This window comes from Rhinoderma darwinii, chromosome 4, assembly GCF_050947455.1.
Source record: "Rhinoderma darwinii isolate aRhiDar2 chromosome 4, aRhiDar2.hap1, whole genome shotgun sequence".
In the NCBI taxonomy this organism is placed as follows: domain Eukaryota; kingdom Metazoa; phylum Chordata; class Amphibia; order Anura; family Rhinodermatidae; genus Rhinoderma; species Rhinoderma darwinii.
Window position 1 is genome coordinate 269,451,891 of NC_134690.1, and position 66,657 is coordinate 269,518,547.

General features: G+C 41.5%; 1 protein-coding gene across 5 annotated transcripts; it reads left to right on the plus strand.

The window, feature by feature from the left end:
- The first annotated feature begins 27,680 nt into the window (after positions 1-27,680).
- Positions 27,681-60,691, plus strand: BCLAF1 (BCL2 associated transcription factor 1). Of its 5 annotated transcripts, none has more exons than XM_075862479.1 (12): positions 27,681-27,783; positions 29,289-29,401; positions 39,368-40,270; positions 41,142-41,780; positions 41,859-42,028; positions 46,870-46,975; positions 49,150-49,240; positions 50,892-51,067; positions 55,150-55,303; positions 57,431-57,580; positions 59,103-59,297; positions 60,203-60,691. In XM_075862479.1, exons 2-12 carry the CDS (start codon positions 29,310-29,312, stop codon positions 60,206-60,208), a joined length of 2,682 nt encoding a protein of 893 aa, XP_075718594.1. In that variant the 5' UTR covers positions 27,681-27,783; positions 29,289-29,309; the 3' UTR covers positions 60,209-60,691. The 5 variants fall into 5 exon arrangements, 4 of the variants coding, with proteins under 4 accessions (XP_075718594.1, XP_075718595.1, XP_075718596.1 ...); XM_075862480.1 differs by having other exon boundaries at positions 57,434-57,580; XM_075862481.1 differs by lacking the exon at positions 57,431-57,580.
- Positions 60,692-66,657: the final 5,966 nt, after the last annotated feature.

The window sequence follows — 66,657 nt, forward strand, 5'->3', positions numbered from 1 at the left end:
TTTTTTAGTTAAACAGTTAGTATATACACATGATTAGACATTGTTTTAATTTTTGAAATTTTTTTCACAAGTCAGGAAATATTATAAATTAAACTCTAATTTATAACATTTCCATGTGCTGGTCACTAGAGGGAGCAATTCCCAAAATTGCAGCATTGGCATGTGGTAAAGCAACCTCATTGCTTTATGCTGCAAAATTGGAGAAGACACACTCGCTCTAGTGTGCTCAATTAATCCCCCTCCTTTATCCTGGCTAGTGCCAGGAGAAAGGAGGGGGTTGAATGTTCAAACCTCCTACACTGTGTGCCGCCATTTTTTTAGCGAATGCACAGTGTAGTAGGCTTACATACAGTGGTAATCACACAGTAAAACACGAACATACACAAACATAAATTACCTGCTCCTGCCGCCGCCGCCGCTCCCTCCGCTCCTAGTCCTTGCTTTTGAACACATTTTCGGAAGCCGCGACCGGAAGTAGTCATCTTACTGGCCGGCCGCGGCTTCCGGTCCACATGAAAATGCCGCCGGATGTCGCTCGGCCGAAGACCTTCCTTTTGGACTGTGTGGGAGCGGCGCATGCACCGTCCCCACACAGACGGCGTACACCATAGTGAATGGAACGGCTCCCGTTCGCATTCTCTATGGGGATGTATGTGCCGTATAAAAAAATGGCAGCCCCCATAGTGAAGTAAAAGTTAGAAAAAAGAAACAAGTAAAACACAAACACACAAATAAATAAAATTTATTTTAATAACACACTAAAAGCAAATTGATATTAAAATATTTTTTTACGCGACACCTGTCCTTTAAGAATATCTCTATACTTTGCTCCATTCATCTTTCCCTCAACCCTGACCAGTCTTCCTGTCCCAGCTGCTAAAAGACACCCCCACAGCATGATGCCGCCACCACCATGCTTCACTGTAGGGAAGGTATTGGGCAGGTGATGAACAGTGCTTGGTTTTCTCCAGTCATGACGCTTAGAATTGAGGCAAAAAAGTTCAATCTTGGTTTCATCAGACCACAGAATTGTGTTTCTTACAGTCTGAGAGTCCTTTAGGTGCTTTTTTGCAAACTCCAGGTGAGCTTTCATGTGTCTTTTACTGTCGAGATGCTTCTTTCTGGCCACTCTGCCATAAAGCCCAGATTGGTTGAGTGCTGCAGTGATGGTTGACCTTCTGGAAGTTTCTCCCATCTGCACACAGGATCCTTGGAGCTCAGCCAGAGTGACCATTGGGTTCTTGGTCACCTCTCTTACCAAGGCCCTTCTCCCCCTATTTCTTAGTTTGGTGGGACGGCCAGCTCTAGGAAGAGTCCTGGTTGTTTAAACTTCTTCCATTTAAGAAATATGGTGGCCACTGTGCTTTTGGGGAACTTTCAGTGCAGCAGAAATGTTTTTGCACCCTTCTCCAGATCTGTGCCTCCACACAATTCTGTGTCCGAGCTTTACCGGCAGTTCTTTCCTCCTCATGGCTTGGTTCATGATCTGATATGCATTGTCAGCTGTGAGACCTTATATAGACATGGGTGTGTCTTTCCAAATCATGTCCAATCAAGTGAATTTACCACAGGTGGATCCAATCAAGGTGTATAAACGTTTCAAAGATGATCTAGAGAAATAGGAGGCCCCCAGAGATAAATTTCAAGTGTCATAGCAAAGGGTCTGAATAGTTATGTCCATTCAAAATATATGTTTTTCATTTTTAAGAAATTTGCAAACATTTCTAAAATTCATTACTGGGTATTTAGTGCAGCACGATGGGGAAAAATGTTTATTGTTTGTTAGCACAAAGCCTCAACATAACAAAATCAGAAAAAAGTGAAAGGGTCTGAAGACATTCCGAATGCACTGTAATTATATAATAATAATAAAATGAATAAGAATAAATATGGACAGCACAGTATAACAATAGCACATGTACAATACAATGGACATATATAAAGCAAAGGATATACAAGGATAAATGGCAAAAAATAGAATAGATAAATACGTAACAAAATAAGTTTGCAGCCCTATTTAGTTACGTATTTCTTTATCTATTCTATTCATTTATGCCATCATGATGTCATATTGTACTTACACATGCATCCCACCTCTATTTTGAGGTGGTTCACTACATTTGCACTCAAATCAGCACTTTAGATTTTTAGGTCAGCTATTACTTAGGGCGTTGTGTTGTGATAGCCATATTCTAGGGCAGAGTTTCCCAAACTTTTCAAGTTCGAGTTACCCCTGGAAAAAAAAAAAAATTACTCAGGACACCCCTACCAAAAATCATATACAAAAAAACGGCTAAAAGCAAGCACTACACTCTTAGGGTATGTTCACACAGTGTATTATGTAAGGCAGAAAAAAATCTGCCTCAAAATTCCTTCAGCAATTTTGAGGCAGATTTTGAATTGACAGCGTTGTTCGTCGTTTTCTTTCAAGTTTTTTTGCAGTGTTTTTTGACCGCATTTTTTTAAGCCGTTGAAGCGAATGCAAAAACGGCTGGAAGAAAGCACTCCAAATGAGTGCTACATGTTTTTTCTGCCTCCTATTAATTTCAATGTAAGGTCAAAGGCGGAAACCACTTGAAGACCATCAGCCCCCACTCACAGTAAAATGACCAATCAGCCACCACTCACAGAAAAATGACCATCGGCCCCCCACTCATAGAAAAATTACCATCATCCCCCCACTCAGTAAAATGACTTTTAGCCCTCCACTCACAGCAAAATAACAATGAGCCCTCACTCACCGAAAAATTACCATCAGTCCCTACTCACAGTAAAATGACAATCAGTCCCCACTTACAGTAAAATAAATCGCTGCACAGCGTGATCTCGCGAGATCACGCTATGAATGACAGTACAGCAAGATCACGCTGTGCAGCGATTAAGTCCCACACAAACTTTACTGAAGTGTCGGGAGTGTGAATAGACATCACGTCCAGTCTGGAGGCAATGTCTATTCATTCTCAAACAAGAAATGGACAGAGGCAGCACTTCCAAAAAGGCATTAGCAGTTTATTCACCCGTGCGACATTTCAGTCCAACAGGACTTTTTTCAAGCATTGTAGTCCAATGCTGTGGAAACTATTTGTTTTGTGGTATTCACTTTTAAGACACTTCAGTAAAGTTAATGTGGGTGTATGTGACAGCACAGAATGATCTCGCAAGACCACGCTGTGCTGAGTACAAATGGACATGAATGGAGAGAAGTGTATGACGCTGATTGGTCAGCGTCATACACTCCTCTTTACAATGCCCACTTGGTCAAAAATAAAAAAACGCCCAGTTGGACATTAAGTCATTAGCATAAATCTAAAATTGCGCATAACTTGCTCAAAAAATTATCGTTTTTCAAAATAAAAACCAATGTTGTTATCTATATTACAGAGCCGATCAGATTATGTAGGAGATAGGGCACTTATAATGTGGTGACAGAACCTCTTTAACCCCTTAAGGACGCAGCCACTTTTGGACCTTATGACACAGCCTCATTTTTTAAATCTGACATGTGTCACTTTATGTGGTAATAACTCTGGAATGCTTTTACCTATCCAAGCGATTCTGAGATTGTTTTCTCGTGACATATTGTACTTTAAGTTAGTGAAAAAATGTGGTCGATATATTCAATATTTTTGTGTGAAAAACACCTAAATTTTGAGAACATTTGCAAAAAATTAGCATTTTCTAAATTCAAATGTATCTGCTTGTAAGACAGATAGTTATACCACACAATATAGTTACTAGCTAACATTTCCCATATGTCTACTTTAGATTGGCATCGTTTTTTGAACATCCTTTTATTTTTTTTAAGGACGTTACAAGGCTTATAAGTTTAACATTAATTTCTCACATTTTCAAGAAAATTTTCAAAAGCCTATTTTTTTAGGGACCAGTTCAGTTCTGAAGTGGCTTTGAGGGCCTTACATATTAGGAACCCCCAAAAACGGCACCCCTTAAAGTACTCAAAACAGCATTTAGAAAGTTTCTTAACCCTTTATGCGTTTCACAGGAATTAAAGCAAAGTGGAAGGGAAATTTGCAAATTTCATTTTTTTTTGCAGAAATTCCATTTTAATCCATTTTTCCTGTAATACTGAAACACAACTGAATATTTATTGCCCTGATTCTGAAGTTTTTAGAAATATCCCACATGTGGCCCTAGTGCGCTACTGGACTGAAACACCGGCCTCAGAAGCAAAGGAGTACCTAGAGGATTTTTGGTCCTTCCTTTTCTTAAATTATATTTCAGGCACCATGTCAGGTTAGAAGAGGTCTTGTGGTGCCGAAACAAAGGAAACCCCACAAAAGTGACTCCATTTGGGAAACTATACCCTTTGAGGAATTCATCTAGGGGTGTAGTGAGCATTTTGACCCCACAGGTGTTTCATAGATTTCATTAGAATTGGGCAGTGAAAATGAAAAATTACATTATTTTCCAATAAGATGTAGCTTTACCTCAAAATTTTTATTTTTTTCAACAAATAAATGAGGAAAAGCACCCCAACATTTGTAAAGCAACTTCTCCAGAGTACGTAAATACCAAACATGTGGTCATAAACTGCTGTTTGGTCAAGCAGCAGGACTCGGAAGGGAAGGCACGCCATTTAGCTTTTGGAGCGCTGATTTTGCTGGATTCATTTCTCTGCACCATGTCGCATTTGTAAAGCTCCTAAGGTACCAGAACAGTGGAAACCCCCCAAAAGTGACTCCATTTAGGAAATTACACCCCTTGAGGAATTCATCTAGGGGTGTAGTGAGCATTTTGACCCCACAGGTGTTTCATAGATTTCATTAGAATTGGGCAGTGAAAATTAAAAATTACATTATTTTCCAATAAGATGTAGCTTTACCTCAAAATTTTTATTTTTTTCAACAAATAAATGATGAAAAGCACCCCAACATTTGTAAAGCAACTTCTCCAGAGTACGGAAATACCCAACATGTGGTCATAAACGGCTGTTTGGGCAAGCGGCAGAACTCAGAAGGGAAGGCACGCCATTTAGCTTTTGAAGTACAGATTTTGCTGGTTTGATTTCTGGGCACCATGTCGCATTAGTAAAGCTCCTAAGGTACCAGTACAGTGGAAACCCCCCAAAAGTGACTCCATTTGGGAAACTACACCCCTAGAGGAATTCAACTAGGCATGTAGTGAGCATTTTGACCGCCCAGGTGTTTCATAGATTTCATTAGAATTGGGCAGTAAACATGAAAAATTTCATTTTTTTCCACTAGGACGTAGCTTTAGGTAAAAAATTTTCATTTTCTCATCAAATAAAGGAGAAAAATCACCGTAACATTTGTAAAGCAACTTCTCCAGAGTACGGAAATACCACATATGTGGTAATAAAGTACTGTATGAATACACATCAGGGCTCAGAAGGGAAGGAGCGCCATTTGGCTGTTGGAGAGCAGATTTTGCTGGATTGGTTTTTCTGCGCCATGTCGCTTTTGCAAAGCCCCTTGGGTAGCAGTACAGTGGAAACTACCCAAAAGTGACTCCATTTGGCAAACTACACCCATTGAGGAATTCATCTAGGGGTGTAGTGAGCATTTTGACCCCACAGGTGTCTCATATATTTTATTAGAAATGGGCAGTGAAAATGAAAAATTACATTATTTTCCAGTAAAACGCAGCATTAGTTAAAAATTCTTCATTTTCTCAACAAATAAAGGAGAAAAAGCAATGTAACGTTTGTAAAGCAACTTCTTCAGAGTAGGGAAATACCCCACACGTGGTCATAAACTGCTATTTGGACACACAGCAAGGCTCTAAAGGGAAGGAGTGCCATTTAGTATTTGGAGTGGAGATTTTATAAGATTCGTTTTTTGACACCATGTTGCATTGAGCTATAGTACCAGTACAGTGGTACCCCCCGAAAAATTACCCCATTTTGGAAACTAGATCCCTCAAAGAATTGATCTAGGGGTGTAGTGAGCATTTTGACCGCACAAGTGTTTTGCAAAAATTAGTAAACAATAGATGTTGCAGATTGAAAATGGCAGTTTTCCACAGATATGCCATTTCAGTGCCCAATGTGTTGTGCCCAGCTTGTACCACCGTAGACACACATCCCATAAATTGTTAAGCGGGTTCTCCAGAATACCCCATATGTGGTCATAAATTGCCGTTTGGGTACACTGCCAGGCTCAGTTGGACCACCATTTGGCTTTTGAAGCGCAGATTTTCTTGGTGTATTAGCGGTATTTCAGCTTATAATGTGGGGGCATATGTGAGCAGGGCGGAGTACATCAGGGTATATGTAATCTGGGCGGAGTACATCAGGGTATATGTATGCTGGGCGGAGTACATCAGGGCATCTGTAAGCTGTGAGGAGTAAATCAGGATATATGTAAGCTGTGCGGAGTACATCAGGGTATATGTAATATGCGCGGAGTACATCAGGATATATGTAAGCTGTGCAGAGTACATCAGGGTATATGTAATATGTGCGCTGTACATCAGGCTATATGTAAGCTGTGAGGAGTACATCAGGGTATATGTAAGCTGTGAGGAGTACATCAGGGTATATGTAAGCTGGGTGGAGTACATCAGGGTATATGTAAGCTGGGCGGAGTGCATCAGGGCATATGTAAGCTTGGGCGGAGTGCATCAGGGCATATGTAAGCTTGGGCGTAATAGGATAATAGGATGATGTAATAATGGGGTGAATGAATAATCCATGGATTGGTGTGGTATGCTTTGAACCAATCCTTTATACACAGGCCGGGTTTATTGGGTATTATACAAAATATCTGCGCTCCAGTATTGCCTTATATTTGACTTCTTCACTAGCCCTATAAGCCGCACAAGGCCCTAAAGTTTCCTCATCTCCGCTGCATCTACAGGGTCCACCTGTGGGGTCCAGCAAATGATGATGTGGGGTATTTAGTGAAATTCTACTGGACATAAAAATGAGTCTGGGCCGTCATTTAGAATCATTTTGCATCATTGCGTTTTGAGAGTCATAACGTGTTAGTTTTCCGTTGACGGAGCTGTGCGAGGGCGCGTTTTTTGTGGAACAAGCTGTAATTTTTATTGGTTCCATTTTGGGGTACATGCGATTTTTTTATCACTATTTATTCCATTTTTTGGGAGATGAGGAAACCAAAAAACAGCCATTCCAGCACGTTTCTTTTTTGTTTGTTTTTTACAGTGTTCACCGTGCAGTATAAACAACATGTTAACTTCATTCTGTGGGTCGATACGATTACAGCGACACCAAATTGATATAGTTTTTTAACTACTTATGTAGTGCAGTGCATCGTAACTGTCATTCTTCATTTGACAGTTAGCGTATTAGGTCCTGCCTCGGGCAGGACTTAATATGCTACTGTACCTTGGCAACCAGGAAGCCTAGTAACGGCTTCCTGGTTGCCATAGCTACAATCGCCACCCGCGATTCATCGCGGGCGGGGCCCGGGGGGTACAGAGGGAGCTCCCTCCCTCTGTACACCACTTCAATGCGGCGGATGTCATTGACAGCCGCATTGAAGGGGTTAAATGGCTGCGATCGGCTGTAACAGCCATCGCAGCCATTGCAGCGGCATGTCAGCTGTGTATAACAGCTGCTGAAGATAAAGCGCGCACAGCTCCTGTGCTCGCTTTATCTGCAGGGCGTAACTGTATGCCCGTCTGCGGGAACTCACTTGGTTTTCGGGCATACAGTTACGCCCAATAGCGGGAAGGGGTTAATTTTTTTTAAATTTTTTTTTAAAATACACACACATTACAATAAAAATGTAAATAAGTCTCAATAAATAAAATATACACATATTCGGTATTGTCGCGACCGTAATAACACATTTTTATTGTCATTGATGTTTATGCTGTTATGAAATTAAAAAAAATGCTTTCTTTCACTTATTAATGTGAGGCACAAGAGATTATGCATTTTGAACCTCCATGTGCCTCACATTAATAGTAATTAACCCCATCATGTACCGCACACATTAACCCAATGTTGTCCATTATGACTGAGCAACATGGGGTTAATTACTATTAATGTGAGGCACGTGGAGGTTCAAAATTCATCAAACCACGAGCCTCACATCAGAAATCTTTTTTTTATTATTATTGTTGGCAAAAGTATCGTTTTGGTATTGAGTATCACAATACTACACGAAGTATCGGTATCGAAGTCTAAATTCTGGTATCGTGACATCCCTAGTCTACAGCCCTGGCTCATGAGACATTACTCATATACATACATATATATATTTAAAAAAATGGGGGACACTTCCATCCACACCAAATTTTAGATGTTTTTATCTTTTGTTTGATTTTTTTATATCACATGAATTAACTTATATTATACTGTAGGTTATTATGGGTGTGCTCTTGTCCATAGTGCGTTTCTTGATCTTTAGTGGTTTTTGTGTGAACATACACTCACTGCCCCAACCGCATTAGGACTTATTCACACGAACGTAGAATAAGTCCGTGTGACGGAACAATGGCCGTCACACGGACACATGTATTTCAATGCAGCTGTCCACATGGCCGTTGTTTTAATGGACCGTGGGAAGGGTCCGTTGAAGGATAGAACATGTCCTATTACTTCAGTTTTCACGGTTCCCACAATAGGGACAAGTCAATGAGGATCCGTGAAAACGGGTCCCACACGGGTGAAACTTGGATGCAAAAAACTGCCTTTTTTTTTTTAACGTCCGAGTTTGCACTCGTTTATCTAAATAAGCCCTTAGGCAGGAGCATCAGCTGTGGAATGGCAGTTGTAGATCATTTAATAAATTACCAACAAATGTGAAAGCTGCTACAAAAAATCGTGATGCCAAATTTACTGTAAAGCATCTGCCAGACACAGCTTCTGTGTCGACGCCCGTGGTTAATCAGTCTGCATCTGCTCCTAGGTCTAATAGAGTGACTCGATCTGCTACCACTCAGGCTGGTAAGCTGCGGAGTGGGAGAACCTATCACAGCCTGGCCAGACGGAGCTAGATCCCGCCCTCGGTCTATTTATACCTTAATTTCCTGCTCTTCCTTTGCCTGTGATTCTGTCTGGTTTCCTGGCTCTGCTGTTCCTGCTAGTACTATTGACCTCTGCTACAAATTGACCCTGTTTTTATTGACTACTCTCCTGCTCTGCGTTTGGTACCTCGTACACTCCTGGTTTGACTCGGCTCGTTCACTACTCTTGTTGCTCACGGTGTTGCCGTGGGCAACTGCCCCATTTCCCTTAGCTTCTGTGTACCTCTGTCTGTCTGTCGTACACTTATTGAGCGTAGGGACCGTCACCCAGTTGTACGCCGTCGCCTAGGACGGGCCGTGCAAGTAGGCAGGGACTGAGTGGCGGGTAGATTAGGGCTCACCTGTCTGTCTCCCTACCCCGACATTACATTTACTATGAATTTTCCACTATTTTAAGAGTTTTATTGGTTGTGCAAAAATAAACAATTGGCCAAAACACCAGAAATACCCATATAGGAATTCGTATTCTATATATCTGTAGTAAGTATTGTACAAAAAAGAGTGGAAAACTTAGCAGTAGAATTACAAACAGCATAAAAAAACCTGAATGTGTGTAGTACAGGTGACCATATCCTTCACTATGGTATTCACTACCGTTCAAAAGTTTAGGGTCACTTAGAAATTTCCTTATTTTTGAAAGAAAAGCAGTTTTTTTCAATGAAGATAACATTAAATTAATCCAGAAATACCCTCTATACATTGTTAATGTGCTAACTGACTATTCTAGCTGCAAACGTCTGGTTTTTAATGCAATATCTACATAGGTGTATAGAGGCCCATTTCCAGCAACCACAACTCCAGTGTTCTAATGGTACATTGTTTGCTAACTGTGTTAGAAGGCTAATGGATTAGAAAACACTTGAAAACCCTTGTGCAATTATGTTAGCACCGCTGTAAACAGTTTTGCTGTTTAGAGGAGCTATAAAACTGACCTTCCTTTGAGCTAGCTGAGAATCTGGAGCATTACATTTGTGGGTTCGATTAAACTCTCAAAATGGCTAGAAAAAGAGAGCTTTCATGTGAAACTCGACAGTCTATTCTTGTTCTTAGAAATGAAGGCTATTCCATGTGAGAAATTGCCAAGAAACTGAAGATTTCCTACAACGGTGTGTACTACTCCCCTCAGAGGACAGCACAAACAGGCTCTAACCAGAGTAGAAAGAGAAGTGGGAGGCCCCGCTGCACAACTGAGCAACAAGACAAGTACATTAGAGTCTCTAGTTTGAGAAATAGACACCTCACAGGTCCTCAACTGGGAGCTTCATTAAATAGTACCTGCAAAACGCCAGTGTCAACGTCTACAGTGAAGAGGCAACTCCGGGATGCTGGCCTTCAGGGTAGAGTGGCAAAGAAAAAGCCATATCTGAGACTGGCTAATAAAAGGAAAAGATTAATATGGGCAAAAGCACACAGACATTGGACATAGGAAGATTGGAAAAAAGTGTTATGGACAGACGAATCGAAGTTTGAGGTGTTTGGATCACACAGAAGAACATGTGTGAGAAGCAGAACAACTGAAAAGATGCTGGAAGAGTGCCTGACGCCATCTGTCAAGCATGGTGGAGGTAATGTGATGGTCTGGGGTTGTTTTGGTGCTGGTAAAGTGGGAGATTTGTACAAGGTAAAAGGGATTTTGAATAAGGAAGGCTATCACTCCATTTTGCAACGCCATGCCATACCCTGTGGACAGCGCTTGATTGGAGCCAATTTCATCCTACAACAGGACAATGACCCAAAGCACACCTCCAAATTATGCAAGAACTATTTAGGGAAGAAGCAGGCAGCTGGTATTCTATCTGTAATGGAGTGGCCAGCGCAGTCACCAGATCTCAACCCCATAGAGCTGTTGTGGGAGCAGCTTGACCATATGGTACGCAAGAAGTGCCCATCAAGCCAATCCAACTTGTGGGAGGGGCTTCTGGAAGCATGGGGTGAAATTTCTCCCGATTACCTCAGCAAATTAACAGCTAGAATGCCAAAGGTCTGCAATGCTGTAATTGCTGCAAATGGAGCATTCTTTCACGAAAGCAAAGTTTGAAGGAGAAAATTATTATTTCAAATAAAAATCATTATTTCTAACCTTGTCAATGTCTTGACTATATTTTCTAGTCATTTTGCAACTCATTTGATAAATATAAGTGTGAGTTTTCATGGAAAACACAAAATTGTCTGGGTGACCCCAAACTTTTGAACGGTAGTGTATATATATAGAAAGGTGGAGGAAGGAAACTATCGTATTTCGAACTTGCAGTAACATAGTAATAAAATGCTTCTTCTTGGCTGCATTTCGGAGGGTCTTCAAGGAACCCGGCCGTACCTACTCTGTAGCCTCTGCTCTGCTACTGTATGTCTAAAACAAGTGGCTACTACAGTCTGCCAATATTCCATTAAGTTCAATACTATGACGTCTGAGTTGGCATGGAACAATGAGGCTTTGGTGGTGGCTTTCTACAAAGGACTGTCTAACAATAACGAACTAGCCGGTCATGATCTTACCTCAGTCCTTGATGACCTATTCTCCCTAGCGACCAGAGTTCATCTCTGTTTCTGGGAATCGTTTCAAGATAGGGAGCTTTTCCGCCGGTATCCTCACTTGGCTACAACCTTTAATAATCCTCCCATTGCAGTATCGGAGGAAACCATGCAATTGGGTCGCATGCTTGAATCATCGCTTTAACCATGGATTATGTCCCTTAGTCCCCATTCACATGGCGTTTTTTCCTTCCATTGGACATATACGTCAGGAGGAGTAAAGTCATACAGTAGAATATGTCGCCCAAAACCCCCGGGCAGAGCACTACCTGAAGCGCTGTGCCCATATATCTACCTGAAGCTCTCCATATATCGACAGTGATGTCAGTAGCTTTGTGATGCAGGAGTATTAGGAGCTTCTCCGGTCCCAGAGTCCCTGGCCAAAGCGCTTTTGACGCCATGGCCGTGAACTTGTAGATGAGACTTCTGACATCACTGTCCATATATGGACAGTGATGTCAGAGACTTCTCTAGTCTCTGACTCCCCGGCCAGAGTGCTTCTGATGTTCTGCCCAGGGACTCTGTAGTTGAAAGCTCCTGAGATCACTGTTCATATATCGACAGTGACGTCAGAAGATTCCCCAGACCTGGAATCCGCGGGTGAAACGTTACCTGATGCTCTTCCTGTGGACTCTGGCCCTGTGGAAGCCCACCGACGTATACGTTTAACCAGGCCCGAATCAGGAATTTCTGGGCCCCATACAGCCAAGATGTCTAAGCCCCCCTCCATTACCGGGGGAGGGCAACGTAAAGTGTTGCACTCACGTTTGTATGTTATACGCATTAACTGATTTTGGTGCTGATGTCAATAACAGTGGAGGAAACCATGGAGCAGGCAGTGACCGGTTAATGCTCTGGATATTGATCTATTTAGCCAAAACGTATCCGACTGTATGGCATACAGTGGGATACGTCGCCCGGGGAATGGCCCAGGGGAAACTACTGAAGTCACTGTCCATGAACTGGGCTGGAGCCTTCTACTAGCGCTCTGCCCAGGGACTATGGCGCTGTTCCTGATGTCCATATACGTAAATTGGCGTCCGAAGCTTTGCAAAGCCTGAGTACACGGCCGGAGTGTCGGCAACACTCTGACCAGGGGATTCTGGCCCTGCAGAATCCCCTGACTTCACTTTACGTATATGGACAGTGATGTCAGGAGCTTTCCCAAGGACACTTGTGATGCCCTGCCTGGGGACTCCGGAATAGAAAAGTCTACTACGCTATTCCATCCTTCAAAAATAAGGTATATCGACGTCTACCAGCCCGACATAGGCGGACATAATGGAGCCCTGTGAATTATCGCCTACGTTGTTTATACTGGACGTTAGGAGATTTCCTGATGTACACGATAAACTTAGGCAACATGATCAGAAGGGGCCTTAAAGGGAATGTGTCGCTAGAAATTTTTTTTTTTTTTAGTTAAACAATTATTATTTAAGTGATTACACATTGTTTTAATTATTTTTTTTTTTTTCACAAGTCAGGAAATATTATAAATTAGATTCTAATTTATAACATTTCCATGTACTGGTCACTAGAGGGAGCAGTTCCCAAAATTGCAGCATGGTCAATGTGGTAAAGCAACCTCATTGCTTTATGCTGCAAATTTGGGGTAGACACACTCGCTCTAGTGTCCTCACACAATCCCCCCTCCCTTATCCTGGCTAGTGCCAGGAGAAGTTGGGGTTTGAATCTTCAAACCTCCTACACTGTGTGCTGAAATTTTCTGAGCGACTGCACATTGTAGGAGGATTAGATACAGTGCTCAGCAGACAGTATAAGGGTATGTTCACACGAGGTCATTACGTCCGTAATTGACGGACGTATTTCGGCCGCAAGTACCGGACCGAACACAGTGCAGGGAGCCGGGCTCCCAGCATCATACTTATGTACGACGCTAGGAGTCCCTGCCTCGCTGCCGGAGAACTGTCCCGTACTGAAAACATGATTACAGTACGGGACAGTTGTCCGGCAGCGAGGCAGAGACTCCTAGCATCGTACATAACTATGATGCTAGGAGCCCGACTCCCTGCACTGTGTTCGGTCCGGTACTTGCGGCCGAAATACGTCCGTCAATTACGGACGTAATGACCTCGTGTGAACATACCCTAACACGAACATAATACACACATCACATACACGAACATAAATTACCTGCTCCTGCCGCCGCTGCCGCCTCCGCTCCTATTCCTTGCGTCTTCGCTTCCTTGAACATATGGCCGGAAGCCGCGGCCGGAAGTCGTCATCTTACTGTCCGGCAGCGGCTTCCGGTCCACATGAAAATGGCACCGGATTTCGCTCTGCTAACGAGTTTAGTTTTGGTCTGTGTGGGAGCGGTGCATGCGCCGTTACCACACAGACGGCGTACGGTTCAGAGAATGGAACGGCTCCCGTTCACATTCTCTATGGGGTTGTATGTGCCGTATTCCATCTCTGTATGTGTCGTTAATCGACACATAGAGATGAAAAAAAAATGGCAGCCCCCATAGAGAAGTAAAAGTAAGAACAAAGTAAAAAGTAGAACATGAGAACACAAATAAATAAAATTTATTTTAATATCATATTAAAAGCAATATGATAAAAAAATAAAATATTTCATGACACCTTCCCTTTAAAGGGTAACTAAACGTTCAACGAACTTCTGACATCTCATAAGTTTTGATTGGTGGGGGTCCGAGCACTGAGACCCACACCAATCACTAAAACAAAGCGGCAGAAGTGCTCGTGTGAGCGCTGAGCCACTTAGTTTCTGTTCAGCTTTTTCCGGAAAGTCGATGTAGCACACTACGGGCTCAAGGACTTTCTATTGAGCCCGTACACTGCTACGTTGATTTCCATAAGAAGCTGAACAGAAACTAAGCGGCTTAGTGCTCATACGAGCACATCTGCCGCTTCGTTTTAGCGATTGGTGGTCAGAAGTTTGTTGAACGTTTAATTACCCTTTAACATCAGCGTTGGATGCCAACGGGCTACCGAACAAGATGGAAAGAGCAGACACGTGCCCCTTCAGGGAGCAGAGTGCCAAACCGTGATCCCGACCCCTTTGCAAAAAGGAGTGAACTCCGGACAAGGAAAAACGCAAGGAGGTAAGCCTGCGATCCTCATACCAAAATAGGTAGGCCTTCAATGTAACGCCGTTAAACGTAGCGACCTCAAATTCTGGTGAAAGAGAGTTCTCTCAGAGAAAAGGTCGGGACAGAGAGGTAAGTACCAAGGGACATCGGCCAACAGTGGCACGAGGCCTGCGTATCAACAGCGGCACGGCCAATCCGGGGCTACCAGAATGTCCAGAATCCCTTCTGCCATGAGCCACTGGAGGAGCTGAGGCAGGAGAGGGAAGACGTACAGGACACTGAAGTCGGACCATGACGCCACAGGGGTGTCCACGGCGCAGGCCTCCGGGTCCCAGGCTTCGGAGATGAAGCAGGGGACAAGTCAATTGAACCTGGAGGCCATTAGGTCCACATACGGACGACCCCACCTGAGAGAAATTTGGTCAAAGATATCTTGGTGAAGAGACCACTCCCCGGGATCCAACGTTTCGCTACTGAGAAAGTCCCAATTGTTCACCCTGGGAATGCAAATGGATTTGAGAGATGGAATTTGAGCATCCGTCCAGACCAGGCTCCGGGAAGCCTCGTCCATCACTGCGATGCTGGGCATGCCGCTCTGGTGGTTTTGTCTATTTGAACCCTACCCGAGTGCTCAGACAGTGGAGGAGGCACAGAAAAATGTTTCCCAATTCCAGAAGGTTGATGGGAAGGGAAGACTCATGTGGAGACCACTACCCCTGAGCCGTGAGGTTCCGAAAGGTGCGCCCATCCCTTGAGGCTGGCCTCCGTGGAGAGGCTCAGCCAGTTCAGCGGGAGGAAGGAGTGCCCTCGGGAAACGGCTCCATGTTCCTAGCCGTCATAGCCGGGTAGGGGGAAGTATGGAGCGGGTTCACAGGCTAAGTCCGCTCCATACAACGCAGGTGTTGGCTGTATGTTACAGCCGACACTTCACTGTGACGAGCGGGCGACCCCATCGGTGCAGATGGTTAGAATGGCAGCCTGGTTCAGGTCCCCTAGGGGGACTAGTAAAAAAAAAAAAAAGTACAAATCAGCTAAGTTTTTTTATGTACAAAAAAATAAATATTAAAAGTTAAAAAAAAAACATTTTCCTAATTTCCCCCTAACACCTCCATTTTGTTGCCCAATTTCTCCTGAGTGCAGCAATACCCCATTTGTGGTGATAAACTGCAGTTTGGGCCCATGGGAGGGCTCAGAAGGAAAGGAGCGCTATGTGTTCTTTGGAGTCCAGATTTTGCTGGATTGGTTTTCGGTTGCCATGTCGCATTTGCAGAGCCCCAGAGGTATCAATGCAATGGAAACCCACCAGAAGTGAACCCATTTTGGAAACTACACCCCTCAAGGAATTCATTTATTGGTGTTGTGACCCTTTTGACCCCATAGTTTTTTCCCATAACTTATTTGAATTGGGCTGGGAATTCGAACAAAATTATTTTTTTCCAATATAATGTAGTTTTGGCTGAAAATGTCTTATTTTCACAAGAAATAAAATAGCCAATTTTGTTGCCCAATTTTTCCTCAGTGCGGCAATACACCATTTCTGGTGATAAAGTGCAGTTTGGGCCCATGGGTGGGCTCAGAAAGAAAGGACCACCATTTGGCCTACTGGGGATTTTCTGGTGCGAAGTCATGTATGCAGAAGCCCCTGAGGTACCAGTACAGTTGAAACCCCCAAGAAGTGACCCCATTTTAAAAACTACACCCTTAAGGCATTCATCTAGAGGTGCAGTGAGCATTTTGACCGGAGACATACACCCCATAAACTGTAATGTGGGTTCTCCTGGGTATGGCAATACCCTCAATGTGGCTGTTATCAGCTGCCAGGGCACGCAGCAGGGCTCAAAAGGGAAAGACGAGGGGGGATAAGCTGTGCGGAGTGCGTCAGGGTAAATAAAACTGGGGTAGATTAAAAATCAAGGGATGTATGATACATTTTAAAACACTCTTTCATACAGAGCCTTAGTTTTTCGGGTCACGTGTCACATTGATATATTGTGTCCTCCCTTATCCCCCTCTTATAGCAGACTTTGTACCGCTTTTGACTTTTTCCTTTCTTGCCAGTTTGGGGAACTTCTCCTGGAAAGTGTTGCCCTGGTACTATGCGTGTGGTCTCGCTTCCAGAAGTAATGGGTGCCCCCCCTTCTTGGTCCCTAAAAATTAGTTTCTTGATAACCACCTCTTGAAATTTCAGGAAAGTTCCCCTCTGGCCTGTACATCGACGTAGCATGTACGCATTGTACAATGCCATCTGTATGATGTGCACGGCCAGCTTCTTATACCACACCGCATGGCCCTGTAGGGCTTCAGGACTTGATCTGACAAGTCCACCCACCCCTCCCATGTACCTATTGTAGTCCAGGATGCAGTCTGGTTTGGGGGTTTCTGTACTGGTACTGGTGTGGGCATGTATTGTTGTCAATACAAGGACATTTCTCTTGTCCTTGTACTTGACACACAATATGTTGCTGCTAGAATGTGCCCTGCTCTCACCCGTTTGCCCAAGCAGAGTCTTAGGGAGGCCTCTCAGATTACTTCTAGCAGTGCCGCATGCCGCAGTACTTCTGGAAGCGAGGCACTTGAAAAGTGAGACGCTGGTATAAAAATTATCCAGGTAGAGGTGGTAGCCCTGGTCCAGCAGTGTGTGCACCAAATCCCACACAATTTTTGCATTAACTCCCAGTAAGGCGGGCATTCTGGGGGCTGAATACTGGTGTCCTTCCCTTCATATATCCTAAATTTGTGGGTATACCCTGATGCACTTTCGCACAGCTTATACATCTTCACGCCGTACCTTGCCCTCTTACTCGGCAGGTACTGGCAGAATTGAAGTCTCCCTTTAAAATGTACCAAGGTCTCATCAATAGAAATGCAATTCTCGGGGGTGTATGCTTGGGAAAACCAGGCACTGAAAGAGGTCTCCGTTTATAAAAACGGTCAAAACTGGGGTCATCTCGGAGTGGGCGCTGCTCGTTAGGAGAAGCGAAGTATTACCTCATTTTTTTTTTTTTTTAGGTTACATTTCAGTTCTGAAGTTGCTTTGAGGGGCCTATATATTAGAAACCCTTATGAAACACCCCATTTTAGAAACTAGACCCCTCAAAGTATTCACAACAGCATTTAGAAAGTTTATGAACTCTTTAGGTGTTTCACGGGAATTTAGTGCAAAGTAGAGGTGAAATTTACATACAGTGAAGGAAATAAGTATTTGATCCCTTGCTGATTTTGTAAGTTTGCCCACTGTCAAAGTCATGAACAGTCTAGAATTTTTAGGCTAGGTTAATTTTACCAGTGAGAGATAGATTATATATATATATATATAAAAAAAAAAAAAAAAGATAATCACATAGTCAAAATTATATATATTTATTTGCATTGTGCACAGAGAAATAAGTATTTGATCCCCTACCAACCATTAAGAGTTCAGCCTCCTCCAGACCAGTTACACACTCCAAATCAACTTGGTGCCTGCATTAAAGACAGCTGTCTTAAATGGTCACCTGTATAAAAGACTCCTGTCCACAGACTCAATTAATCAGTCTGACTCTAACCTCTACAACATGGGCAGGACCAAAGAGCTCTCTAAGGATGACAGGGACAAGATCATAGACCTGCACAAGGCTGGAATGGGCTACAAAACCATAAGTAAGACGCTGGGTGAGAAGGAGACAACTGTTGAAATATTAAGTACAATAGTAAGAATATGGAAGACATACAAAATGACTGTCAATCGACATCGATCTGGGGCTCCATGCAAAATCTCACCTCGTGATGTATCCTTGATCCTGAGGAAGGTGAGAGCTCAGCCGAAAACTCGACGGGGGGAACTTGTTAATGATCTCAAGGCAGCTGGGACCACAGTCACCAAGAAAACCATTGGTAACACATTACGCCGTAATGGATTAAAATCCTGCAGTGCCCGCAAGGTCCCCCTGCTCAAGAAGGCACATGTACAGGCCCGTCTGAAGTCTGCAAATGAACATGTGGATGATTCTGAGAGTGATTGGGAGAAGGTGCTGTGGTCAGATGAGACTAAAATTGAGCTCTTTGGCATTAACTCAACTCGCCGTGTTTGGAGGAAGAGAAATGCTGCCTATGACCCAAAGAACACCGTCCCCACTGTCAAGCATGGAGGTAGAAACATTATGTTTTGGGCGTGTTTCTCTGCTAAGGGCACAGGACTACTTAACCGCATCAATGGGAGAATGGATGGAGCCATGTACTGTCAAATCCTGAGTGACAACCTCCTTCCCTCCACCAGGACATTAAAAATGGCTCGTGGCTGGGTCTTCCAGGATGACAATGACCCGAAACATACAGCCAAGGCAACAAAGGAGTGGCTCAAAAAGAAGCACATAGGTCATGGAGTGGCCTAGCCAGTCTCCAGACCTTAATCCCATCGAAAACTTATGGAGGGAGCTGAAGATCCGAGTTGCCAAGCGACAGCCTCGAAATCTTAATGATTTACAGATGATCTGCAAAGAGGAGTGGGCCAAAATTCCATCTAACATGTGTGCAAACCTCATCATCAACTACAAAAAACATCTGACTGCTGTGCTTGCCAACAAGGGTTTTGCCACCAAGTATTAAGTCTTGTTTGCCAAAGGGATCAAATACTTATTTCTCTGTGCACAATGCAAATAAATATATATAATTTTGACTATGTGATTTTCTTTTTATTTTTTTTATATAATCTATCTCTCACTGGTAAAATTAACCTAGCCTAAAAATTCTAGACTGTTCATGACTTTGACAGTGGGCAAACTTACAAAATCAGCAAGGGATCAAATACTTATTTCCTTCACTGTATTTATTTATTTTTGTCAGAAAATCCTTTTTATACAATTTTTTTTATAACACAAAAGGTTTTACCAGAGAAACGCAACTCAATAATTATTGCCCAGATTCTGCAGTTTTGAGAAATATCCCACATGTGGCCCTAGTGCGGTAATGGACTAAAGCAGCGGCCTCCGAAGCAAAGGAGCACCTAGTGGATTTTGAGGCCTTTTTTTTTTTATTAGGCACCATGTCCGGTTTAAAGAGGTGCCAAAACAGTGGAAACCCCCAAAAGTGACCCCATTTTGGAAACTAGACCCCTTGAGGAATTCATTGTAGTTTTCATGGGGGGCATGCGGCTTTTTGATCAATTTCTATTCTATTTTTAAGTGGCGTGGTGACTAAAAAACAGCAATTCTACTATTGTTTTTTTATTAAATTTTTTTGACAGCGTTCACCGTGCGCTATAAATGACATATTCACTTTATTCTGCGGGGCGATACGATTACGGCGATACCATATGTTTATAGTTTTTTTTATGTCTTATGGCATTTGCACAATAAAAATACTTGTAGAAAATCATTTACTTTTTGTGTTACCATATTCTAAGAGCCAGAACTTTTTTATTTTTCCATCAAGAAGGCCTTGCGAGGACTTATTTTTTGCGTAACGAACTGTATTTTCGATGAGGACCATTTTTAGGTACATGCGACTTTTTGATCTCTTTTTATTCAATTTTTTGGGAGGTGAAGTGTCCAAACAATTGTGATTCTGGTTGTACGGTTTATTATTATTTTCTTTTACGGCGTTCACCGCGCGGGATAAATAACAAAATAATTTTGTAGTTCAGGCCGTTACGGACGCGGCGATACCAATTATGTATAGTTTATTTGTTTATCTATTTTTATTAATAATAAAGGACTGATAAGGGAAAAAGGGAGATTTTCATTTTTAAAACTTTTATTTTCTTATTTTTACACATCTTTTTTTTACTTTGTCCCACTAGGGGACTTGAGAGCAGGAGGTCCTGATCGCTATTCTAATACACTGCACTACATGCGTAGTGCAGTGTATCAGAGCTGTCATCTACTCACTGACAGCAAGCATAGTGGGTCCTGACTTTGTCAGGACCCACTAGGCTTCCGTTGTTGGCATAGCCGGACGCCATTGTTAGGCGTCCGGTTGCCATAGTCACCATCGCCGGCCGCTATCGTGTAGCAGGCCGGCGAGGGTAGCTTAACCCCTAAAAAGCCGTGATCCCTATTGAACGCGGCTTTTAAGGGGTTAATCAGCGGGGACACAGCGATCGGTCCCCGCTGTAGGAGCTGCGGCAACTACTGTACGAGACAGCAGCTGTCACAGCTCCTGTATGTGTCGGGAAGACGGCCAAAATGGCCGTTACTCCCGTGACGTACTATTAGGTCATGGAGCGCGAACCATACAGCTACCATGACCTAATAGTACGTCCAGGAGCGGGAAGTGGTTAATATTAGGAAGAGAAAAAGAAAAACTATACATAACCCGAACTGTATTTACCCCCCACGCTAAAACATTATCTGAAAAACAATGCTGTTTATTGCTGTTATTTTGACATGCCAAATGGCACTCCTTCCCTTCAAAGCCCTGCCGTGTGCTAAAACCGCAGTTTATGACCACATATGGTGTATTGCCCTACTCTGAAGAAATTGGTTTTCAAGTGTTGGGATGATTTTTTTTTTTCCTTTATTCCTTGTGAAAACGAAAAATTTTGAGCTGAAGCTATACCTTACTGGAAACAAACTCTATTTATTCTCACAGCCTAATTCTGAATTAATTTAGCATAAAACCTGAGGTGTCAAAATCCTTATTGTACCCAAGATAAATTTTTCAAGTGGTGCAGTTTACCAAATGGAGTCACTTCTCAGGGGTTTCCACTGTACTGGTATCTAAGGTGCTCTGCATATGTGGCAGGGAGCCCAGAAACCAATCCAGCAAAATATGCTTTTGAAGTCACCACATTATAAGTGGCCTATATTGCACATCATGTGATCGGCGCGGTAATGTAGATTACAGCAGTGTTTTTTTATTTAGAAAAACGATCATTTTTGACTGTTATGACCTATATTAGCTTTATGCTAATGACTTTCTTAATGGACAACTGGGCGTGTTTTACTTTATGACCAAGTGGGCGTTGTGGAGAGAAGTGTATGACACTGACCAATCAGCGTCATACACTTCTCTCCATTCATTTACAAAGCACATAGTGATCTAGCTAGATCACTATGTGCAGTCACTTACTCACATATTAATGTTACTGAAGTGTCCTAACAGTGAATAGACATCACTATCAGCCAGGACACAACGTTTATTCAGAATCCTGACACTTCGCTAACGTTTGAGATTTACAGCAAGGCGAGATTACGCTGTAAACTGTCATTTAAAACGAGATTACGCTTGCTGTGCTGTAAATCTCACACAAACATTACTGAGGGGTCAGGATTCTGAATAGATATGACGTCCTGGCTGGTAATGATGTATATGCACTGTCAGGACAGTTCAGTAATGTTAATATATCTAGCTAGATCACCATGTTCTGTGTAAATGGAGAGAAGTGTATGACGTTGATTGGTCAGCGTCATACACTTCTCTCCACGACGCCCACTTGGTCAAAAAGTAAAACACGCCCAGTTGTCCATTAAGAAACTAATTAGCATAAAGCTAATATAGGTCGTAACTCCGTCAAAAATGATTATTTTTCTAAATAAAAAAACTGCTGTGATCCACATTACGGCACCGATCCCATTATGTACAAGATAGGCCACTAATAATGTGGTGACAGAGCCTCTTTAACCCCTTCCCGCTCCTTGACGTACTATTACGTCATGGCAGCTGTATCGTTCGCGCTCCATGACGTAATAGTACGTCACGGGAGTAACGGCCGTTTCGGCCGTCCTCCCGACACATACAGGAGCTGTGACGCTGCTGTCTTGTTCAGCAGCTGTCACAGCTCCTACAGCGGGGACCGATCGCTGTGTCCCCGCTGATTAACCCCTTAAAAGCCACGTTCTATAGAGATCGCGGCTTTTTAGGGGTTAAGCTGCCATCGCCAGCCTGCTACGCGATAGCGGCCGGCGATGGTGACTATGGCAACCGGACACCAAACAATGGCGTCCGGCTATGCCATAGACGGAAGCCTAGTGGGTCCTGACAACGTCAGGACCCACTATGCTTGCTGTCAGTGAGTAGCTGACAGTTCTAATACACTGCACTACGCATGTAGTGCAGTGTATTAGAATAGCGATCAGGGCCTCCTGCCCTCAAGTCCCCTAGTGGGACAAAGTAATAAAGTAAAAAAAAAGTTAAAAAAAGATGTGTAAAAATAAGAAAATAAAAGTTTTAAAAGTAATAAAAGTAAAAGTCCCACTTTTTCCCTTATCAGTCCTTTATTATTAATAAAAATATATAAACAAACAAATAAACTATACATAATTGGTATCGCCGCGTCCGTAACGGCCTGAACTACAAAATTATTTTGTTATTTATCCCGCACGGTGAACGCCGTAAAAAAAAATATTAATAAACCGTACCACAATCACAATTGTTTGGTCACTTCACCTCCCAAAAAATGGAATAAAAAGAGATCAAAAAGTCGCATGTACCTAAAAATGGTCCTGATGGAAAATACAGTTCGTTACGCAAAAAATAAGTCCTCGCACGGCTTTATTGATTGAAAAATAAAAACGTTCTGGCTCTTAGAATAAGGTAACACAAAAAGTGAATGATTGTTTACAAAACGTATTTTATTGTGCAAACGCCATAAGACATAAAAAAAAACTATAAACATCTGGTATCGCCGTGATCGTATTGCCCCGCAGAATAAAGTTAATATATCATTTATAGCGCACGGTGAACGCTGTAAAAAAAAAAGTATACAAAAACAATAGTAGAATTGCTGTTTATTAGTCACCACGCCACCTAAAAATGGAATAAAAACTGATCAAAAAGCCGCATGCACCCCATGAAAACTACAATGGATTCCTCAAGGGGTCTAGTTTCCAAATTGGGGTCACTTTTGGGGGGTTTCCAATGTTTTGGCACCACAAGACCTCTTCAAACCGGACATGGTGCCTAATAAAAAAGAGGGCTCAAAATCCTCTAGGTGCTCCTTTGCTTCGGAGGCCGGTGCTTCAGTCCATTACCGCACTAGGGCCACATGTGGGATATTTCTCAAAACTGCAGAATCTGGGTAATAAGTATTGAGTTGCGTTTCTCTGATAAATCCTTTTGTGTTATAAAAAAAAATGGTATAAAAAGAGTAAATTTCACCTCTACTTTGCTCTAAATTTCTGTGAAACACCTAAAGGGTTCATAAACTTTCTAAATGCTGTTGTGAATACTTTGAGGGGTCTAGTTTCTAAAATGGGGTGTTTGATAGGGGTTTCTAATATATGGGCCCCTCAAAGCAACTTCAGAAATGAACTGGAACCTAAAAAAATAAATAAATGAGGCAATACTTCGCTTCTTACATTATACTGATAATGAGCCGTGCCCACTCCGAGATGACCCCAGTTTTGACCGTTTGTATAAACGGAGACCCCTATTAGACCGTTCCAGTGCCCGGTTTTCCCAAGCATACACCCCCGAGAAGTGTTTTTCTATTGATGAGTCCCTGGTACATTTTAAAGGGAGGGTTCAATTCCGCCAGTACCTGCCAGGTAAGAGGGCAAGGTATGGCGTGAAGATGTATAAGCTGTGCGAGAGTGCATCAGGGTATACCTACAGGTTTAGGATATATGAAGGAAAGGCCACCCCCAAACCAGACTGCATCCTGGACTACAATAGGTACATGGGAGGGATGGACTTGTCAAATCAAGTCCTGAAGCCCTACAGCGCCATGCGGTGTGGTATAAGAAGCTGGCCGGGCACATCATACAGATGGCTTTGTACAATGCGTATGTGCTACGTCGATGTGCAGGCCAGAGGGGAACTTTCCTGGAATTTCAAGATCTAATCTTTAGGGACCAGGAAGGGGGGGCACCCAGTACTTCTGGAAGCGAGGCCACACGCATCGTACCAGGGCAACACTTTCCAGGAGAAGGTCCCCAAACCGGTGGAAAGGGAAAGAGTCAAAAGAGGTGCAGAGTCTGCTATAAGAGGGGGATAAGGAAGAACACAATATACCAATGTGACACGTGTCCCGAAAAACCAGGGCTCTGTATAAAAGATTGTTTTAAAATGTATCATACATCCCTTGATTTTTAATTTACCCTGATGCACTCCGCACAGCTTACCCCCCTCATCTTTCCCTTCTGAGCCCTGCCGTATGCCCAGGCAGCTGATAACAGCCACATGTAGGGTATTGTCGTACCCAGGAGAACCCACATTGCAATTTAAGGGGTGTATATCTCCGGTGGCGCATGCTGGGCACACTATATTGGACACTGAAATGGCATATACATATATAAAATTGCAAATCTCACACTGCACCATCTGCTGCGCATTATCTTTTACACAGTACCTGTGGGGTCAAAATGCTCACTACACCTCTAGATGAATGTCTTAAGGGGTGTAGTTTTTAAAATGGGGTCACTTCTCGGGGGTTTCAACTGTACTGGTACCTCAGGGGCTTCTGCACACATGACTTAGCACCAGAAAAGCTCCAGTAGGCCAAATGGTGGTCCTTTCCTTCTGAGCCCTCCCATGGGCCCAAAGGGCAGTTTATCACCACAAATGGGGTATTGCCGCACTAAGGACAAATTGGGCAACAAAATGGGGTATGTTGTTCCTTGTGAAAATAAGAAATTTTGATCAAAAATGACATCTTATTGGAAAAAATATCATTTTTTTCATTTCACAGCCCAATTCAAATAGGTGCTGTGAAAAAACTGTGCGGTCAAAATGATAACAAAAACCATAAATGAATTCCTTGAGGGGTGTAGTTTCCAAAATGGGGTCACTTCTGGTGGGTTTCCATTGCTTTGATACCTCTGGGGCTCTGCAAATGCAACATGGCACCCGAAAACCAATCCAGCAAAATCTGGACTCCAACAAACACATAGCGCTCCTTTCCGTCTGAGCCCTCCCATGGGCCCAAACGGCAGTTTATCACCACAAATGGGGTATTGCCGCACTAAGGACAAATTGGGCAACAAAATGGGGTATGTTGTTCCCTGTGAAAATAAGAAATTTTGATCAAAAATGACATCTTATTGGAAAAAATATAATTTTTTTCATTTCACAGCCCAATTCAAATAGGTGCTGTGAAAAAACTGTGCGGTCAAAATGATAACAAAAACCATAAATGAATTCCTTGAGGGGTGTAATTTCCAAAATGGGGTCACTTCTGGTGGGTTTCCATTGTTTTGATACCTCAACGCCTCTTCAAACCTGGCATGCTGCCTAAAATATATTCTAATAAAAAAGAGGCCTCAAAATGCACTAGGTGCTTCTTTGCTTCTAGGGCTTGTGTTTTAGTCCACGAGCGCAGTAGGGCCACATGTGGGACATTTCTAAAAACTGCAGAATCTGGACAATACATATTTAGTAGTGTTTCTCTGGTAAAACCTTCTCTGTTACTAAAAAAAAAATTGAATAAAATTGAAATTCAGCAGAAAAAATGAAATTTGCAAATTTCATTTCCACTGCTTTAATTCCTGTGAAATGCCTGAAGGGTTAAAAAACTTTCTATATGCTGTTTTGAATACTTTGAGGAGTCTAGTTTTTAAAATGGGGTGTTTTATGGGGGTTTCTAATACATAGGCCCCTCAAATCCACTTCAGAACTGAACTGGCACCTTCAAAAAAAGGCTTTTGCAATTTTCTTAAGAATATGAGAAATTGCTGTTTATGTTCTAAGCCTTGTAACGTCCAAGAAAAATAAAATAATGTTCAAAAAACGATGCCAATCTAAAGTAGACATATGGGAAATGTGAACTAGTAACTATTTTGGGTGGTATAACCGTCTGTTTTACAAGCAGATGCATTTAAATTCTGAAAAATGCTATTTTTTGTAAATTTTCTCTAAATTTTGCAATTTTTCACAAATAAAGACTGAATATATCGACCAAATTTTACCACGAACATGAAGCCCAAAGTGTCACGAGAAAACAATCTCAGAATCGCTTGGATAGGTTTAAGCATTCCGACGTTATTACCACATAAAGTGAAATATGTCAGATTTGAAAAATGGGCTCTGAGCCTTAAGGCCCAAACTAGGCTGCGTCCTTAAGGGGTTAAATAGCCAAATGGCGCTGCTTCCCTTCTGAACACTGCCATGTGTTCAAACAGCAGTTTACAACCACATATGGGGGGGTTCCTGTACACGGAAAAAAATGCTTTTCTCCTTTATTACTTGTGAAAATTAAAAGTTTTAGCCTAAAGCTAACAATTAAGAAAAATAAAATATTTTCCACATTTTCTTTAAATCTTGTTTTTTTTTTTATACAAATACTGAATGATTCAACAACATTTTACTACTAACATAAAGTACAATGTGTCATGAGAAAACAATCCAAGAATCGCCTGGATAAGTAAAAGCATTCCAAAGTTATTACCACATAAAGTGACACGTCAGATTTGAAAAATGGGGCTCTGTCAGGAAGGTCAAAACTGGCTGCAGCGGGATAATGTGGTTATCTGTTGTTAATAAACAAACCCTATGCCTTGAATATTCATGTTTCTTTTTTTAACAAAACGTAGGCCTCATGCACACGTCCGTGATATATGGACCACGTTTCCAGGACCGAACATAGACAGGGAGCCGGGCTCCTAGCATCATAGTTATGCATGACGCTAGGTGTCGCTGCCTCCCCACGGGAGTACTGTCCCATACTGTAATCATGTTTTCAATACGGGACAATAGTCCTACGGGGAGGCAGCGACTCACAGCGTCAAACGTAATTATGATGCTAGGAGACCGGCACGCGGCCGACATGCGGTGTGCATACCATGGATCGAAGACAGTCACGTGCAGGAGGCCTTACTCCATTTGGTTCACATAAAGGATCAGAAAACTGTCTAAATTTGCCCAAACGTGCCAGCATTCTATTGCAAATTACATGGAGTACTATTTTTGTTTTAGAGAAGTTTGATAAAAAAAACAAAAAAAAAACAAATAACGAAACACAAAAAATTATTTGGATGAAGACCCTAACAAAAAAAAAAACATACGAGTCCGGTCTGTAATGCGTAAAATACCGAGGCACTGGCTGCAGTGCACAGAACGAGGCTTACATAGTGACACCCTCCATGTTTGGGGGGAAAGGCAATAGCTCGTCGTCACATTTCTTACGTTCTGTACGCGGTGACGTCACTAGAATTTGTCTTCCGCTTCCGGCTCTGACACTTCCTGTCCCCCCCCTCCCGGAACTCCGCTTTACACAGAAGAGGAAGAGGCGGAATATTGAATAACAGCGAGCGTATGCCTATGTGAGCTGCGGCAGTTCTGTCAGGTGCGTTACGTTATATGCACCGGTTTATAAAGCGGACAAATGACTTCCCATTGCGCTGTTTATACGAGCATCGCCCCATGTAGCGCAGCGGCATCCATTAGCATTGCTTATAAGCAAGGCCAGCCGTCCACATCTCGAGCCTGCAAGGACCCTGCTCCATGCTCTTGTGTCTGTGACCGGAAGTGGTGACATAACCAAACCATGCATTTCTCTCGATTTAAAGGGCTTCCCCACTGTTTATAAATGTGACTTTTAATTAGTTAGACTCGACATCTGTCAGATTAACATTTGTGGTGTTGAAATCCAGTCCTCAAAGTCAAATAGTTCTGTAATATTAGGGATAGTTCTGTATGTTGACGCATGCTTCCATACATCAACTTCTATGATTTGCTTTATACAGTCATCTCTCTGCCCGCGCTTCCATAGGGGCTGGCATGTAGATGTTTTGTATAGGCAAACAAGATGTTTGTTTTTTATTTATTTTTTTATTTCCATACGCCTCATCAGTAGACGTAGGGATCTAGTGGTGTATCCTTTCAAACTCCCTGAAGTCTCGTCCTCCCATATTGATAAATATCAAACTTTGGGGTTCAGCTTCGGTCTCCTGCCACTAGCCCCTTTCTGTCCAAGGCCACTGGCCTCTTTCGATCCTGATCTCTTACATGTGCCACTCACTATCACATTAACTAGTGTTTCTGAGGGATTGTATATCACTCACAATGACTAGCACTGGGTCGGCACTTGCGTTACGGTGACATCCTTGTATAAAGAATGTAACAATGACTTAAACTTTACTGAGTGAAAGTGACTGGAGCTGTCACCCCTCCTGACATTTCCGTTTTTAGTAAATACTTGTATTCTCCATTAAGTATAAATTCTTAGGTCTTTTCATTGTGCCATTCCTCTGTTATTCTGCCTGGAAATGTATAAAGAAATGGACAACTTTGTTTCGATTCCCCTTGTCAATAGGTCTGCCTCTACAGTCTGATGGTGCCACAGTAACTGTAAACCCTTTACCGCTATTTGCTGTGGTTTTGTGGGAAGTACAGATGAAGCCCTTAAAAATGATGTACTTCATGTAAAGCCACGGCAATTAGCGTCAAACTATGTGCGGTCACAGCAGCGAGCTCGGTTGTTTCCATAATCTTGACCAGCTTGGCACTAACTCTCTGCCAGGATGCAGTGGCCATATCACTAGATGGGGTCGGGGGACTCCCAATCTCTAGATCGGTGTGGGACCCGCATCTATCAGACATTTATGGTATATCCTATGGCTATGCCATAAATGTCTGACATGGGAATGACCCTTTAATACACCGATGGGTTAAACCTACTACACTTTATTATAACGCAGGCATGTTTTCAAATGAAAAATTTACTATTTATATAATTGAAACAGACAGGCTTACACAGAATTTACTTTTCGGTCAGCATTAGTAGGATGAATGGACAGTGTCAATATCTGGTGCTAATCAATTTGTTGTATTTTTTATTTATTTTTTCAGTTGACTTTAATTTTTCGAAAAATGGGTCGGTCAAATTCTAGGTCCCATTCTTCAAGGTCGCGATCTCCGTCATCTTCGCGATCAAGGTCACGCTCAAGGAAGAAAAGATATAGGTAAAGAGTTGCCAGCTTGCATCATTCATTCATTCATTATTGCTTACTCAGAGAACCTTATAGCCATCAGTGTTACCCATACTGTGGTACTTCATGATTTAAGGGTATGTGCACACGACCTATTTTCAGACGTAATGGAGGTGTTTTACGCCTCGAATTACGCCTGAAAAGACGGCTCCAATACGTCGGCAAACATCTGCCCATTGCTTGCAATGGGTCTTACGATGTTCTGTGCAGACGAGCTGTCATTTTACGCGTCTCTGTCAAAAGACGGTGCGTAAAATTACGACCGCGTCAAAGAAGTGCAGGACACTTCTTGGGACGTAATTGGAGCCGCTTTTCATTGACTCCATTGATAAACCGCTCCGAATCCGTCCGTAATGGGTGCCGCGAAAAACGCGTGCACTTGTAAAAATGTCTGAAATTCAGGAGCTGTTTTCGCCTGAAAACAGTTCTGTACTTTCAGACGTATTTTGCGGTGCCGTGTGAACATACCCTAAGGGTATGTGCACATGAGAACTGGCTTTTACGTCTGAAAAGACAGACTGTTTTCAGGAGAAAACAGCTGCCTCGTTTCAGACGTAAATGCTCCTCCTCGCATTTTGCGAGGCGTCTTGAATTCAATGAAGAACGGCTCAAATTACGTTGCACAGAAGTGTCCTGCACTTCTTTGCCGAGGCAGTCATTTTACGCGTTGTCGTTTGACAGCTGTCAAACGACAACGCGTAAATGACTGGTGGTCTGCACAGTACGTCGGCAAACCCATTCAAATGAATGGGCAGATGTTTGCCGACGTATTGTAGCCTTATTTTCAGTCGTAAAACGAGGCATAAAACGCCTCGTTTACGTCTGAAAATAGGTCGTGTGAACCCAGCCTCCGTGTTATCTTAGCACATTTCTCTTTAGCTGGCAGCTGGAATACTTTTGAAAGGACAATTGTAGCAGACTGAATCTTTTTTTTCTTTCTTTTTTTTAATACATTTTAACCGGTTAAGGACTAGGCTGTTTTACAGCTAAATGATCAGAGAAAATGTCACAATTTTGCTATGCGCTTCTTTACGTGATTATAACTTTGCAGGTGAATAAAGTTCATCTTTGACTTTTACACTCTTTTTAAAGGACAGATAGGGCTTTGTTTTAGTGGCATTTGTCAGTTTACATCATTTATTTATTTTTTCTCTAAATTGGGCAAAATTGGAAAAAAATGCAAGAATTTAGCAAATGCGTCAGTTTATGCTAGCATTTTTCACACAGAGTATGGACCACGGACAAAATTAATCTCCTTTCATATTTCTCCACTTCTCCCGTGCATGGGGATACCAAATATGTGTGCTTTATTCACTGTGCGGGCATGTGCCAGGGCTTGGCATAAAAGGAGGCTTTTTGGCCTTTTCGGTCCAGGAATTCTGCACTTGATTTTATAGCAGCATACGGTTTTCTGGGGGGCCTAATGCTGCTGAAACATTGGAAACACCCCATAAATGACTTCATTCATATTCTTCAAGGGGTTTATCATATTTTTAGACAGTCCAGTTTTCTTCTGAACGTTTCTTGAATAAGATGGAACAAAATAAAATTAGCAATGTTTTAGCAAATGCGTCAGTTTATACCAGCATTTTTCACACACGGTATAGACCACGGCCAAAATTAATCTCCTTTCACATTCTGCCACCTCTCCTGTGCACGGGGATACCAAATATGTGTGCCTTATTTATCACATAGAGAAGTAGGAGGGCGGAGGATAGAAGAAGATTATTTCACAAATCGCTTTTTTTCAAAGCTGGTTTTACAAAACTCAACAGAGTTTCTATAACTCTTCCAAAATATCTGCTCTTGAAGCAGAAATCCCAAAATATTCATCTAGGGGTATAATGGGAATTAATTTTTTGGGGTTTCCTAAAATAAGAAATTGCAGGTTTATGCAAATGGAGCTCTCTAGCAGATGAACTTTAGAAAACATCAAACAAGACATCCACCCCCCACCCATTCCCTCCCTCACCCTTGGAGTAAAATCAGGGGAAAAATAAAAATGTAATGTAGGGCAAATATATTTTCAACTAATTAACTAAAATCTAATAATTCAGAACAGTGTGGTATTTTTTAAAACATGGCTCAATGCACAGGCCTGGTTGTGAGGGACATGAGGGGCAGAAATATCGGGAATCTTTGCGGTGCCCGTCTTTTCTGCAGACGCGGCACTTTTTCTGGGGGTTGCTTCTGGTTGGTGTTGGGGGAATCCGACTGATGAAGTGTCTTTCAGTCAGTCGCGTGACATCCTCAGACTGGGGGCATTCTCAGGTGTCCTGAACATCAAAAATGAGGCCTTCAATAATTTTCTCCTGGAAATCCAGGTATGTGTCTCTGCCTCTGTTTTTTTTGTGGAGCACAAATGAGTTGTGGATGGCCACCTGTAACAAATAAATGGCCACTTTTTTGTACCAGGTTTTTGTTTTTCGCTTTACTAAATATGACTGGAAAACCTGGTCGCTTAAATCCACCCCCCCCCCCCCATGTACTTGTTATATTCGGACACGCTCACTGGTTTGTGCTTGTCCGATGTTGCCCCCCTTTCCCTCACTGCCACTGTTCCTGCGGTATGAATCGTGCTTAGCACATATACATCTTTGCGATCCCTGAACCTGACGGCCAGCAATTCCTCAAATACATAAGCACAGGAGCCCCCCTTTACTATGCGCTTCCCCACTAATTGCTGTGGAAAACCAATTCTGTTTTTGCGCATGGTACCACATGCCCCAGTCCTTGCAGCATGCAAATGCCTAAACAGGGGCACACTGGAATAAAAATTGTCGCAGTACAGGTGGTACCCCTTGTGAAGCAGAGGCTGCATTATCTCCCACACGATCTTACTGCTGGTGGAAAGATCAGGGGGGCATCCAGGAACATTTATTGTGCGGTCCCGCCCTTCATAAATCCTGAAGGTGGTGGTATATCCTGACCCGCTTTCATACAATTTGTAGAGCTTAACGCCATATCTTGCCCTTTTGGAAGGTAGATATTGGCGAAAGCTAAGTCTTCCATGGAAGTTGAGGAGGGATTCGACCACACTTACATTCTGCTAAGGGGTGTAGAGTTGCAGAAATAAATTATTCAGGGAATTTATTAGCGGTCTTATTTTGAACAACCGATCACAGTTTGCATCGGTACTTGGGGGAGTCTGTGCGTTGAAGTGGAGGAACCTCATTATTGTCTCATAACGAGACCTGGGCATTACTGCAGAATATACTGGGGTGGCTTGGGCGGGTCTTTTTGACCAGTAAGACCTAATGGAGGGCTTTTTTTACAATACCCATATTTAGGGTGAGCCCCAAAGAATGTTTTTATTCCTGCAAATTGGTGGGCGTCCAATCTCTGGCATGGGTGGATGAAGGTTTCTGCCTTATATTCTGAGCGGCATATAAATTCATTTTGTGGACAATGATATTTAGGAGGTCGTCTGTAATAAATAAATGGAAGTAAAAAATGTGTATTGTCCACAGTTCAGTTATGCCAGGAGTGGCAGTAAATCTGTGGATCCTAGGCCCAAAAGATGGAGCAGGTGCCCATACAAGAACTAGGGGGACCAGGCTGTCCCGTGCTACAGCGCTACTAAGCCCTGCGCTTCCATGTTCTGCAGTTTCAACTGCGTCAGGGACAACGTCCCCTGAAGATGAACTTGAAGTGACGCTGTCATCGTCACTGCCCAAAACAGGTTCCATCTCTGACGCCATCTCTGATGCGGTCTCAGACTCTGACCACAGCATGGCGTATGCCTCCTCGGCACTAAAAAACTTCCTCGCCATAATGTCACTAACACTAACTAAATAAACAATTATTTTTTTGTAGCAGATTTTATATATATATATATATATATATATATATACACAAACTAACTGTGTGTGTGTGTGTGTGTGTGTGTGTGTGTGTATGTATGTGTATATATATAATATAATTATATATTCCCTACCTGCCTATTCTAATCTAGAAAAGATAGATGGATAGATTGTATAGATAGATGGAAATCTATCTATACAAAGAGAGTATTGATGTGTAAAGCCCCATGAACACGACCGTAAAAACTCCCGTAATTACGGGCCCATAGACTTCTATTGGCCACGGGTATGTCCCCGTATGCTTACGGGAAGGTGCCCGTGCCGTTGAAAAAGATAGAACATGTCCTATTTCAGGCCGTATTTTTACGGCACGGGCAGCCCATAGAAGTCTATGGGGCTCCCGTAATTACTGGTGACTACGTGTGTGTGCACCCGTAATTACGGGAGCGTTGCTAGGCGACGTCAGTAAATAGTCACTGTCCAGGGTGCTGAAAGAGTTAAACTATCGTCAGTAACTGTTTCAGCACCCTGGACAGTGACTGCCGATCACAATATAGATAAAGCTGTAAAAAAAAAAAAAAAGGTTAATACTTACCCAGAACTCCCTGCTTCTTCCTCCAGTCCGGCCTCCTGGGATGACGTTACAGGCCATGTGACCGCTGCAGCCAATCACAGGTCAATCACAAGCTGCAGCGGTCACATGGACTACCGCGTCATCCAGGGAGGTCGGACTGGATGTGAAGAGAGGGACGCGTCACCAAGACAACGGCCGGGTAAGTATGAATTGCTTTTACTTTTATTACGGAAAGGGCTGTACCTTCTCTCTATCCTGCACTGATAGAGAGAAGGGCAATTTTGCAGCCAAAAGCGTGCCCGTAAATACGGGCACGGGTCCGTAAATACTGGTGCAATACGGGTCGAATACGTGTGACCAAGGACCCGTATTTACGCCAGTATTTACGGGTGGACAAAAATACGGTCGTGTGCATGGGGCCTCACACTGTATTTTTTTTTCCACTGTATTCTTCTGGCAGCAATTCTCTCTTAGGGTATGTTCACATGGAGTGTTTTCAGCCGTTTTTCGGGCCGTAAACGTCCTGAAGAATCGGAAGCAGAATGCCTCAAAATTAATTTCAATGGGAAAAACAGCGTTCTGTTCCGACAGGCCGTTTTTTACGCAGCCGTTTTTCAAAATCTCTGTGATTGGTTGTCACAGCGATCACATGTTCAGGGACCAAAAGATTGGCCCTGACACTCTGCCCAGTGCCCAGGGCTGTTAGCAACAGCCTGGGCACAGGGCTGTGTGCACATGATCGCGCGTACACACTCCCTGAAGTGCCGCCGTAATTAGTCTATACGGCGGACTTCAGGGACCCTGACCGCTGGCCGTAAAAATACAGCCAGTGGTCGGGAACCTGTTAATATTTTATTTATGCATTCTGTAATTAAACAAAAACAGTGGTGGAATACCCACTAAAACGAACCTGCCAGAGGGACTAACGCAGGATTTTTTAATGCTATGGACACGATTGAACTGAATTTTTCATTGTTCATTTGTTTCCAAAATGCAAAAACGTCCTACCATTTTGCTGCTGTAGAGTCTGTGTAGACAGTTGGTCTCCTGCAATCTTAAACTTAAACCGGACCAAACACTGCACCTACTGGGGCTGACTTCATCTTCTCTCCCACTGCCTTTTCTCAATGTTAGACCCCATGCACACGACCGTAATTTTTATCCGTAATTGCAGATAAAAATACTGATCCATTAATTTTTATAGCCCACGGACACCTTCCTGTATATTTATGGGTAAGTGTCTGGGTCGTCGAAATTACCCACAAAAAATAGGACATTTATTATTTTAATTGCGGATCATGCTCCTATACTTAATAATGGGAGCAAGGCTCGCAAATGCGGGGGACAGTCTGCGGGTGTTGGTGCCTGTAATTATGGACCGTGCACTCGGCTACAGCCGTGTGCATGAGGCCTTAGAGATCACAGCAGAGAGGGGGAGGAGTTTGCCCATGGCAGATCAGAGTGTGGAGAGGGGGGAAAGCTCCCAAATGTTTAGATAGGGAAGATGACACAGGCTGAACTTTTATCAGAGTGTAGAGAAGGAGAGCATAGGAGGAATCACACTGGCTAGTGTAGAGAGAAAGCTGTGCTGATACACGTGAGCTAGTGAAGACAGCAGCACCCTGGACTCACAGACCCCACATCTAGCATGGATTACTGGGAGGGACACATCAACAGGAGAAGAGTCTGAAACTAGAGAATCTGAATATAAGGGGGTCTGAAAATGAATGAAGGTTGCATCCTGAAACTTAGTGCAACTTTTTTTTCAACTCCAGGTAACCACTAACATATATAAATGTTTTTATTTTCCATGTCAAAGATGTCCATAGCCATTAAAGGGGGTTTCCAAATCCGTTGGTGCCGACATCGGAGACTACAAAATGCCCCCAATTATACGGTCCTTACCAATTTTCCAAATGGGGAGGTTTGGGGTTAGTGATCCTATTCCTGTCATGCTCCTTGTGGTTTAGCCTAATACCTCTGGGGGTATAAGGTTAATAGGTTAAGAATAGGTTAATATTGATATTTACACTTAACCACCATGTGTGATGTATATCTAATATCCCTGGAGGTCTGTGGTATTTTGGATGGGACAGTCTAGTCAGGAGCTCATCAATAAAATGTAGCTCGGTACCTATAAGCGATGCTTATTTATCTTTCTCAGTGCTTGCCGTTTGGCTTAATTTTAGCTCCGCTCCATTAGGGCAGAGCTCTAATTTGTGACTACAGCTTAGCTACAGTGTATGCAGTCTGAGGTAGGGCTGCGCGATTAATCAAATTAATTTGATTCATTCGCCTTTGAGGACTCAGACGATTCTGTGTTTAGACAGAATCGTTGAATTGATTTAATAATGGCGTCGTCTGGCTGAGCTACAAGACTAAGCTCCGCCATGCCACCTCGTCACTGCCCTGCTGCCTCGTCGCTCTCTTCCGACTCTTACTTGTGAGAGAGGAGACAGCGCTGGTACAGCATGTAACAATGTTTCCTCCCACCTCCTGTGGCTTCCTGACCGTAATGCTCTGCTGTACTGGCACGGCATGTCCGTTCTGCAGCTACTCTTGTAATGTCTGGCAGCTAATGAAATCCTAGGCTGCCAGCCGAGGGCATGGGGGTGGGGATATAAACTCAGATTGGTGGGCAGGCTGGCAAGTTGTAAATAAGGGAATGGTAGGCAGAGCTAATTATTTTACGGGCTTTGAGTGGCTATATGAGTTGTTCTTTAGAGCCCCAGGTTAGCTAAAATGATGGCCGTTTGTGCACCAACACACACATAAATCAGTACCCTCACTGTATCCCTGTTACACCTCACCACCCAATACTTTGCTGTTCCTGCCCACATACGTTAGCCTCAGGTTCGCTTAAACGCTATGTAAATCTATGAAAGGCATATATAAAAAAAATAAATTATAAAAAGTTGTCAGTGTGATTAGAAAGTTGCACCAATTACTTTTTTTTATACACCTAATACTTATCCTATATACAGAGCAGCTGTATAGTTCACATCAGTCAGTCCCGCGGACCTGACAAGTTCAGTGTCTCTAACAGACAGGATTCACCTGTAATCCATCACATCTAAATTCAGAAGTCATAGATTACAGGTGGATCCTGCGTGTCAACCCACTTTCACTGAACCCGTCAGTAACGCGAACCTGACGGGATTTAGCGCTAGATACAGCTATATCTCAAAAAGTAAAACGATTTTTTAATAAAAACGAATTATAAAGTTGCGCTCAAATCAAACTGACTGGCCATTTTAATAAAAAAAATTATAAAAATGCCTTTCAAAGGTTTACATGGCTGTCTTCCTTCATATTTTTCATCCTTCACCTCCAGGTGCCTCTGCTGCTGTCTCATCATCCCTATAGTCACCTTACTGCCCCTGATGTAGCTCACCCACCCTCCAGGTGCCTTTCCACCCATCATGTGCCTTGCAGCCCTGGTAATGCCTCCCTAGCTGCCAGACCTCTCCCTGCCGACATAGTGCCTTGAAACCCCTGATGGCACATCACCATGTCAAAATTCTGCCTCATAGAATTGAGATTTGTTCCAATCTCATCTACATTGCTGCTACTGTATTCCGATGTATCATTTCCATTTGCAAATCCAGTTGGAAAATCTTGCAGCATTTCCGCTACGTATGCACTTACCCAAAGTGCGCCCCTAAAAAAATATTTTTATATATATCTGGGGACCACACACAAAACCATTCAGACTAACACACACACACACACACACACACACACACACACACACACACACACACACACACACACACACACACACACACACACACACACACACACACACACACACACACACACACACACACACACACACACACCCATTCAAACTAACACAGTCCAGAGTCAAATTTACTCTTAGTTGAGTCCCATCCCATTTCTTAGCTCTAAAAAAAAAGTGCTCAAAAAGTTGTGTACCATAAAATGTTACCAATAAAAACTACAGCTTGTCCCGCAAAAAATAAGCCCTCACACTGCTCAATCGACCAAAAAATAAAAAAAAGTTATGCCTCTCGGAGGCATGATGAAACAAATCAATTTTTTTTTTAACAAATAGTTTTTACTTTGTAAAAGTAGTAAAACATAAAAAAAACGATATAAATTTGGTATCGGCGTAATCGTATTGCGTCGCAGAAAAAATTTAAATGGTCGTTTTTACTGCATGTTGAAAGCTGTAAAAAAGGAAACCCAAACAATGGAGGAATCCGTTTTTTCCAATTTCAACCTGCAAAGATTTTTATTTTCCATTTCCCAGTATATTATATGGTACTTTAAATAGTGTCAATAGAAACTACAACTCCTCCCGCAAGAAATAAGCCCTCACACCACTCTTTTGACGGCATTTGGAAAGCAGGGAGTGAAAAAAAAGAGCAAACCATGGATCAGCCCGGAAAGGGTTAATTAATTTCTAATAAAAAAATATTTCTGACCACATGTGGGGTATTGTCGTACTCGGAGAAATTGCTTTACAAATATTGGGGTGCTTTTTCCTCCTTTATCCCTTGTGAAAATGGAAAAATTCAACATTTTTGTGAAAATAATGTTGATCTTCATTTTCATGTGCTAATTCTAATAAATTCTGCTAAATACCTGTGGGTTCTAAATGCTTACTATACCCCTAGATAAATTCCTTAAGTGGTATAGTTTCCCAAATGGGGGTCACTTTTGGGGTGTTTCCACTGTTTTGGTCTCTCAGGGGGTTTGCAAATGTGACACCCAAAAACCATTCCAGCAAAATCAGAGCTCCAAAATCCAAACGGCGCTCCTTCAATCCTGAGCCCTGCTGTGGGTCCAAACAGCCGTTTATGACCACCTATGGGGTATTGTCGTAATCGGGAGAAATTGCTTTACAAATGTTGGGGTGTTTTTTCTCCTTTATTCCCTGTAAAAAAATAAATACGTTTTTTCAGAAAAATAAGTAGATTTTCATCTTCACAGACTAATTCAAATAAATTTACCCAAAAAACTGTGGGGTCAAAATGCTAACTATACCCCTAGATAAATTCATTGAGGGGTGAAGTTTCCATAAATGGGGTCACTTTGGGGGGGTTTCCACTGTTTTGGCCCCACAAGACCTCTTCATGGTGCCTAAAATATATTCTAAAGAAAAGGAGGCCCCAAAATCCACTAGTTGTTCCTTTTTCTTCTGAGGCCTGTGTTTCAATCCATTACCACACTAGGGCCACATGTGGGGTATTTCTAAAAACTTCAGAATCTGGGCAATAAATATTGAGTTGCATTTCTCAGGTAAAACATTGTAATCCTTGCAAGTAACCAATCTAATTGACCAGTGAAAGAAAAACTTCTTGACATGAAGTTTCTCACCCAAGCAGTTCGAGTATTCTCAATAGACAGTTTTTCTGAGAAACTTTGTTTAGAATTTATTGATTGACGTATTGTCATTCGTCTTAGAAATTATTTACAACATTAAAAAGACCAAAGTCTTTAGTGTTGCAGATGTGGCGTTGATTTTGATTTATTTTGTTGTCTATTAGCATCTATGCAGAAAAATGTTTTCAAATTTTGTATTTTAATTTTAAGTTCCAGATCCAGATCAAGAACATACTCTCGATCTCGCAGCAGAGAACGTGTGTACAATAGAGATTTCCGCAGAGATTATAGGAACAACAGAGGGATGAGACGTCCCTATGGTTTCAGAGGAAGAACAAGAGGTTACTACCAAGGAGGAGGTGGCAGGTACCATCGTGGGGGTTATCGCCCAATGTGGAACCGTAGGTACTCTCGAAGTCCTCGCCGGGGACGGTCTCGCTCTAGAAGTCCTAAAAGGCGCTCTGCATCATCTCAAAGATCCAGAAGCCGATCACAGAGATCCTACAAGTCTTCGCAGTCACCAAGGTCATCTTCATCCCGTTCTTCATCACGCTACAGCAAATCTCCTGAGAGAAAATCTCGAGTGTCCCATGAGAAACCTAAACATAAAACTGAAGAGGCTGAAAAATCAAAAAGTCCCTCAAATGAGAAATCAGGTGATGAGCATAAAGATGCATTTGACCCATCTGAGCCTTTAGATGAACTTGGAAAAGAACTGGATTTGCATGGTGAAAGTTGGGCAGGGCTTTCTGCATATGAAAACAGTCCAAGGTCCCCTTGTAGTCCTTCACCAGTAGCTTCTCCGCCCAGTGAAAGTTCTTCCCAATCTGATGGGCCTATTCTTAGCGTGGTCCATTCTGGTAAAGACACGATGTCTCAAAATTCACATTCCATGGCTCATAGCCCAGAAAGGTCTGGTTCTGGCTCTGGTGGCAATGGTTCAACTCGGTACAGTCCTTCACAAAACAGTCCAATTCATGTCCCTGTGCAAAAAAGTCCAGAAAACACTGTGGTGTCTCAGAACACGTCACACGATGAAGGGCGTTCTCACTATTCTTTGTTCAGTGAACCAGTGGAGCAAGAAATTTCTAAAGGTGCAAAGTTTCTAAAAAGGTAAGGAGATTGTCTCACGTGGTGTTTGTCTAACATACAAAAACTCATCACAGTAATAAATGATAAAATAGAAATGTTCAATTTGACCCATGTGAAGTTTTTAAAGAAGACATTTGCCATAATGTCTTGACTTCCTGAATATGTGCGTCTGTAATCTACACTATTATACTTTAAAGGGGTTTTCTAGTCTTTACAAATTGTGTGCAGATGGTGTTACTGCAGTAAGCTACTTACTAATATACTATCTGTAAGCCCTCGTCACATGCAGTCACCTGACCACGCTCCTGGTGTTTATCTCCTGCTTGTGTGATATTCCTACACTGACCACTTGGTTATCTCCCCTGTCCCTGTAGTACGGGACATTACACATCACATGCCTTTTCATCCCTTCTCTTTTACAGGCTGGGAAGCAGATAGTGCAGAGTATAGCAGCAGAACAGCAGAGCTGTGTCTCAGTAGAGTAATTACAGCACTACCTTATACCCTGTAATAGAGGGGCATGCAGGCAGAAGTAAATATAGAATGTCTGAGTGTGGAGCGGAATCATGGGAGTTTTAGTCCTTTACATGGTAATCCCACCTAGGGCAAGCCCTAACAAAATGAAAACAACAGTGCTGCCAAGGCTGGGCAACATAATGAAGAATAACTTTCTGTTCTATGGTGGCATCATTTGGCGACTAATCAGACACATTTTTCTTATGCTTGGAAAACCCCTTTAATTTAAGCTTTGTGCCAGCAAGTTATATTTCACCATTCCCACCTGTAAAAAATGTTCTGAATTTTTTTTAATGCGCTTTTATTGTAGAATTGATTCTAAAGGTCATACATTTTTCAATTTTTGTATTTATGATATACTCTTATTTTACTCCAGATATACAGATGAAGAACACAGGTTATTTCCAATTGAAAAGGTTAATAATAAAGAGAAAGACAGCCATAAGGATAAGGCATTGGATAAGTCTAAAAAGGAAACCGGCAAAGGCTGGGACGATCGTGATATGTTAGATTTTCTTTTGGAAAAAGAGTCTGTTAAATCTCAGTTTTTGTCAATTTCAGAAAGTGAAGATGTAGAGGAAGCAGAGGATTATAGGCAGTTTAGAAAGTCTGTGTTAGCAGATCAAGGCAAAGGTTTTTCTACTACATCCCAGTGGAATGCTGAAGAAGAAGGGACAAAGTACAAGTCCAAAGCCGTAATAAAGGGCAGTAAGGAAGGAGAAAAGATCAGAGGGGGTAAGGGACATAAAGTGTCCTCCAAAGAGCGACATAAAGCTGATGATAAAGGTGGTGAAAGGTCATTTGGTAAAAAGGAATCCAAGTCACCTGACAAAGCTCTGTCTAATAAGATAACAGACCCATTCAGTCGCAATTTCCCTTTACACCCAAGTGATGAAGTGAGAGAGAAAGTAGGGTTCAGGGAGGAAAGCCCACTTAGGATCAGAATGACCGCAACAGAGTCTCACCATCCTGAGGTCAAACTTCGGATACCTGCAGTTCCCCTTGATGATATCAGGTAAGGAGATATTACTTGAAATGAGTAATATTAGGTTACTCAAATATAATCTAAATCTTATTTTTTGTCATAATAAAGGCCATCCTCTCTGGCTAGTGACCGTCTGTTAGCCAGTACTCTTGTACATTCAATCAAGCGACAGAAGGACTTCCGGTCCATCTTTGACCACATGAAGGTTTCCTTCTCCAGCAAAACATCTCCGGAGTCCTTTATCTACCATGTGGTGTCTATAGTACAGTTTGTCAAAGGTAAGCAATGATATGTGAAAATGCCCATCTTGGTTATAATTTAATTTCGGTTTGACAACAGTTTAATGCCACAGTCTGGTAGCTCCTCATTGGCTCCATATTTTCGGGGATGTACCACACGCACATATTTTCTATATTGTATGGAACGATTACGATGATTTGCATCTTCTTCAAATCCAGTCTGCGTTATTTGAGTAGTTCTTTTACAACTAAATATGCACAGTCTATTCATTACTGTGTATGACTTTCTCCATACAAGGAACATGACCCACTTTGTATTTCTTTTAAATATTCTATTACTTGGTATTCTGGTTGGATTGCTATGACACTGAATATTGTACAGTACCTGTGTTCTATCTCGCTTTAGATTGCACATTGTATGCAGGCTCATATCTCTCTCCTCCTCCTCTCCTCTATCCTCCTCCTCTCCTCCTCCTCCTCCTCCTCTCCTCTCTCCTCTCCTCTCCTCTCCTCCTCCTCTCCTCTCCTCCTCCTCTCCTCCTCCTCCTCTCCTCTCTCCTCCTCTCCTCTCCTCTCTCCTCCTCCTCTCCTCTCTCCTCCTCCTCTCCTCCTCCTCTCCTCTCTATCCTCTCTCTCTATCCTCCAAATAAATATATATAGAGTAAGCAAAAGATGGCAGCACTCTGGTCTGATTAGTGAAATAGCAAGTTATTCACCTCTGCAAGTTTGATAAAGGCCCCATTGAGACGGTCTCAAACGTTAGAGGTGAAAAATGTCCACTTTCTTTTCCACTAACCAATATATATATATATATATATATATATATATATATATATATATATATATATTGTAGTGCAAACAAAGTGATACAATTGCAATAGAAATTGAAAGGGAATGATTAATCCATTGACATTTAATAGCTAAATTTAATCTGCTTTCCGTAACGTTTAAAATAAGGTAAGTTTCTGTCCTGTTGCATTGTGACGTTGCTCTTACCCTCATAGCTGCAAGATGAAAATGATGGCTGCCCTGTATTGTTGAATAAGACCAAGGTTAAGCATTTGCAAAATTATACTCCTTTTTAGTGTGGATGGTATTGCATATAAATTGCAATTGTGTTTAAATGAGTTGCCTTCTTTGGTTCAGCCTCCATTCTCTTCTCTGTTTTGCCCAATCCAGGTGTACCGTTCTCGGGTTGACACCTTACACTTGCCTAATCATTTCTGACATGTATGGTTTGCTTAAGTTATGGTGGGCAGTAGACAAGGAAAAATTCCAACAACTATGATTAGGTGAAAGCAAATATGCCATCCAGTTGGTTGCCATATACACTATACACATCCAGTCCGGAGAGAACTTTAAAACACCAAGGGGTTAATTAAAGAAGGTTGGGTGTGTCAAAATGGCAATTACTTGTACAATTATGATGGGTTATTCACGTTCTGATTTGGTATTGTGTTTTGTCCATGTACACCGCTTGAGCTGGAACTGGCCAGTGTTGATTTCTTTTTCATTATGACTAGGTCCTGGAAAATATTTTGAAAACCCATGTAACACAATAAAATATACTGTTACTGAGACTAAAGTCTTCCTGACACAAATGGCAAAATCTGAATTGCTAGATCCTAAAATTCCTGGGTTTGCTGGAATTAAGCTTGTGGCTCTACCTTGTAGTGGCTCTTTCCAGGTGTTTTGCTTGATTTTGAGACTTGTACTGGATGCTGGGCGGTAAGTGGACATAGCTGAATATTGATTTCTGTAACAGGATGATGTCTCATATTGCATAAACTATGATAACCGGCGACTTCATGTTAAGACTTAGGACGCACCATTCAATCTTTAATTTTGTACACGATATCCTTAATTCTGAGATGTTATGACGTCATCACATTTACTTTGCATGCAACTAAACAGTGCATTCTTTCTAGCTAGTCAATTACATTGATATTTAGTCATAGGTGACATGAAGAAAAAGGATGTGCCCGTTGTTTTGATAGCATGTCATTTTAACATCAGAGCACATGCTTGTATGTCATAATATAAGCTGCAATAATTTGGTCCCTTTGTGCTGAACTTGGGGACCACAGTAGCACGGAGTACTGCACTAGGCCTGTTCATTTGGAGAGAATACGAATGTGTCTTATATCTATAGATGGCCATGTATAGAAATAAAACCTGGACAACTTCTTTCCTAGATATATGTATTTCTTTTTTTCCATTTGGGCTGAATATGTAATGAAGCTTAGAATAATCCATACGTTTTCCAGTCCTTGTAAGAGTTTACCAACAGTCATAATACAAGTAAATTTACAGGTAGACATGAACCTAGCCACCCTTTGCAATTCTGCAGCAAACCTACATCAAGCTTTTTCAGCGGATGTGCTGCTACCATATCCGTGGCGTAAAGATATATGCCACGTGGAAATCCACCCTTGCTGCTATTTGCTGAAGCATGCAGTGTCGGTCTGCTCCCTCCTCTGAATGGGGCTCCCTTTTAAATCACATTTTTATTTAATGTACCACATAGTGAATCTGAACCAAATAAAACATGTTCAGGACCAGACTACAGGTTAGCATTAAATAGACATAAGCTTTAAAATGAACCTTCTAATTTGCAGAAGTGGTTTGACTGCTCTAGAAGAATAGAGATAAGAACCGTTTACACAAAGTGCTTAGCTGCCCATACACATTAGATTAATGTTGGCACATTAGTAATCTAATGTGTATAGGGGGGACCCCCGACTATCCCTGGATTGCAGACATTGAAAGAAACGAGGGTGGAGCATGTTGGATTTCATCTTATGTGTATGGCCTGCTTCAGTCTTCGTTTATTAGTTATATTGTTCCATTTGTTAAGACTTCTGTTCACAACTATCGAGCTGAGTGATAAAATTCTATGCTTGCACAGGAAATCAATGATTTTTTTGTGTTATCCTTTGGTCGATCACCCTATTTATGGAATTATTTGATTGTTTGGTCACTTACGGTCTACTTGTACCAATGATCTCTTCTTGCTGACTTTGGCTTTTCCAACAATAATGTAAGAAACACCTGTAGATAAATGCCGAAGCTATTTATGGGGAAGGTTTTTATTCCTTAGGTCGTAATAAAACGTTTAAGACTAAAAAATTTTCCCCAAAAATTGAATATCAAATTAGTAAGATATAGCAATATATTTAATTTGGCTGAATACATTTCCTTTTTCTTTTAAGGCTATTTTGACATCTACGCTAGGGCATTTCCTCAGGGTTTCTGTCACTTTTAACAACGAGAAAAGTACAGCATGCAGTGCTATTCTTACCGTTAAAAAACCCAAAACAACGGAAGCGTTGATTGGACCCCATTATAAACCGCACTAGTAGAAAAAATTCTCTACTTTATGGGATAGTATTTTGATACAATCTGCAAATGATAGATGACAAGAAATGTGTTGACGTTGTGTAAATCCACAACAACTGTAACAGTGAAATGGATGCCACAGTCGCCAGTTGACCACCACCAGGATTCACTTGAATCTTTACTTACCAGTGTCTGGAAAATGTAGTACCAAAGGCTGGAAATAGGGCTACCTGTTTTTTAGCGAAATCGTTCAAGGAATCTGTAGATGAGGTGTACAGATATTGTTTATTATTTTTCAGTCTTAAAAACATAATGTTTTAATGGTTCAACCCCTTCTTCAGATCTATAAGACAGGCCATTATAAGCCATTGGGATCAGTCCGTCAGTGTTTGGATCTGTTAGCGAAGGTTCCCTTAAAGCATCATTGCGTTCCGTTATAAATGGTAGCCATGTCGCCAGTATGAAAAGTGCCTTACTTGTTGCTTCCTGAGAAGGCAAAGCCCACTGCAAAATTACCCGAAATCGCTGTACAATCTGAAGGTATAATGTAAAAGCCCATATAGTAAAGAGAGTAATATGAGCCAGCATTCCTCTTATAACATGCTTTTGAGGGTTCAGGGATTAGTTTGAAATGGACCGGGAGCATTTACAACCCCCTCACCCTGCAAGCTCTGAACTGGATTGTACACTAACTTTCTTCATATGCTACCTGTAAAAAATAATAATAAAATTATATATATATATATATATATATATATTTAAAATCTGTTACACTGTGTTTTGTTCATCCACTACACTTTTCAACGGTGATGTGATTTTATTTGTGCAAAATTGGCGGAATTGTACATTATACTGCATTATACTTTATATGAATGTTAATAGGGTTACTGAACTTATGACATGTCAGAAGTTTTGATTGGTGGTTGTCCGAGCACTGAGACCCCCACCGATCGCTAAAACGAAGCAGCAGAAGCGCTTGTGTGAGTGTTGTGCTGCTTAGATTCTGATCGACTCTCCTCGGAGCAATGTACGGGCTTAATAGAAAGTCTGAGTCCGTACACACTTGCTCGGCTTTCCAAAGAAAGCTGATCGGAAACGAAGCGGCATGTCCCTCACCCAAGCACTGCTGCTGCTTTGTTTTGGCGATAGGTGGGGGTCTCGGTGCTCGGATCCTCACCCATCTAAACTTCTGACAAGTCACTGACATTTCAAAGGTTTTTTGAAAGTTTAGCTACCCATTAAAGCTTAACTGTGTGGATGCTTACAGTTCGTAAACATGGAAATAATCACAAATTATAAATATGGAGAAAAATAAGGGACAGTATACTTGCAAAATGTTGATACTTTTTACTGTGAAAATAAATATCACATGAAAGAAAAGTATTCTATTTTTATATGATGCATTTTTTCCCTTTTCTGTCTTTTAATAGGATTCAACCTATTAATATTTGTTGACATTCTGCAAGTCCCACTTTAAAGGTGTCTTTGTGTTTAAGGGAGTTAAACTAATGAGGCAGTTTTTCTCCCTCTACAACCAACAGAGCATTATTTCAAGGGTGACGGAAAGACCCTCAATGAGAGGTTTGCAGGCTATCAGACAGTCACAGATGAGCAGGCCAGCCGTCCAAAGAGCCCGGAAATACACAGGTACATGCCAAAAATACCAGAACACATTCCTCCGTTCAATTTTCTTTCATGTGCCTTTAAAATAAATCTTGTCACCATGCTTTTTTACACCATACAAAATTCCTTCTATCTGGTGACAATGAGACCTGGTTATCAGATCTTCTGAAATATTCAATGGTCATTGAAAAGTTAAAAAAAAACAAAAAACAAACCCTCACTTATAGTGAACCTTCAGGAAGAAAGGCCTAGATAATACAAAGTAAGCTACTACAACTTTGTTATAACTTAATAATTATATAATTTTTTTTTATTTCTGCACAGTCTTCTGTGTTTGGTCTTGTGATGTTCCACATTAACCAGATGCCAGATGATTTCACTATATAGTCAAATTGAACTTAAATTTAAAGTGCACCTCCATTTGTGATCGACACATTACATTGGACGCCGAGAGATGCTTGTGCACTGGTCCAATTATTTATTTATTTATTTATTTATTTTTATCAAGTAATTTATTGTAAGTTTAATTTCAACAAAAACACAACCGTTGCGACAGTATCGCAACACAGATATAACACCCCCCACCCCCCTTCTTCCAAAGTATGCATGCTCATGAATACATAATAATCAGCACCGAGATCATTATCAAATATACAAAAATACTATCTACATATCTGACATATTCAGATAAGATTTAACATAATCCCCCTAAGACCGATTCCTCTAAGCAGCGTATATTATCCAACCATCTACCTCATACTAGACTGCAACTCAGCCGCAACCCCCGATGATGAAGCCAGGCCCTTACTTTCCACCCATGGAGACCATATTTTATCGAAGGCATGTTTAACATTTCTAGCCGTGTAAACATATCTTTCCATACGTGTTAACCACGTGACTTTGTTACAGAATTCCAATAACGTAGGCGGTTTGTCATCCAGCCAATGCCGTGCAATAAGCTTCCTTGCCACATACAGCATACGAGCAACGGCCGGGTTAACATGTTAAGAGATAGAAATATCCTCCACATACCCTAGGACACCTACAAACGGAGTGAAATCTACCGACACCCGATATACAGAAGAGATAGTGTCCACTATCTCAGACCGAAACTGTCGCAGCTGCACACATTGCCACATCATGTGTATTAATGTGCCAGGTTCTCCACCACACCTACGACAGTCGGAGGAGTCCCTGACCCCAATTTTAGTTAGAAATTCCGGTGTTCTGTACACCCGATGTATCAGAAACAGATGAGAAATACGGTGTGCCTCATTCAGAGAGTTTAGGGATCCGTGACAATATATCTCCCCACTGACTCTCTTCTATGGGCTCGGTCCAATTCTAATTAATAAGATCCGTGCACGATACTATTCAGGCCACATCAACACTAGCACCGAGTGTGCATCTCTCCACGCCTAATGTCAGTTCAGGCAGGAGATCACAAGTAAAGGTACAGTTAAAATGTATTTTTTGTTTAGCTCTATTCTTCAGCGTTACACAAAAAAATTAAAGGCGTTGACTAGACTCGGGTCTGTTTTTTATACTGATGACCTATCCACAGGATAGGTCATCAGTATATGATTGGTGAGGGTCAGAAACCCCAGACCCCGCACCGATTCGCTGGAAGCTATGGGTTCTGGAAGTTATGCAGGGAATGGTGGCGGAGGCAGAAGGCTCCCGTCACAGTACAGCAGCCGTACTGCAGCTCTGCTCCTACTCAAATGAATAGTAGCAGAGCTGCAGTAGCGCAGCACAGCCGCTATACAGTGGTCGGAGCCATCTGCTACCGGCACCGACCAGTGCATACCTCCTGGCAGCCGGAACAGCTGATCGTGCGGGGTCCAGGTGACGGACTGCCACCGATCATGTACTGATGACCTATCCTGTGGATAGGTCATCAGTATGAAAAACCTCCCCAAGCACGGATGACGCCTTTAAGCTGTGTCACACTCCTACGTCCTACTGTATGGAAAGTATACATCTATATTCTGTATATTGGTCTATATGTGTATATCGTGTTCTATCCCATAGAGAATTGCGATTTCCTCATGTTTTTCATATTGTTTATATAATCATACACCTTTTTTTATTTATTTTTTCAATTAAAGGAAAAAATTGTAGAAAACATACATAAGCACAATAGTTGATGTATAAAATTGTGTGTATTTTACACTCCATTTTTTACTTTGTCTTAGGAGGATAGATCTATCCCCCAACATCCAGCGAAAACATTCATATATGCAGAATGAAGACACGGTCTTTGGAGTGAAGGAAGAGCCATCCAAGGTATTTTTAGTTTCGCTTCCGATTAGAAAAGTTTTTGTTTTTTTAAGCCAATACAGGAGTGAATCCTAATAAAAGGCGCTCAGGCCTAATGTGTCCATTTGGAGAAAGATTATTTGACAAAACTCAGAACAAAAAAAATTTGGTTGTGTAGATTACCATAATTGTTTCATTTCATAGGCAGCTTAGATTAATTCTAACACAGTGGATGGCTAATTTTGGAGACGGTTTTGATGCACGTACCTTCTGCTGTATCTGAATGCAGTCCAAGATTTTTCCTAAAAACTTGCGGTTTTCTTTACTGTTAAAGCCTAAGTTCAGTGACAATATTTGACTTGTGTAACAGAACAAGCCATCGGACATGATTGCAGTTATTTACCTGTATGATGCCCCTTCTGCTCCAAATGATGCCCAATAAGCGCAATCCTTCTTTCCCCTGACATTTGCCGTCAGGTTTGGCTGACTTTCCTGTACTTTGTATGTACGCTATAAAAACCATAATTTAAATAGGGGCCTTCTGAAGGAACAGGGCAGGGAGGCCCCATGCATCAAGTCAGGAACAGTTATGAAAGAAGGCTCCAAGTCCAGGCAAATAGAAGCAGAGCTGCAGTAACCCAGTAAGGCTGCTATACTGTGGTCGGAGCCTTCGGCTTCCGGCACCGACCCTGCATCACTTCTGTGGATAGGTCATCAGTATAAAAAACAGCGCTCAACCTGGACAACCCCTTTAACCTTCCAGATCTGTATTATTGATGGTCGGCACCAGAAAAACTTGAGTCTTGAAGGGGTTGTGTCATGACATCATGGATGGTTCATTGCTTGGATATGCTATAAATGGCTAACCATGTGTTTTCCTGGAAAAAGACAAACCACTTTGTTCTATTTAGCAGGTGTTTGGTGTCAGCAGGACCCCCATAGAGCAGAGAAAACTCCTTAGGGCCCATTCACATGAACGTGAATAACGTCCATATGCTGCGCATGGAAATCACACGCAGCACACGGACCCATTGATTTCAATGGGGCCGTTCACACATGCGAGAGTCTACTGCGTGAAACTCCCTGCGTAAAACTCACCATCTCCTATATTGGTGCGTTTTCACGCACCTACGCGCCCATTGAAGTCAATGGGTGCGTGAAAACTACGCACCGCACATGGATGCACATCCGTGTGCGGTGCGTGATTTGTGCATTAATTCAATTGGAAATAATAATAATTAAAAAAAGATATGCTTTGCGAGTGCGCGAATAACGCATGCCACTCGCAAAACACACTGATGCATAATGCAACACACACACGGACCAAATTCACGCACGTTTTTCCACGCGCGTGAATCTGATACGCTCGTGTGAATGTAGCCTTAGAGGGTAGGATCTCACACACCGTTTTGCTGCAGTTTTTGGCTTTGGTTTTAAAAACAAAGCCTGTAGTGGATCCAAAAGGAAGGAAAGGTATAAAGAAAAGACTGATTAGTCTGATTAGTGTTTGGCTAAAAAACGGAGGCAAAAACACCCTCAAAACTGTGTGTGGGATCCTGGCCCGAAAGTGCACATGGGCAACCTATTTTTCCCTTGTATCAATGGTCATAAACTCCATTCTATGTTTGACTTCTCTTATTTGTGCTTTAAAGGGTATTTCATAGTATGTTATTTACAGACAGAAAAAAAAGCAAAGAGTAGCTCGATTGATCTGCGAGGCGATACAGAGAGTCGCAGGAAAGGACGCAGTAAAGACCGAGGGGACTCCAAATGCTCCCGGGAATCTAGTGATTCTCGCAAGAAAGAAAAGGCGCAGAAGGAGCACAAGGAATTGAAAGTTTTCAAGGACGACAAGTAAGCAGAATGCATATCCTTCTAGTAACAAGCTGTGAATGCTTTTTTGAATAAACTGTCTCCAATATTCGTTTAACGTAAACAATCACAATTGTTTGTTTTACAGCAAAAATGTATTTGTCTTTTACACGACTAATGGTGGATGAGGACAAAAACTTTGGAATAGCAAGCTAACTGAAAAAAATGACAAATTATTGTGTCCTATTGTCCAGGCGACATCAGGAAGTTGGACTTCAGTGCAGTGCATTTCTAGAACCCGTTTGTGTAAGAACTTTGGTTCTTTCTGCTTGATTCCACTTTTTCCACTCATAACACCGCAGTTTGAACAAAATCACTGATTTCTGGTGACTCTTCAATGTCAATGAAGGAAAAAAACATGTATTTTGTTTGAAAGCCACAGAGAATATTGAAGTGCTCAAGAATTTACACCACCAATTGGTGCCCGGAAACACAAAATATTTCACATTTGAGACAGCAATTTGTTAGACGCAGTAGGATGTTATTCGTTGTTACTGTGTTTATTGTACATGTTTGTTGTGCACATTAGTTTTACATTTTTATTTCCAGTTTAGCAATAGTGTCACCTTTTATATAAGCAGCTTTTTACTTTTTAGTTATATAATGGGGTTGTATATATTTCTATACACTATCCTTAACTTGAGAAAGACTTTGCATATACAAAAGGATAGAAAAATTTAATATAAAACACACATGGAAATTATGGTGGGGTGACCTCCTGGAATTGAGAGCAGAGGGGTGCCAGATGAACAGGTTTCTCAGTCCGTTTAGTCAAATAATAACTCTGGACCGGACTTTTTTTTTTTAAACTCTGTTAGAAAGTGTAATTGACTGTTTTTTAATACAAATGCAGCTAAAAAAAAAAAAAAAAAAAAAGTATCCCGCATGGTATATATATTTTTAAATGGGTTTCAATGGCAGTCGTAAACTGTATGGCCTACAGTTGCTAACATCTGGGTTATAAAATCTGAAGATTATCCCAGCATATAGGCCAGACATTCAGAATGTGGGGTATGATCAGAGCCTAAATGGGGTGTTTTTAAAGTCATTTCAGATCTGTCCCCCAAAAAAGTTTGGCTTTTTCTTAGCGTTTCCCCCAACCAGATTTAAAAGAATAAAAGTGGTGGCATATGATAATAGAACTGTTAGAATGGAGGGGCCACTACACTAGTTTTCCTTAGGCCCCATGCACACGAACGTAAAACGCCCGTAATTATGGCACGTTTTTACGGGCCCATGGACTTCTATTGGCCACGGGTACTTCCCCGTATGCTTACGGGAAGGTGCCCGTGCCGTTGAAAAATATAGAACATGTCCTATTTCAGGCCGTAATTACGGGAGCGTTGCTAGGCGACGTCAGTAAATAGTCACTGTCCAGGGTGCTGAAAGAGTTAAACGATCGCAGTAACTGTTTCAGCACCCTGGACAGAAACTACCGATCACAATATAGATCAACCTGTAAAAAACAAAAAGACGTTCATACTTACCCAGAACTCCCTGCTTCTTCCTCCAGTCCGGCCTCCTGGGATGACGTTTCAGCCCATGTGACCGCTGCAGCCAATCACTGGCTGCAGCGGTCACATGGACAGCCCCGTCATCCAAGGAGGTCGGACTGGATGTCAAGAGAGGGACGCCGTCACCAAGACAACGGCCAGGTAAGTATGAATTTCTTTTACTTTTTCTGCGGAAAGGGCTGTCCCTTCTCTCTATCCTGCACTGATAGAGAGAAGGGCTGCTGATAACTGCAGTGTAATTTTGCAGCGAAAACGTGCCCGTAAATACGGGTGGAATACGGGTGACACCGGACCCGTATTTACGGGCACGGGTACGTAAATAATGGTGCAATACGGGTCGAATACGTGTGACCAAGCGCCTGTATTTACGGGTGGACAAAAATACGGTCGTGTGCATGAGGCCTTACTCTCACACTTGCGTTAAGCTGTGTTGAGTTCCCTGCACAGTGGGTGGATGGAGCACTGCTCTGCAGAGAAAGATCTGAAGGAACTTCTGTCCCTTCGTTCTGTTTATCGGCTATGTCGGACGCCCACCAATCAGATTTTTATGCTAGAAATATGCCATAGCATTTTAAGATGGGGAAACCCTGTTAACGCGTTCTTAGAATTTCATGCCTTTTTCATTTATTTGCATAGATTTTTCCATGTAATCAGTAGAATAGGATTAATTTGATTGGCCAGACTTATGTGAATAAAGCGAAATCATCGTATAATGAAAAGTTCTGCAGCTTTCTAATATACGGTACTTTGAATATAATCAATTAATCTGAAAGCAAACTGAAATGAAATACAGAGGCTGAAAACGCATCCTGATCTTGTCCTGCTCACACAGTCCATTATGTGATTTGTGTTGGATACACTCTGAGCTAAACACAACTGCAACACAAATCCCTTCTGTCCTGGACTCCAAGTTGATGGATGCGGCTGGAAGAGCCAAAACTGGGTCAGAATTGGATGAAGCCACTGAATATAAAGTTGTTTTGATTCACTAACGGACAGCAGAGACCTTGTGAATGATTCAAAATTGAATATTCAAAAGTTCTGGCAACTTTTCATAATGTAATAATTAATCTGTATTTACATAGGACCCTTTTTAACCCCTTCGTGCCCAGCCTATTTTAAGCCTTCATGACCAAGCTATTTTTTTTAAGTTACTCCATCGTCGCATTCAAAGTGCTATAACTTTTTTTTTATTTTTGCATCGACATAGCTATATAACGACTTGTTTTTTTTGCGGACAAGTTGTATTTTTTATTAGCACCATTTTGGGGTACATGTAATTTATCTATTAACTTTTATTAACGTTTTTTGAGGGGTAATAGAAAAAAAACCCAGCAATTTCGCCAATTTTTGCTTCAATTTACTCTGTTTACCGTGTGGTCTAAATAACAAAGTAACTTTATTCAGCGGGTCATTACAATTGCGACGATGCCATATTTATATAGTTTTCATGTGTTTTACTACTTTTACACAGTAAAAACCGTTTTTTCGAAATTATTTTGTTTTTGCGTCTCCACATTTCTAGAGCCATAACTTTTTTTTTATTTTCCGCCTATGCAGCTGTACGAGGGCTTTTTTTTTTTTGTGGGACCACTTGTAGTTTTTATCGGTACTATTTTGGAGTACATGCGACTTTTTGATCACTTTTTATCTTGTTTTTTTGAAGGCAGGATTAACATAAAACCGCAATCCTGGCTCTATTTTATTGTTTTACGCCATTCGCCGAGCGGGTTAAATAACATAATCGCTTTATAGTTGGGGTCGTTACGGACGCGGCAATACCAAATATGTGTGATTTTTTTTGGGGGGGGATTTTTTATTTATTTAACTTTATTAAACTTTTTTTATTTGTCCCACTAGGGGACTTCACTATGCAATTATCCGATCGCTTTTATAATACACTGCAATGCCGTGTAAAACTGACCGCCATCTGCTAGGCCATGCCCCTGGCTCGTTAGTGGCTGCCGTGAACAGGCGTATTGGCGGTCACTAACAGGTTAATTCTGTTTATTTTAAAAGCAAGAATGCTTTTTCCATAAGTAGGCCCTATAAGCTGCTTAAAATCAAATGCTATATAAGAAAATCTTTTTCTAATCAGTTTGCTAGAACTGAGATAGGGGTTCTCTGCGGAATGTAAAAGGCATGAAAATAAAAAAGTAGGTTAAAAACTACAAAGTACAAAAAGAGAATAGTGTATATATTTTATAGAGTACAATTCTAGTTCTATCATTAGAATTTCAACCGTCCAAGCTGGATAAAGCCTTCCATTATAAAGTATTAGCCCTTGTTGCTTCATACAGGATACAACATGTATGGCTGCAGAGAGTTATTATATTTGAATGTTTGTTTAAAGTAAAGTTTTTATGAAAGGGGGTGTTTATACCAGAGCCACTGGGGTCAAAGCACCAAGATTCCTTTATTAACAAAAAATGACACTGATACAATTTCTGATGTCAATGTCTTGTTTGTCTTTATGTGTTGTTGTTGTTGTTGTTGTTTTTTTGTAAGAGTTCTTTTTGTGTGTTATGTGTGTTTTTTTGTTTTGCACAGCAAAAGAAGAAAAGATCACGAGCCATCTCCTTCTCTGTCTGACGAGGATAAAGACAATAAGAAGGAAAGCAGCAGAGATGACGAATTCAAAGGCCCAATGGAGCCAAAAGAGTATCCAGGTTTTCCAGGCATCAGTAGGCCCAGGGGCACATTTGTAAGTTTTAAGAAACTATACAGTGAGTAGTATATGTATATATGTAAAATAAGTAGTCAACAACTTGACAAAATATTCTGCGGTGTTACCTTTTTTAAGGAAATTTAGTAGATTTTCAAAAAGAAGTTGACTTTTTGCTGCAGGAACCATCACTGGTGAGAGAATCTACTGCTTAGTCTGTGACAATTACCAATATCCCCATATGTAAAGATCTTCATCAAACAAGCAGAGTACTTCCATAAATCCTAGTGCACGAGCATATGAACCAGTGTTTTTTTTCTCTTATTACTACTCTTGTGTAGATGGATCAGTACACAATTGTTTAGTTCTTTCAAGTTACATATAAAGTGGAGATAATTTGTATATATTTTGAGAATTTCCCAATTTTTACTGGTACCAGAATTTTCAATTTGACATCTGTACCACGGCAATTCTATCAACATGTACTGCCACTAACATAGCCACAGTTTGCAATCTGTTCCTTATGAGCTACAGACAGAATTGATAGTATATCAGAATTGAAAGTATATATAAGAAGATAACTAGGCAGTACATATGTAGTTCTCCAGTTCCACAATAGAGTTACAGATTATACTTCACCATGATCTAGCAATGTCTGTTCTGCACACTGTAGAAAGTGTGTCTTCTAGGCGCATGTTTTCAGTACAAGGCTGTCCATGCTGGAGCCTAAAATGCAGAGCGCACACCCCAAGTATATTTTACTAGTTTCTTCAGTGTGCGGCTTGGATCGCCCAATATCAGACTCCATTCAATGTTCTGAAAGAATTTCACATCCTATTGTAAGGTCACTGCAAGTCAACTCTTTGTACAATTGCCATAATAATTGGATTCCAAATGAGATCTTCACAGAACTGTAGCACGTGAGCTCAACCTGCAGTGTTTAACTATGACTAGAGATCAGTCTCTTTTCAGAGTTATTGCAGGTTTGTAGACTTGAATAGCAAAAAATGTCTCCTATTTTTTTTTCTCTCTCTCTCACCAGATTAACCTTTAGAGCGATCAGCTGATTGCCGCAGCTTCACCTACTGGCAACTCCGGCAAACAATTATTTTGCCAGAGAAAGCTGCAGCCCGCCAGAGGACGCTAAAGGGCAAATGTAGTATTACATGGCGGCTGTTCAGACGAATGGCTCGAATTTGCCAGAATGGGAGCTACTCTTACTGAGCAGCCCTCCGTTTGGGTTCATAGAGGGGAGGGAGTCACGGGTTTGGACCCCCTCTATGATGTCCAGCATTCTTAATGCAGCTACACCTCTAAATGTTTTTATTTTTTAGGGTTTTCGTAGTATTTCACAGCTTATATAAGTATTGTCAGGGCATCCAGAATTGCCACAGGTGTTCATGACCTGTTAGCCACGCTGCAGGCTTTTTTAGTTGCGGATTTTAAAGAGATTTTGAATGCGGGTTTTGGTGCATATTTCACCCTATGCATTGCAAAGTCCACAACGATTGAAAATCCACAACTGCAGCATGCCCTCAATTCCACGTGGATTGTTTCACTACGTGTGGATGGGGTTTTAAAGGCTTCATTAATTGTACTGTAAATTGCTGTGGATTTGCGGTGCGGATTCAGCCTTAGGGGTACTCGAGGACTAGAGTTGAAAAACACTGTCCCATTAATATGCTATAAATGCCGTCAGAATAGCCTTTTAATACTAAGCAAAACATACATTTTCACAAAAGCTGTTTTTAGCCCTGTCTGGTTTTGGAATATCAAATGATTTATTTTTACGTTTCTGAGGGCTTTCTCTGTGTTCTTTTAAAGAGTTTAGGTTTACCGTGCATTATAGCTGCTTAAGTTACCTGCAATATTCTCTGATGTTTATTTGGACTCCGCTATCATCATTTTTTTTTTTGAGTACTTTATATTTGTGATCTGACTTATTTAGCAGGAATATCGTAAATATGACTCCCACAACTGAAAATAATCTTAATGTCTTCATATGCATTGGTCACTAATCCTCAAAATGCAGAGGCGTGATATGTGGCCGTACATTTCATAAACTATATTTTGCCAGCAGTTTCTATCATACACAAATAGATTGACCACGTAATCGTCTTTGCCATGTTCAAAAGGAACACTTCACCAATTAAACCAATTGTTTAGCAGTTCCGAATTAGAGGCAGAGGCCGTGCTCGAGGGGTGTTTGCTGGAACAAGTACTGCTCCTGTGAATACAGCACCAAGTTTTCAAAAGCGATCTAAAGAGGAGGAGTGGGATCCAGAATATACTCCTAAAAGCAAGAAATACTTCCTGGTGGGTGTTCAAGGTTTTACATTTGCATGAACAAACTGCCCACTATACCACACATATTTATCAGATGAACCGCTGCCCCAGCCAGTGTCTTAGTGATCATATTGGATAGCAGGTAGCACAAGGAAAGAGTAGGTAGTAACTAACATTATAGATGTCATTTTTCTTCTGTAGAAAATCATACCATTGATCTCTTTGTTGCTCTTGACAAAACCCACATTTATTAAATTATTATATTTGAATTTTTCGGGAATCAGAGTTCTGTTCTTACAGAGTTTCAGTCCCCTGTTCTTACAGATGCGTGGCGGTCCAGAGATGCTGCTTGGGTTTCCAGTTGTATACAGCTCCTTTTTACCTATACAGCGGTATACAATTGAACTATCTAATGGAAGATGCAGGCCGTCAAGATTTTAATCCATTAGTGATGTGGGAGAAGGGTCTTGGTACTCTGTAATAAACAGAGCTGACTGTTTAAGGAGGATCTGTCACTGGGTCATATAAGTTGAACCAGTTAACTGACCTGAATAGCACCACCCCCCCCCCCCCCCCCATTCCAGAGATATGTCCCTCTGTTGTGCTGGCTACCTATATGCCAAATTGCTGTAGTTAGCCAACGGAGTGGTGCTAGCATCCCTGCCTCCGATGCTGACCCGTCAGCACGGGGCAGCATGAGGGTAGTTCACGCCCTGTTGGGTAACTACAGCAAAATAGCGTAGAGGGAGCCAACTCAAAAGGGGGTCATATCTCTGGAACAGGGGGGTCCAGGAAAAAAAGAAAAACTGTGCTATTCAGGTCAGTAAACCAGTTTAACTTATATGACTAGTGGCAGGTCCTCTTTAAAGGGGTTGTGCCACAAAGGATATTTATCACTTATCCACAGGAATGTCTAATCGTCGGGTTCCTCAATGATCACTAGAACGTCTGCAGTGAGGAAAACGATGAATGGAGTGATGGTCACGCCTGAGCCCTGCCGCTCCATGAAATGTCCATGGGGCTGATGGAAATGGTGGATAGGTGATAAATGTCCATTGTGGCAAAGTGAAGAAAAGTCTTAATATAGATTATGTATTTAAAAAACAATAATTAAGAACAGTAATTCATGGTTAAGGAAAACCGCAAGGCAAAGAGCATATAAGTGTTATACTAAACTAATGATGAGGTGTTCAGTAAATTGTACTGTCAAATTACAGCAGGTATTTTCTGCATTTGCGATCATCAGTCAGCCTATTGGCATCGCCAGTTTGTTTGATGGTACAGTATTTTTTCTAGCCATTCTACCCCCTCGACAGTAGACTCTTTTATTATATTGTAATTGTTTTAGCTGAACCAAGCTGTTGGCAGTGAATTTTGATAAATATCTGTGCTATTTTAAGAATGGAAACTGAAGCCACTTGTAAAAATACATATCTGACATGGTCATTTACAAATGTGCTTTATCAAGAAAAGGATGCCTTGTTGACCACAAAACAATTTGGTTTATTTGTGGACATGCGATTAAACTAAGCATAACAAAATGTTTGTCTAGCATGATGATCGAGATGATGGAGTGGATTACTGGGCAAGGAGAGCAAGGGGACGTGGCAACTTCCAGCGTGGAAGAGGAAGGTTTCCTTTTAAAAAGTCTGGAAGCAGTCCAAAATGGACGCATGACAAGTACCAGGGAGATGGCCTTATAGATGAGGAAGATGAAGCAATGGAAGACAGGCACAAAGATGAAAAGGTAGAAAATCTCCCATTCACCAGTACCATATGGTATATGTATTTATTTTTTATTTATTTTTTTTACAATGGGAGTTCATGGCAGACATAAGCAACTGTTTAGGCATAAAGTGGCACACGTTCGGCAGCACTCTAAATGTGACTGACTAAAGGCTCTACTACACTGGCCAACGAGATAGCTCGTTACTCCGATCGCTCGTCCCCATACATTATTATTATTTCGGCAGCGCGCTCTCCCTGTTTACACAGGGAGATATGCTGCCGACAACGATAATATTTCACTTTTTTAAAACGATACAATCAGCAGACGAACGAGTGTTTGCTCCTTTATCTGCTGATCGCTGTCCTGTTTACACAGGGCAATTATCGGGAACGAGCGTTCTATGAACACTTGTCTGCCCGACAATTGACCAGTGTAAAAGGGCCTTTACGTAAACTCCATGCGAACAGAGACTAACCTTGTAGATTGTTTCCCTAGCTTATCGCGTAGCACTATTACAGGATTTTTCATTGGCAGCTCAGTTCAAGTGCATTAGAATTAGTATTCCTGTTTCCAGAGAGCAGTGCATTGTGGGAGTTCAGATAAAAGTTAGAATAGTTCTAAAAGTGTATGTTAGGTCAGGCAGTGGAATGGAGCTAAACCAGTGTCTGGTCCAAATAAAACCAACAGTGGTATGAAAGCAACTTTGTATATGAAATGGGAAAAACATGAAATAACTTTACAATATATACAAAATCAGTAAAGTATAAAGTTACTCAACTTTTGATTTTCATTTCAACTGTGATTTTTTTTTTTCTTTGTTGGTGTTTCGCTTTATGGTTTGTGCCATTTATTGATAATAAAAAAAGTTTGCGATATGCTTATTTCATCATCATAGAACAGTGACACTTTTGCTTGATTCACAGGAGTAATGCATCTGGAGAAGATCAATACTACAAGATATTTTTTTTTTTTTTTATTGACTGCATTTCACTAGTCAATATATAAATTGTATTTTAATTCAGTTGCTAATCAACAAAAGGAACTTTGTTTTAACTAATTTAACCTTTTCATGTGGAGTCCATCTATGTCAGCAAGACTCCGGAAGAGACTGGTAAATGTGACCGCTGTTTAAAAACCACAAGTTTTAAGAATTGGCTTTTTATGTGTTTCTGTTTATCCCGTGCGTCTGCCATGTTTGTATGGTGAAGATTTGTGAATTGGTTCTTTCTTTTGTGATAGGTAAAAAATTTGCTTTGCACACACAGAATGTATGCGACTGTAACAGATACTTGCAAATATTTCTTGAACTCATGGTTTTTTTTCTTGTATAGTTTTTGTCTGGATTTGAATTTTATTTACAGACTTGATATTAAAGGGGTTGTGTGAAAAAAAACGACATGATTAAAAAAAGATACTCTTCCTGCGAGTGGTATATTTTTCTCCAAATATCTCCTGGAAGCAATTTCCAAGATGCCTTTATCAGCTTCAGTTTATTTGCTTGTCCCTACATAAACTGGCTGTACTATTTGTAAGGAAGTTGGTGCTGGATACTGAGGTAAGTTACATTTCTCTTAAAATCTGCAGTAGGAGGAGTAATAAATATTCATGTATAAAATAGATATATAATTATGTATATGCTGTCATATACATAAGAAACAATAGAGAATAAGAAAACCATGCAAGTAAAGAAAAATCGTGACATGACCTCCCATTGAACCAAACTAGAGCAATTGCCTGAAATGGTTACTGGGTGTAGAAGCATCTTACAAAAAACAGCCCTATTTACCATGACACGTGATATCCTCCTTCCCAATGATCCTATTTGATTTCCAATTACAATCCACTCCTGACCTTATACACATTAGTTTAAAAAAAAATCATGCGCAGTGTAAGGAAAGATATAAGAGGGTAATAACCACATTCCAAAACATGGAGCAATCCATCGTGTGAAAGCCAATGCATCTCTAGCAGAGTTCTACATACATTTGTTTTCTTGTAGGAGTTTGTAGGTGCTGTTTTACACTTACAAAGAAGCAAGTGTTTTCTATTTTTATTTTCTCATTTATTTCTAGGTTTAGTGCTCCTTCCAAAGGGTGTGATTGGTGACTAATACCCTTTTTATAGGACATTTAGGGCTGTGTTCACATCAAAAATGCCGGCAGAAACTATTATACTAAATGTGGTCTGTCGGGCACTGTTGTGTCCGTTATGTGATGGATCGGTCGCTGCTTCCATTTTAATTTTTCTGCTCCTGTGACTAAGCGGAACAACTGACATGGCAGAAGCCGATGTGATAAGAGCCTAACACGCCTTTATAGTACATCCACACGTAGCGTAAACACTGCACAATGTCCGTCAGGGCTTTCCGTGTAGAAATTCTGTACCGCTGGTCAGTTTCTGCACTTGTTTTTTTCTGTTGATATGCCATAAATATCTGCGATGGGAATACTTCTTTAATAGGGCATATGAATATCGTAGGGAAGAGAGATGCCTCCCTCTCTAGAGGACCGGTCTCCACCATGTATAACACAAATTAACATTACAATAGGCGCCATGTTCTACATTTGCTCTTATACCCTGAAGATGCTTTATCTATGGTGAACCATTGGGGTGGGGCACTGAATGTTTTAATAGTTGCCAATTAGCTCTATCTACCTTATATAGGATGGGATCTGCAGACGCATCCAAGAACAAATAGTTACTGTTTGACTAGCACTAATCGCACTCTCTCTCCTACTGCCATGAGCAAGGACTGGTTACACTATCATAGAGCTACTGGCAGCTCATTTTAAATCTGTATGTGCTTAAAGATAAATATTAAAAGTTATGTTTTAGTAATAGGATACAAATGATTACTCTCGAAGTAGAGTGGGAAAAGGGTATTTTATTAACAATGGCAAATTGTCAATGCTATTACGTATAGCTATACCTGCCCCCTACCAGGCTTTCACAATCTTGTTGTTTTTCTTTACTTATGAGGTTTATTCCTCACCCCCCCCCCCCTAAACTGTTTACTTAGTTTGAATTTACTGCTTTCCTGTCTTGTCTGACATCAGTTCACTGAGGAATCAGGTTACAGTTGCCAATAGAAGTCTATGGAGGGGGGTGGGCAGAGATAGACAGACTCCTGCAGAGTCTGTCTCTCTCTCTCTCTCTCTCTCTCTCTCTCTCTCTCTCTCTATTAATATATATATATATTTTCTAAATAGATATAGGAGAGCAGAATTCTCCTCAGGATAAGTTGTATGTGTACATGATGAATAACACTGTATCTGCCCATTATATGACTTGTAGCTGGCATTTTATACCTCATCCTAGTGCTGGATTCTCCGCTACACTGCTCATTACAGCTGTACAATCTCCATGCCGCTGCAGATTTTATATATATATATATATATATATATATATATATATATATATAAGGATCCTGCTCTCCTAACGCTATGTGTGCAGTGTTTAGAAACCGAGCAAGGCCTTGTGAAGCAGGCATATCGCATACATAGAAGGTGCAGCAACATGGGGGACATTATACAGCAGTGATGAGCAGTGTAGATGAGAATCTGGCCCTGGGGTGAGATAGCACTAGAAGCTGCAGCAGCATCTCTACTTCTCTCACTCTGCTCCCTCCTCCATAGACTTCTATGGGCAGTTGTAACCTAATCCCTTAATGAGCTGAGTCCGTCTTTCCTTGAGACAGATTTAGCAGTAAATTAAGAGTAACAGTTGGGGGGAGAGGCTTCATAAGTAGACACATTTTTCTGTAATAAAGTGTTACAAAGTTACTTATATTCAGTTGTACTATTGATTAATGCAAAGTTTATTGAAAAGTTAGTCACCATTTAAAGCAGATCTGTTACATCAATATGCTGGCCTGGGTTAAGGCAGCATATTACAGGGACAGATCTTTTCTATTAGCCAAAAAACTGCACAAAAAACATAATGTCGTTTGGCAAACAGTAGTGATCAAAGGATACACTGGACTCATAGACAAAGTTGGTCAGCACCCCCTAACAAATTAAAATAATTGTACAGGCTTTAATCTGTTGTGACTGTAATACAAATACTACAGCACCCTGCTTGTGCTAAGATATATGCAAACATTTAATATTTTTATTATTTGAAACTGCATTACGGCTAGATTTACTATACTTATTAATGTGAGATTCTTAATGCACATTGTGATCAAATTGTGTGGGCTGATGTCTCTTTTGGATTGAGGATTCAGTGATTTATGGGCTGCTGTGTATACTTATAACTAGGAGTCCAGTGTAGTTTTTCATTGCTCCTATTATGCAAATGGCACCATATTTTTTTTTATTTTGTTCTGTTTTGGCTAATAGGAGGATTGACCTGTCCCTGTTCATAGATGCTGCTCTTACTTAGTGCAAGTGCAGCATATTGAGGTGAAGGATTCAGTTTAAAATTAGCTTTACATCCATAACCAGGTTTGTTTGCTAGTAAACCTCAGCTCAGGTTCATTTTTCACAGGTAGCCACCTACTGCTATACAGGGTTTTTTTTTTTTTTGGGGCTATCTACGTTTTGGCTCGGTTTAGTGTGTACATCGGTCTCCATTAGCCCGATGAGCTGATATATTTTAGTATAGTTTTCTTTATTTTGGAGAATGGAATAGGGTAGTAGACTATGCTTTTTCTTCCCAAGGGATCCTGCAAATTTTTTTATACCTTGTGGTAGAAGTTTAAAATGGGAGACTATGTGTGATGTGAATGTATGGCATAGTTCAAACATATACGTTTCATGTGTACATCATGTATTTTACAAAAGTGTTTAGATGCTCCATATACATACTTTTCAATAAAATTATGTCACTAAAGGTTTACAGAGTGTTAACGTAGGCTAAAAACATGATGTGCACAGAGCCCTAGGTTAACATTTTGACTGTCTGGGTTGGTAGATAGCAAGCTCTTCTAAAAACCTAAATGCTGAGCAGTACCTGCATTTTACCCCTGAGGGTATGTTCACATGGCAAACTAAAAACAGCTGTAAAATACAGAGCTGTTTTCCAGGAAAAACCGCCTCTGGTTTTCAGCCGTTTTTAAAGCATCAAGCATTTTTTGTGGATGTTTTTGGAATGTTTTTTCTATTTTTTTTTATATTGAGGCAATGAAAAACGGCTCAAGAAGTGACATGCACTTCTTTTCAGGGGTGTTTTTCTTTGGCACAAAACGCAGTTTTCCCCATTGAAATCAATGGGCAGATGTTTGGAGGCGGTCAGCTTCCATATTTTCAGCCGTTCTTCGGGGGGTTTACGGCCCGAAAAACAGCTGAAAATAAGCCGTGTGAACATACTCTAACCCATGACCGTACCCTGGGAGAGGACTTCCTATTTGCTGGACAGGAAACCGGAGAAAATGAAAGTGGACACACATCTCCACACACCCAGTTTAAGTTTCCTGTCCCCTGGATGGAATAGCTAAAGGAATTCCAGTAACTAAGGACACACTTACGACTGCAGCCCCCGAACTCCCCCCCCCCCCCAAATCATGAAGCGCTTACCATCTATTGGGGCTTCTCTGGCTGGATAAGTCTCTATAGAGAGCAGCAGATAGTCCAGGGCTGGTCTCCCTCCTCTCCCTGGTGGCACATCTCTCATCTGTGATATCAGGTTGGGCTGTGTTCTGACCTCTGGTGGGGGGTTCTCTTTCCCTAGCGCCGTGGCAGTTGCACCTGCAAGCAGGTCACTCGGCCGGGACGTTTCGTGTGGTGTACGGGACCAAAGGAAGTGACTTCATGTCACTTCTGCTTTGCGGTTTGTCACTTGAGGGTTTTGTCATTTCCGGGGCCTCTGCACATCCAGGAATCGTCTAACCCGGTGACCTTAGCGGGAGGAGGGACTTAGAAGCGCCTAGGGCCTACCCCGGCCAGTCCTCCACCTATTTAGGATGGAAATCAACATAGGTCCTGGTACTGCAATACCAATATGTCGGATGCAGCAGTGGTGCAACCGGGTGCATGAACCATTAAGAGGGCAATAGACCCACCAGTCAGGTATATCTTTCATCATCCTCGAGATGGTAGGACAAAACTCTTATTTATCTATTTGTTATATGTGTTTCAGGGCGTTAGAGAAGTGCCTAGGAAGGCGGTGGCTAAAACGTGTAACAGAGAATGTGCAATGTGTAAAATGAGGTTACTTATGTCTTACACAGAGTCCAATAGAATACAAAAACCCTGACAGAATTTTTTTTGTAGCAGAAATTTTTAAACGGAAATATCCATTTGAAGAGGAAGTCTCCAAATACTGGGATAAAGCCCCCAGAATAGATGCTCCAGTGGTAAAGATATCTGGGAGAAGTTCCCTTCCCTTTGAAAACCTTGGCTCATTATTTGACCCTATGGACAGAAACTAATATCTTAAAATAACCTGGGAGGCCTCTGCTGCAGCCTTTAAGCCAGGCATAGCTGCCAGCTGTGTTGCCAGTTCCCTCAGGATATGGATTTCACAGTTGGAACTACATATCACCGATAAGACCTCAAGGGAACAAATGTTATCCTCTATACCGGTCTTAGCCAGGGTGGCAGATTTGCTGGCAGACGCTTCTGTAGATTGTCAGGTTATCTGCTAAGGCTTCTGCCCTGTCTAATTCTGCCTGAAGCGCTATATGGCTGGTCATGGAAAGGAGACGCTGGGTCTAAAGCCAGGCTCAGCTCACTTTCATGCTCAGGAGATTATCTTTTTAGTCCTCCCCTGAATGATCTCCTTGAAAAGGGCCTCTGATAAAAGGAAGGGCTTTCCCAAAGCAGTTAAATTCCTTTCGTCCTCGCAAGTTTGCAAGGTAGCAATATCAAAAAAGCCAGACCCAGGATTATAAAAAATTTAGATTTCCCAAAAAGGTAAGGGCATTCTGTTTACTCCCCAAAATGATTCCAGAAACAAGCAACAACAATGATGCTAGAGGAAAAGTGGGAGGTAGTTTAGCTTTTTATTCTCCACCAATGGCAGCGAATCTCTTCAAACAACTGGATTTTAAACATAATCGCTTCAGGGTATCGCATAGATTTCACCACCTTTCCTACAAGCAGATTTGTCCCCACAAAAGTTAAGGGAGAGGACTATAGAATCAGAGGTTCTCTTTCAGAGAAGGAGGTTCTGTTTCATGTCCCTTTGGAAGAGCAAGATGGGATTTTATTTCCCCCCATTTCTCAAAAAAAAAAAAATTGGTAACGTTCGGGTTATTATAAATTGAAAAGAGCTAAACAAGTTTCTCTTCTACAAAAATGAAATGGGACATTTATAGAAACTAAGTGGGACATTTTTAAAAGCCTCTTAAATAGGTCCTGTAAAAATATAGACCTTTATGGGAATAAACAAGCTAGAAACAGGATGAAAATAAAACAGTAAGGGGAGGGGCAATAAA

Excerpts from the sequence above, each read along its gene's own strand:
- BCLAF1 (XM_075862479.1), top strand. The coding sequence starts at position 29,310 with ATGGGTCGGTCAAATTCTAGGTCCCATTCTTCAAGGTCGCGATCTCCG. Across the intron at positions 46,976-49,149 it reads AAGAGCCCGGAAATACACAG|GAGGATAGATCTATCCCCCA; the intron begins GTACATGCCAAA and ends ACTTTGTCTTAG. Across the intron at positions 57,581-59,102 it reads AAAGCAAGAAATACTTCCTG|CATGATGATCGAGATGATGG; the intron begins GTGGGTGTTCAA and ends ATGTTTGTCTAG.